Genomic DNA, 68266 nt, shown 5'->3' on the forward strand with positions numbered 1-68266 from the left:
AATAATTTTGACTTTCAACATGCTTTTTTACTAATTTTTAATAGTTCCAAGGCGTAAACATGACAGTAAAGATACGGTATGGGACTGGCAACCCGGGTGGCAACCGTAGCCGGCAGTGCGGCTGGCTCAGTAGGCCGATATGCGCTGTGACTGACTGATTGAGTTTCGACGGGTTGGGCGTCCGGACACATGAGTATTTCCTTTCGATTTTGAAAAGTTTACAAGCAATGTCTTTGATTTTTTTAGCACAGAATGGAAGAAAATATAATGAAGAACAAATAATGATGGTGATAAGCATTATTCAAGCTATATTTTTTGCTTTATTTTCCTGAGAAATGAGATAAAAATAAAAAAACAAGTGAGATAAAAAAAAAACAGCAAGCCTAGACTTCTACATAGGATGGGGGTCGGGTGTCCGGACACTTTATATTTTTGAAGCCTTCTTTTTTGTCTTTGGATATACTATAAATATGAATTTAATAATTGTAATCATCTTCTATTTTGTTCTCTGTAATATATTCCCTAACATTTTGTACTAAAAATTGATGAAACTTTGCTTGTAAATTTTTCCAGACGACTTTCTAAAATTGACCGTCCGGACACACAACAACTGGGTATTCATTTTTCAGTGGCCAGACACCCAACCCCTCATCAATGTTTTCACAGATCTAAAACAAATTTCCTGAAAATGAATCCCGAATTTTCTGAAATTCATTGACAATTCCTGGAATTTTCAATTATGATTTTCAATGAAAATACATGTAATAATTAATACAGTGAGCTTAAATTTGGTACAAGAAGTGACCAAAATCAAGAAATTTAAGATTTTTTGTTCATCATGTCCTCTTGAAAAAATAGGAACAAAATAAGGAAATAACAAGCACAGAAAATTATAAGCTCCAATGATGGAGCCTACGTCTGGATCCGGAGGAAGATCTAATGTTAGATCTAAATCTTTATAAAATATTACATGAATATTTTAAAGATGCTACGGTTAATTGTTTAATTGTAATCATTGGCGGATCCAGGATTTTTCTGAGGAAAAAATTAACACACAAAAAGAAAATGGTCTTCACTTTCAAGGGGGGGGGGCACACTTCTGCATTTCTACATTACAATTTTTAACTTTGCTTCTCAAGTGGTCTGGGGGCCAGGGGGGCACAAGCTGGTTTTGCCACCCCTCCCCCTTGCAATTTTTGGATTTCCTGAATTTCCTGGAATTTTTTCATTTCTGGAACCTTTCCTGGAAAAAGTAAAAATTTCTTGAATTTTTGGAAGAGTGGAAGCACCCCATCCACTTGCACTCTGCAACCACCCTGTCTGTCTTGAGTCAATGCAACATACATGTACAATGCACACTCAAAAAGTCTTTAAAATATCACTTTTTTTACATTAAAAAAACTCAGATCCATTCAGTAATTTGTTTTCATTCTAGACTTCTTTTTTTATTCACCAGAACGCTCAAAAACTTTTAATTTTTAGCATATTTTTGTGAGGCCTTCTGAGATTGATGCAGATCTTCATCCCCACAGACTCTCTTTTTAATCTCTTTTTTATTAGAAAAACTTATAATTTCAAGAATTTAATTTAGTTTTGTGCCAAGGCATTTTTTATGATGATGAATTCACTGTATAGTCAAAATTGACTGTTCCAAAATATCAATCAAGTATTCATCCAGTCTAGATCAATAGAAAATCAACAATCTTGTTCACCACACAGGTTACTAACTGCGGACAAGGACAGGTTATCACAACCTTGTGATAAAAGTGGTGTTAGACTACATGTAGTTTAGGACTGCATTTTTTTAAAAGTGGTGTTAGACCACATGGATGTTATCACAACCTTGTAATATTGGATAAGTGCCCCCACCGTACCACTAGTTGCATGTCCGGACAGGTTGGGTATATAGACCGAAAATTTCTTCCACTAGGCCAAGTAATTTGAAATGGTTTGGAATTAAAATCAATTCTTTGTAGTTTTTCAAAGAAACTTTAAAGGCCTAATTTAGCATACATGTATATGTAGACCTCTACTCTGTTGATAAGTATGGTGTGATAACTAAGTAATTACGAAAGCCAATGATAATACATGCTTAGTTGACAAGATAATCATCGATGCACCAAACTTATCTAAGTTAGATCTAAATGTAGATTTTTTTTCAATTTGATTGTGGAAAATAAAATAGGCCCTACATGTAATTGCTGCCGATTGATCTGTTTTGGATGACAGGAACTACTGGATAAGCCTGTAAGCTGTGTAGGTATGATTGTTTGATTTCCATCATGATTGTAATAAGATGTGATTATATTAATTACATACATGTAGGGCTACATTGTGCAGTCAATCTTTCTTATTTCCTTGAAATGTTCTCCTTTAAATCTTTCATCATGTATCATTCTCCTGTCTTCTGACCGCATTTTGTGCAATGTTGGATGAGTTCGACTCTCATGAAGTTCCAAATTTAAATTAAGAACTTTCATTGGTGGCAACAGCATAAAATGAGGGTCAAGCTCACTCTCTACCTCTTGTTTCTTTTATTTCATATTTAATAATAATAAGCATTAATTTATATAGCGCAGCTTTTATATGGATATATTCAGCTGCGCTTGTTCAGAGCTCTTTTTACTTATGTCTACACAGCATATTTTCTTAACTAAAGAGATATGTTTTTAATTTTGATTTGAAGATAGTCAAGGATGGAGAGCTTCTTATATCAATTGGCAGGCTATTCCATAGTTTGGGGGCAGCAAGTGCAAATGCACGATCACCAAGTGTGACTTTTGTTTTGTGAAATGGGATCTGAAACAATAATTTATCTGTGGAACTTCGCAGGCTTCGACTGTATGATTGGGTTTTAAGTTTGAGTAATTCTGTAATGTAATGTGGGGCTTGACCGATTAATGACTTATATACAATTAACAGAATTTTGAATGAAATTCTTTGACGTACAGGCAACCAGTGGAGTTCTCTCAGAAGAGGTGTAGTGGAACTGAACTTTGGAACACGATAGATAAGTCTTGCACATGAATTTTGGACTCTTTGTAACTTAGAAATGAGACTATCAGGCATTCCAAACAACAAACCATTGCAGTAATCAAGCTTACTTGTAATCAGAGCATGTGCCACCAGTTTGATGCTTTCTTGATCAAAGTATTTGCGAATGCGCCGAAGGTTATAGAGGAGATAATATGTTGATTTGCATACATTCGTGACCTGGGTTTCCATATTGAGGTTTGTATCAAAATAAACTCCTAAATTCCTTGCAGTATCAGATGGTTTGACATTGGATACTCCAATTTTTATACAGTTGATATTAATTTTAGAGATCTGCTGTGAGGTGCCGATGAGCAAAAATTCACTTTTGCTATCATTTAATTTCAGATTATTGTTGAGCATCCAGCTACGAATGAAACAGATACATTGTTCCAGCCTTGAAACACTTGTGTCTGCAGAGGTAGAAGATGGCCTAAAAGATATATACAATTGTGTGTCATCAACATAACAATGACAAGAAACTTCAGGAAAATTATTCTGAGTGCTATTAATAAGGCTACTTGTGTATAATGCAAAAAGCAATGGACCGAGTCGTGAGCCCTGGGGCACGCCAAAAGGTACTGGGAAAGAATCTGAGACAGTACCATCAATAACAACTTTTTGGTGCCGATCAGACAAGTATGACTTGATCCAGTTGAGAGCAACACCATTGATACCGAAACAGTTATTTAGTGTACATGTTACGATAATGCGTTAATTTAGATAGTTGTAAAGAGGTTGTTTTATTAAGCAAATGTATTTTAATGCCAATATGAACTTTATATGGCATTGGATGGGTGAGGAGGTGCCATGGCCGCATTAGTTTAGTCTGCAGGCAATGACCTAATGAAACTTGTTCTAAGTGTGGCTCCACGGAAGGACTGGCACATACAAAACTTGCTGTCTGAGCAAGAGGGCTTTCAGTACACAAGGCACGAGTAGGACGACAAGAACACACTTGTCGAAACGTCAAGATTTGGTGGTCCTTTTCAGGACCAACATTTGCCCAAGAAAGATACATGATGACCACGAAACCTACTACACTATCTCAGATGTTTTTTGCTACACTATTCTTTATCGCCATGGAAACTTTCAGAACAACATCTTAGATGGTACAGAGATTGAAGATTTTTGGTCTAGAAAATGTGCAAAGTATTGGCAGTGCAGAAATGAAAGTAATATTTAAAAAAAAGGAAGCTACATGCAAACCAACTGGATTACTAAACTCATTTGTCTATGTACTGACACCATGAAAGCATTTAGGGTTATCATCGACTTGGTGGTCAATGATGTTCGAATATGCCTCGTGAGAATTGAACTCACCCAGTACACAACAAAGAGTTTTTAGCCAAATTGGTACTAGGCTAGACAGGAATAACCATTTCTGGGGATTTATTTAACAATTTCTGACACTTTACTAAGTGAGAGAAGCCAACGCAGTTCAGCAAAACAACCAAATACAGATACTAAAGCTTTTGGTCTAGTACTGTACTAGGCCTACTTGGGTATTTCACTTTCCTTCGGAATAGTTTTACATCACGGTGGCAACTATAAGGATAACCCTGGCCTGTATCATATATGAAAATAAAATAAAGCATGTTGATCTCGAGAGCTCTGAGGTACATGTATGTAAGGCATTGAAGTGGTATAAAATACAAACACCATGGTATGTTTTTACAGTGCATAAAGCAGGCCTGGCATAAAGGGTAGGAATATTAAGAACGCTATGAAAAATTCTGTAGTGATAGGAATATAAGGGGAAACAAGCACTAGCCTTTTTCTGGTGACAACTGACAAGACCACTTATCAAATGTAAAATTTTATGATATACATGTAAGTAACCTGGCGTTATCCTCATTTAGTAAACCTTGTGCTGTGTGGTAATTGAAATGAATAAATATTTAATTACTTTCTTTTTTATGTTCTTTTGATCTAAAGTGGATAAAGCACTTCACTATTTGGTAAAGTCCTGGTTGTAAATTCATTTTATGCATTGGCCCCCAAATAAATTGAATTCTGTTAAGGTTAGTGGAATTGAATATCTGCATTCTGCACAACACTTATCTCACTTGCCATCAATTAATAGGCAATACATGTTTCATCTTCAAAATCTAAATTCACAATTTTGATTCAAATTGTCAAAGTTGATTTTAATATTGAATGAACGTAATTCCCGATTAAGGATACCAATAATCTTTCTTAGAACATGTTTGCATACATGATACATTTTTTGCCTGTTGTGTAGTACATTTTGTCATGTTTATTTTAACTCACTGCATGGTAGTATTAATTCTAGTAACAATTGCTTTTCTTTTATGTTAATAGGGCCACATGGAAAACCACCAAGTTGATGATATGTGCCGCCCTGTGGCCTATTTAAATATCAGAAATAAAAAATAAATAATTAAGGGCCCACTCAGTCAAACTTAAAGGTAAATGCTAGTTTTGGTAACGATACCAAAATGAGTTCGTACAGAATCCAATAAAATGACCACCAAACATGCCAAAGTGTCTGTTTGTATAAATAAAACGCATGTGCCAAAGGATTCTGGAAGAAATTGTGTAATTGCTGAGAAATCAGCAAATAAGCACAGGATTCGGGTAGAGCGTCGGGCCCGACGCTCAAAGCAATAATTATACACTGTCCCACGTGCGCTTATCTGTGTTGGTGAACTTCAGTGTGAACATTTTTCAGCGTAGATTTCAAGATTTCACAAAGTTCAGTTTATGTACCAGATCTAGATCTTCGATGTCGATATACTGACAATTAAGCCTTGTTTTACAGACTTTCTCATGAAAGCAGTGTTAACTGCAACTACTGGAATTTCTCTTTAAAGGACAAGTCCATCCCAACAAAAAGTTGATATGAATAAAAAGAGAAAAATCCAACGAGCATAACACTGAAAATTTTATCAAAATCGGATGTGAAATAAGAAAGTTATGACATTTTTAAGTTTCGCCTAATTTCACATAATAGTTATATGCACATCCTGGTCGGTATGCAAATGAGGCAACTGATGACATCACTCACTCACTTTTTCTTTTGTATTTTATTATTTGAAATATGAAATATTCAAATTTTCTCATTGTCCTGTGAAACAAAGTTTTATTTCTCACTGAACATGTAGAGTTACCATTGCTTAACATGATATGATTCAGTCAAGTTAGTCCTTATTGTCAAATCTGTAAAAAATGAAATATTGTATAATTCAAACAATAAAAAACAAAAGAAATAGTGAGTGAGGGACATCATCGATTCTCTCATATGCATGTGACTAAATTGTGCAGAGAACTATTTGGTGAAAAATAAGTGAAATTTCAAAATGTCATAACTTTCTTATTTTACATCCGATTTTGATGAAATTTTCAGCATTTTGCTTGTCTGATTTTTCTCTGTTGATTCAAAACAACTTTTTTCTGAGGTGGACTTGACCTTTAACCTTAAACTAAAGACAAGCAAAAGATATGCCCAATCCCAAAGTACATTCATGTTTTTGAGTGGTCAGCTCTGGACTCTGCACTGGTAAAAAAAATCAAATTCAGCTAAATTTACAACGGCACAAAATCTACAATAAGAATTTAGGATATGAAGCTAGGGACTAGTAAATATAGTAATTTATGGCACCACATGACATACCGGTACATCTCACCTCAGCTCTCGCTCTCCAAACGACCGGTGGGGGACCAGCAGAACCTTACATCCAGCCCGACAGTTCCGGGGAAAATTAGTGCAGCGTCCCGCTCGCTACAGCAGCAGTGAGCATTTACGGCGTGCGACGAACTCGGTTGCCATTTTTCAAATCAACGATATTTCACGTATTTTGTTATAAGATCGTACAAATTTGATAAATTTAGGTGGCCGCAAATATATTAATATAAATGTGCAGCGTTAAAATGAATTTCTAACGTCAATTTCCGATATAATTATAAAAAATGATTCAACATTTTGCACGCATTTCCAATGGTAGCAGTCGACAAAAAGGCCCGGTTGGAACTATTCGGATCCTTCAAATTTGACCTTTGACCCCTGTTGTCGCAACCTTGTTTATATAGGGCCTTGACGACAGTGTTGCTTTTAGGAAGGTCCACTCCGCTCAGATTTTGTGACCACTTAAGCCCCGCCCCTCACTCAGCGCACTTTTTTGGTAGATTGTAGAGTTGATTTTTTTTCGTTTGTTTAATTTTACTATTTTTTATGGATACTGAAAACTCCACGAAATAATGTAAATATTCTTTAATAATTGTTCATTTATTTTTTGAAAAAAGTAAGACAAAACGTAATCATGATTCTTGTAGTCTGCACATCAATAAACATACATAGTCTGATGACATTGAATTACCTCTTTTCTGCTTAATTTCGCTGCCCCTACAAAGCTACACCAGCCAACACGAGAGCCAATACCTTGATCTTCTGGAAAAGCCGCGCCGAAACTTCCGGGACACATCGGTGCGCGTACTGCGCAAATGCAATGCTGGCCGCACTAGCAGGACTGGCAGGATATCTAGACACTACTCGACTTAGCCAGATATGGACTTGAAGGATACGGACTTAATCTGTCATTGCATGATGTGGCACTAACTGCCAGTTGCGACGATAAATGTTCAAGGTTAGGATCCGAATTTCCCCTACAGTGTAGATCGGAGTCTGAAAGTATAAAAGAAATAATCGCGATATCCACGAATCCGACCCAACTTTTTTGCAAGACATCAGGCAGAGCTAGAATACGGCCACCAGTCAAGCTCAAGCCCAGGTAAGTCCTAGTCTAAAGTTAGACCTAATTAACAGACCAAGATTATCTGGTCCAGTATCGAGCCATATATGTTTTGACGGGCCTTGACTTGTGAACTATCAAGAGACGAAGATATATGTCACAGCTACTTTTTTCATTCCATAATTTCATCCTAATTTGTGCAATTAGCATGCACAAATACCAGCCAACCGTATCCTACCTCCGCATCGACCGGCCGGCCGGGGCGCTGGCGTGGTCAGCCATGGCGCATGAACTCAAGCGATGGCACTGTTGCTGGATTGTGTAGGCGCATTAATGTGGTGCAGCGAAACATAGATGAAGAATGTTCAACCTCACGTATATTTGTTATCATGTTGATATGCGAAAGTCATGAAATTGTTTTCACCACCACGTAATATTTTAGGAAAAATACAGAAATAAATATTGAATATTTTTATGCATGATATTTGCTGTAAAAGTCTATCAAGTAAAAATGTTGAAAATGAGGAAATAAAAAAAAATCAACTCTACAATTTACTAAAAAAGTGCGCTGAGTGAGGGGCGGAGCTTAATAGCGGTCACAAAATGAGCTTGACTAAATCGGGGTGAAATTAGCAGATTGGTTTATTTGATGGCATAATCAATCCTGTTTACTGAAGAATTAAAAAAACAAAAGACAATAATCTGGTAATATTTTTAATTTTGAAATGTGGTACATTTTTTTTCAATTGTTTTTATATTTTTCTATTTCTATTTTTGGGATTTAGTCTTGTCATAATCTGTTATTTTACCTCTATTTTGTTATTAATCTCTGAATGTATCGCGTCGGTTCATGGTTTCGTTGGCATGCCTACCAAATTGTGCGCGCACTTCATTTTTATGCGCGTATCGAGTGGACCTTCCTAAAAGCAACACTGTCGTGTGTTGCTGCCCTCAGCTCTAGCTCTACGTTCGTACGTTGGCGCGGCCAAGACTGTATCAAGGTACGGTACAGATAGAGATTGAGTGAATCTATATCTGCCAAAATGCTTTATCGAATTTTAACCAGTTTCCTCCTGGCAGCTTCATGCTTTGCAGCATATGCTCCAGATGAAGTCACAAATTTACCTGGAATTCCTTCTGGTGCCCCACCTTTCAAGCAATATTCTGGATATCTGAATGCGACGGGTGACAAACTGTTTCATTATTGGCAAGTATTAGAAACACAGTCATGGGGATCGGGATGAGGAGCGGGCCTTTAGTCTAGACCGCGAAGCGAAGCAGAGCGGTATACCGCTAGACGCTCTAGCTCTGCTCTTGGCCTTGGCTGCCGTTCCCACCGGCCTAGCCTATACTGTCGCGGATGCGTTGCTGGTGTCACTTTTTGCATAGAGCCACTCCTGACTCTGAATCCTGACCTTGACGACGTCACGGACGTGAGCTCTAAGTTAGTCTTACCCTTTTCTTAATTTTTTCTGGCTTTACAACCTAGACTCCAATGCATATGCTTTGCTGAGCTGAGCGCGTAAATTTATTATCATAATTGATAATGCTTGAATGAGATAAGTGCATGGTAATTCTGAAAACATTCTTATCTTTTGTCTTTCACGATATTTTAGGATAATATTTACAATAGCTAGCATGGCTAGAGGGTCATCACATGATGCTCTTTCTTGCTCAAAATTGATGGCTGCTGGTAGTAACAAGGATCGATGCTATCATGGTAATCTGTATTCCTTCCATCCTTTTTTTTATTCTCCCTTTATTTGTCTCTTTTCATTCTGTTTTCTTTCTTTCTTTATTTTTTTCCTTCTCTTGGCATCTTTCTGTCTTTCTTCCTTTCTGTCTTTCTTCCTTTCTTCTTTTAAAAAATGTTTTTCTTTATTCTTTTCATTTTCTTTTATCTTTCATTCATTCTTCATCTTTCTTCCTTTTTATTTCCATTTTCATTTTTTTTTTCTTTCTGTGACTTATTTTTGCTTTTTTTGTTGTTTCCCCTTTCTCTCCTGTTTCTATTTTCTTTTTTTTTTATTCTTCATATTTTTCCCCTCTCTTTCTTCACTTTATTTAAAAAAAATCTTTTTATTTCTTCCTTTTTTGTCTTTTCTTTTCTTTTTCCTTTTTTTTTTTTTATTTTCTTTCTTTCATTCTGTATTTGTAACATTTGGTTTAATAATTGGTTGTTAGAAAATAATTTGTGTTGAAATAGATATACGTAGTCCAGCTGAGATTAATACTTGATGCATTACTTCTGCTTGAATCAAGTTATTTCATTATTTATTGAATGATTTTTTTTCTTGATTTTTTTTTCTTCAGGTTTGTTGAATCCCAGAGCAATCCATCTGTGGATCCTGTCGTGCTTTGGTTGAATGGTGGACCAGGCTGTAGCTCCTTGGATGGCTATCTCTCAGAATTGGGTCCGTTTCATGTAAGTAACGTCTGTAAGAGTCTCTATTAAAGGAGAACAAAACCCTGAGGAAATCCATTTTAATGCACAGAGAAGAAAGAGAGAAACAATTTAGAAAAGGACCTGTTAAACTCCGTTTCAAAATGAAAATGTTATGACACCGTAAAAACTCTAAATCTAATTTGTATGGTGACCCAATGTTGCTTCAAAATGCCAGGTTTACCAATACAACTCCTAAAAAGTTTTGTATACAAAATCATTTTCTTCATTGTCTCTATAAAGGTGCTACTTGTCTCTGTGTAAATAAATAAATTTATTGTTTTACAACCTTGTTAAGAAAAAAAAATATCAACCCCTATTTGGCTTTACAAAATATAAATAAAAAACATCATTGGTTTTCGTTGAAATGTATTGCTCTCTCAGCCAATCAGATGCAAGGATTTTCTACTTATATTTTTGCAGGTGAACAACGATGGGGCTACACTGTACCTCAATGATTACAGCTGGAACAAACAGGCTAATGTGATCTTCTTGGAGAGTCCAGCTGGTGTTGGTTTTTCTTATTCACCTTCAGGAGACATCAAGACAGATGATGATCAGGTAAATACTCTTAGCAGCTACATGTCTGTCCTATAAAAGACAATGGGGGACCCTTTTTAGAAAGAATAGCAATCTTGACTCAAATTCAACTCAACTTCAATTCAAATTGTGATCATTCTAAGATTCATAACTTTTTATGACACTTTGAATCAATCACAACTCTTTGTAAGATAGGGCCATGTGGTCATAAAGACCTTGACCTTATTGTCTTCTTTGTAGAATATCAAAGCAAGAATCTGCTCACGCAGACCACCTGTTTATAAAGCCTATTCCACTTATTGGTCTTTTTAATAGACAACCTTTTAGTATCATATTTGTCAAGGGTTGTCTTTCATATAACTGTCCATATGTATGAATGTGACCAGATCTTGTGTTACTAGTATGTGAGATATCCCCAATTTTTCCTGCTTTAACTTAATGGGGGTTTATATCCTATTACCGTAGTCAAATAAAATCTTGCATTTAGATACTTGTTGTCAACAAGAATTGTAATATTTTATTGTGTGCCTGTAACCTACCTATTCAACATGTTACTTTGATTTTTCAGTAAAAAGTGTCTTAAAAAACAATTATGCCAAAAAAAAAACGATTATGTATTTCCATTGATTTGTAAAAATGATTCTCTTTGTCATGAATAATGAATAATAAGGGGGAAAAACCTACAATTCTGTAGTATGGATTAAAAAATTAGTTTAAGTGTGGTGCTATCCAATCCAATCCAATCCAATGACCAGAGGTTAGAAATGTTAATTCATAGTTGAATATCTGGTAGATACTATCATAGTCACACATAATCCCTTTGAGATTTTACATTTATTCTTTTTAACCGATTTTATTATATTCATGAATTTTGTGTATTTAGGTGGCAGATGACAACTTCCAGGCTCTTCAGAATTTTTTTGTCAAGTTTCCAGAATACCTCAATAACACCTTTTACCTTACGGGGGAGAGCTATGGAGGTATCTACATCCCAACTCTAGCTTTGAAGATTATGAAAGGAAACACATCAATTAAATTGGAGGTTAGTTCAGAACAGAGAATTACTTCATCAGAGATGGGAGGAGGGGAGGGCTATGGAAGTATCTATGTCCTAACTGTAGCTATGAAGATTATGAAAGGAAATGCATCAATTCATTTGGAGATCTAGATCTTGTTTTTTTTTTGTCTCGCCTGCATAGGAGAGTGAGACTATAGGCGTCACTTTTCTGATGGCGACGGTCTTCTCCAGATTCATGCCCCTGATATGTTGTATTGCTCAATGGAGACAGATACATATATATTTTATTTTGTTTTGTTTTTATTTCAGGGTTTTGCCATTGGGAATGGTCTACTAAACGTAACAAGCAATTATGATTCTGCCATCTACTTTGGCTACTATCATGCACTATTTGATCAGGAGTAAGTTATGAAGCATAGAGATGATGATGATGGTGATGATGAGGGGGTAATAATGATGATGATTGATGATGATAGTGGTTGGGGTGGTGGTTGTGGGACTGATGATAATGATAGTAATGGTGATAATTATGGTAATGATAATGATGAAGAGGTTGATGATGATGATGATGGGTGATGATGCAAATGATGGTATCATAGATGTTGAGATGATCACATAATCCTTAAAACCTCATACATGTATAGATTCATATTCTTAGACATGAAAGATATGTATTTATCAATCTTCACATATTTGCTAAAAAAGATAAAATATATTGTTTAAATTGAATTACTTGATTGTTCAGTCACGACTTTGCTGGATACAACTCTTATTAACCTTTATAGTTACATTTGCATTCCATTGTTACATGTTTGAAATGTTTTAACAATGACTTTATGTGTGTTTGTTTTAGCGTTTGGAATGATCTTCAGACATATTGCTGTGAAAATGGTGTTTGTCAGTTCTTCCAGCCTACAGACCAGCAATGCAAAGATGCGGTAAGTATAATCTGAGTATAAAAGTATTCATCTACTGTACGTATTTTCATTACCTTTATGCAAATGAGCTGAAAACATAATTTGAAGATGATAGCTAATTGCATAGCTGATGTACAAATACCTTCAATTCTGCCTTCATTTTACAGAAAAATGCTTGATTCAAAGTAAAGATTAGTCTCAATTATCATCAAGGAATTAAGCAATAATTAAAGCCTAGCTGTCTAAAGCTTTGGTAAACGGTCAGTATTGTGAACTACTCAAGTAATCATTGAACATTACAATATAAAAAAAGTGCAGACATGAATTTTTGGTCCCACCTGTTAAATGTCATCATGAATTAAAATTGTGCATGAGTTTTAGGTCACATGATCAAGGTCAAAGGTCATTTTGGTTCAATGAACTTTGTTTATGTTGTGGTATCAACATGGAAATCTTAACCAAATTTAAGTTTTTGGAAAGTATAAGGCCTTTGCATGAAACTTGGACATAAATGTAATTATCACTGACCATCTGACATGAGTTGCAAATCACTTGATCAAGGTCAAAGGTCATTTAGGATCAATGAACTTTCAAGGTAATTTTGCAAGTATAGACCAATTCAGTTTGGATGCTGTTTTTATGGTAATTTCTAACTGGGGGCTCAAGTATACCTAAAAAAAAAATGTCTGCATTGACATAGCAAAGCACCTAGCTCATTGCTTGGAAGCCCCCTCTGTTATCACCGCCATAAGATGCAATGATCTGAAGTCAGATTCATATGTAATTCTCTATTCCACAAAGTTTCATATAATGGACAAATGTAATTTCGGGTCACTAGGAATTTGTGAAAGGCCATCTGAGGTGAACAAACCAAATGTATGTCTGTTCTCTCTTTAAAAAAAAATCATTCATTGTACATGTAGTTGTTTTCAAAGTCAGCACTGCTGCCACAATGAATAGTGTAATGCAGATGAGACTGCCAGAGTCGTTCGACTTGTTTCCAATATCAAGCCTGCGCATCTTTATCATTAATAATCATAGGGAATTGTTTTCTCAAATCAGAATTGATTATTGTAATGCGATGATTTGTGTGATTGTGACTATTAACCAAAAATGGGGTTTATATCTTTAAAATATCAAAAAATATTGAAACCTAATTCTGTATTTTTACGTGTAGTTAAGTATTAGTTAATAATGCAATAAAATATTAATTGGAAAGCAACCCTCATGGAGTTTTCATCCATTTTTTTTGTTATCCTTCTCTTAATATCTTTTGAATTCACAGTGTGATATAGCAGAATCATTTATATATAGAAGCGGTATCAACACCTACAACATATATCAGGACTGTGCTGGAGGGATCCCTACTCAAAGCAAAAGATATCAATTTGACCTTTGGTCTGCACTGGGAATCCATTACAAGACTCCACATCCAAAGCATTTTGAAAAGGTGAGTAGTTCTCACAAGGTATTGTTTTGTTTTTTTACATTTTTTTGGTGGCAACGTATCTGAGAGATCAATACCTCTTTATTAGTATGTTTATAATGAATTAGCCCACACCAAACAATTAAATTTGCTTTCATTAATTAACAGGAAACAGTGCTTCTTGTGCAAGGACCTATTAAAGCAAGAGCGAACTGACCAGCATTGACTGTGGTTTCCCATTGACTGTGTGTTACACATGTGTAAAATAGCTAGTCTTAAAACATACCTTTTTAGAAAACAGTATTGAAGATAATTAAATACTTGTTTTCATACTTGGTAACATAATAATTGTGGTATGAATAATGTATTGAAAAGTAAAGAAAGTGTTGTGATTCCAGTGGGCCTACATGTGAATACTACACTGTTCAGAATGTTGCATTATGGGTAACCTGACCAGATTTGTGTACTCGTAGTTTAAGGCCTGAGGTGGGTGCTGGTTTGTATTGGCTTTAAATAAATCGGTCCAAAAAAGCCCTCTGGCCCAATTTCATGACTGCGTATACTGACACGTCGGGTCAATGAGAAGCATGGGCAAAGCTCAGTTTTGCATGCAACTCGACAAATAACCTTTGACAGGATTTTTCAGCACTGCTCCCTTTCAGTAATACTTTTGTGTGTGCTATAACAGTGCTTCTGCCTTCTGTTTGTACCATAGCTTTTACATGTAGATGTACACACAAACATCTGGTTGTCATCATGTTTGAGTCAGTTTGAATTCATTTTGTCATCATTGCCTTTACTGGAATCTTTCTTTCATGGTTTGCTTGTATATCGATGCAGGCACAGACCAATTCTTCTTTGAGGTCAACGCACTATGCATCTCATGGTTTCATGACTTCTAAAGTAGGAGATCCTGAATGCAGTGATAGCACTGCTGTAACAACCTATCTTGGTCGGGCTGATGTCAGGTTAGCTCTCCATATACCTGCGTCTGTACAGCCCTGGGAGGTCTGCAGGTAAGTCATGAAGGGGATTATCTTGGTGATGAACAGGATGGCGGGGGGGGGGGGGGCATTTCATGATACAAACATGGTAGTCCGTGATTTTCATTGACCATTGTTTAAACTATTACAAATCCTTGCATCTGATTGGCTGAGAGCAAATTAGTCTGTGAAAAATCGCTAACCAAGCTTTTCATGAAACACTTCCCTGAATTTGTAAAGAATCATTCATCTAAAGGACATCCAAACATTTCATGCACTGTGATTCCTTTATGATCATGGTAAACATTATTATATTGGTGGTGGTAATGTTGGAGATAATTATTATGATTATGAGTAAATTATGATGATGGAAATTATGTGATGATTCTGAAAAGATTGTGGTGATAGGTGATGATGCTAATGATGGTGATGACTTTGATGACTGTGATGATGATGATGATGATGACGATGACGATGATGATGATGACGATGAAAATATTGATAATGGAGCCGATGGTAAGGATGATGATGTTGGCAATACTCCCTTCCCAAACAGCCTCTTAAAAATGATACAATATATTAATTTCATTTTTACGACCGATTTGTTGTTTATTTGATCGTCATGAACCACCACAGTGCATCAATTTGGTCATTAATTTCACTCACTTTCTTTGAGTTACTAGTATTACAAACCAGTCATTCAAGCATGTCTTTAGCTTTGTTTAATCATCCAAAATACATCTACCCAAAATGCATCTATCACTTTTCCAATTCATTAGTATATTATATGAATGGATGTGCCCTAAACAATTAAGATGTGGAGGATATGAAATGAAAGTGTGTTCTACAGGATTAATTTTCTGATCTTACACATAAATCTATTTTGATCGGGTGCCTGAACAATACAATATATCTGCTTGATTTTTTTTCTTTTCTATTCCAAAGCTTGGATCGGGCTAAAACTTAAGGATATAATCTCTCGCTGAAACTCCCTTTTATCTAATCACTAAATTTCTGTGAGGTGCAAAAAGAGCCTTTTAAAGAAACATGAAAACATCAACAAGAGAGGTTGAAAGATATCTAAGATTTTAATATTTGAAATTTTCATGCAGAATAGGTGGTTGCAAAAATATTTGACTGCCACTTCACTTTGTGAGATTTGCTAGTCAGATGATTATTGACTATTTACCAAGGCTTTGGCTGGGCTTAAACTTCCAATCTATTTCTCAATGCACTGCCATTATCATTTATAAAATGGTATATAAATATGGATCCTTAAAAAAATGATTGGCTAAAATCTGTCATGAGATCAAGCATTCGTGTGTGGAGCATTGTGGCCCAGTGGATCATTCTCCAGACTTTGAATCAGAGGGTCGTGGGTTTGAATCCTACCCATGGCGGAATTTCCTTCGGCAAGAAATTGATCCACAATGTGCTGCACTCAACCCAGGTGTGGTAGATGGGTACCGGCAGGAAGTAATTCTTCAAAAAGCTGTGAGCACTGGAATCGGTAGACTAAGAAATACCCTGTAGTATTTATTATTATTATTTATTTCAGCTACTGACTTATACTAATGACTAGTTCTATTGACCTTTCATGATTATAATGAATATAATCACAGGGGGCCACTTCTATTGACAAGTGGATATCATACATGTCCCCCAAAACAGGAATATTTTTTTCAAGATACGGCACGTTACGTGGGCATTTAATGTCCAGGCATTAGAATAATTACACTCAGCGAGTAATAGTGAATAATTCTTACTAATGCCTCCAATGATGTGTATTATTTGGTTATAATATCCCCCACAGTGATGCTGTAAATGGTAACTACACAATGCAATATCAGTCTGTCAAGCCGCTGATTGAATCAATGCTCACCAAGTACAGGGGACTCTTTTACAACGGCGATGCAGATATCGTCTGCAACTTCCTCGGTGCGCAGTGGTTCGTGAAGGACCTCCACCAAGCCGAAAAGACATCCAGACGTCCATGGAAGGTTGGCACGCAGGTGGCTGGATTCGCCCACGAGTTCTTGAATGTGACGGCTGCCACGGTGAAGGGGTCAGGTCACTTGGTCCCGATGTGGAAGCCTGCTGAGGCATACCATATGATCACGCAGTTCCTGAATAACCAACCTTTATAAGTAGACTTGGTATAGGTTACAGAAGTGTGATGTCACAAGCATTCATCTCCATGTTAACTGGTTTCATGTTAACCACTCCCGTGGTGCGATGTCAGGAAAATACACATTTTGCATTTTATCATACTGTTTTTTATTTGATGTCTAGGAGGAGTATGATGAAAAACGTCTATAGCCAAAATTTGGTATTCACTTATCAAGAATTAACCCCTTGTTCTAAATGTATTGATTCAGGCCAATTATTATATTGACCTATATTCGGGCAAGCTGGTATACCATGACTAAAGGTGATGATATATCATTAAATTGCGAAGAGACATTTTTCCAGTGTGTTAGCGCTATATAAAAGCAGACTTTCATTATTTTGACATCAAGTGGAAAATAAATATCAGATATTTTCGTATTATTAAAAGGCCTAGATTAAAAGATGGAAATGCTCATGAATAAGTGCCATTCTACAGTAATTTTCATTTTGTGGAGTAATTTTATATGGTGAGCTAATCTACTGTAATAAAAAAATTGTGCAATCATGAATATAATGTATATATTGTAATTCTCTGAATGATGCCTGGCATCATATGTACATATGTCGTACTGTCACATAGATATTTAGATGAAATTCTCATTTAAAAATTGTCAATCATGCATCTTCCAGCTAACTTGTAATGTACAACCATGGCATTCCCTGTTGCCAGATTCACTTTTGATTTTTTATCGATGCACTGCCATATTATGTTTATAGAATCAACATTATTTGGCCTGAATAATAATGTCATAAAAACCAGCACTGAATACATATTTAGTAGGGAAATGTTCTTTGATCCACCATCAGGAAGGTTTTCATTCAGCTAATTTACACCCTAATACAAAATGACCTTTTGCTTCCTTTTTACAAATTTCATTATCATTTGATCTTAATCAGTATAGTATCAAACTTGTATTAAAACTTGCAAGATCATACACACGTATCCCTCTATTTTCTCTAAAATTAGAATAGCATTATTAATTCTTTATATTTCAACTAATGGGTAGGATTTATTGCAGTAAGTGCTTTTCGTATAGTCCACATATTTTCTTATATACCGGTATGTATGGAAATGTTCTTCATTGTTCTTAACCAAGATTTCCTCAAAGACTCAGCTTTTGTAATCAATTACTCAGGTGTGATATATTTTTTATAACGAAAAAAAATCATCAAAATTTGAAGTAATGTGTTTAGATCTATTGATTTAAACCCAACTAGGCAGTGTGATGGGGGCTCTCCCAGCTTGTCGCATCGCGTTATAGTCTTGTGAAAAGATTTCACCGCCACGTCTCCTGGCCTAGTAATGAATTGGAAAAGTGATTAGACACATTTTGGGAAATTACCAAAGCTATGTACAGGCTTTAGCAATTTCATGCTTATAATGCAAGACATTTTATTCTATCACTTTGAATAACTCAATTTATTTCAACAGTTTTCTCCCTAAAAACATGATATTATAACCATGGTAACAGAAATACCAGGAAAATTGTCTTGCAACATAAAGCTTAGTGATTGAACATGGGGCTGATTTGTATGGTTGATTGTATTAATTATTGTGTATGATCAATTGTAATAATCAACCCCATCATCCATCTTTATGTTGACTGTCAAGAGCATTTGATGGTGTATAGGGTTATTTTGACTACATGTATAGCAATATTATAATTCAATGATTCAGGACTATCAATAAGATCACTTTTCCTATGTATAAATGTAAAAAAAAGGATAGATAATTTTTTTCAAGAAAAGACGTCATATATTCTCATGAGTTTTATTATTTAGTTATGCCAGCTTATACTTTACTCACACTCAAGCCTATTAAAGCAAAAGTACTGTTTGTAAATGAAATATGTAAACTCTATGTACATGTATATATAACTTTTTCTATGAAAATGTGATTTGAAATAAAATAAATTTATGAAATTATTAATAATGTGGACACAATTTCTAAATTCTTTTTGTTTTGTAAACCTCATGTAGTTCTAAGAGAATAAAAAAAAATCGGTTAAACTCACAAATGATGGAATACTTTATGTAGTGCCCAAAGTACAGTGTGTAATATTTGAATAAATCAGTGAGGAAAAATGAAGAAAATAAGTCCGAAAATTTGACTATTAAAATCAAAGGCTAGATACATCATTGCTGTATCACTCTGATATGAGTTGTAATTAATGACTTTCTTTGTATTATTTCATTTTCCTTAGGAAAGTCTTCGTTATCCTCTCTAATTAATAAATCATGGACACCCATGATTTACTGTTCAAAAGAGTACTGGATAATTGCAAAAGAATTATAGTTTTGATTCATGAATTATGAGAATTGTTCAAATATTTTTGTATTTGTAGGTTCCTAACAGTGAAATACATTATTTGTTATATATTTTGTATTTTATGTATTGTCAATTCCCTTATGTGTGGGTAATTTCCTATGTCAGAAAGGGAATCACAAAAAATATAGTTAAGAGTTGTAGGTTTCCATCCATTTGAGCACATTTCTTCTGCAAATCGATTCAATAAAAAAAAATATCAAGTTTTTCTGTGTACAAAACTATGGAATCACAATACTTCTAAACACAACACGTCTTCATGTTCTCGAGCTTCCCTGTAGGAATAAAAGCAAATTCAATTCCAAATTGAAATGTCGGCATCAGCTGCCACTCTATGCAGATTTAGACTTTACTGCAACCAAAAGCTTGCAGCAAAGCAAAATTCCAATTTTAGTAATCCTAGCATTATGCTGAATTTCAAATAAAAGAATCTCACTTCTTGGAACTTTCATATAGAATGCTTAATGTGATTTGTAGCGTGCGCTGGGCTTAAGGGTCAATAACATGGTAGAATGAATTACTCTTGCACAGTCTATAAAAGCAACAGAGAACACACATATAATACATGTATTTCCTTTGTACTAAAAGTTTATTGAGTATATGCATGTACATTTTCCAGAAGCCTGATCTTACATCAAATCATAGTCATAGTAATAGTATTTTCCAATGAAAAATACATGTTTATTTTGTAGTCTACATTTTTACTTGTTTGATGTAACTGGATACAAAATACTTTCGTACATGAACTGTACATGTGCATGTATTACAGCCAATCATCATTCTAATGCTTTGATCCTTATACAAAATATTCCAACCTGTTTGTCTCTTGTGAATGCACAATCCCTTTGACTTATATACAAATCAAGGTTTTTTTTTTAATCTGGCTGTATTGCAATAAACTTGCTTTCTTTGGATCTTTTTTTTTTTTTTGTTACACAATTAACACAAATATACAGTCCCAACAATATTGAAAATAAAGTATGTACATATATTATAGAAGTCGAATGTGTTTTACTAGTATCAGGGGTGTGAGAGTTTTTTTTTTTTTTTTTTCACCTTAATTTAAGCTTATTTTTGGCTTTTCTCTTTACAAAAAGTATGGGAGCTCTTTCTATTTCAGATTTTTTTAAATATTCTTCAGCTCTTTTCAGATGTTTTTTCTTTGTGACCACTCACACCCCTGTAGTATGTCATGATGAAAAGTGAAAATATTCTTCTTCCTTTACAAAATACATGTATACATATATATATCTGCCATTCTATTTTCCTCACTGTCAAAATGCAGTTATTGTTGCATGATTCACCCCCCCCCCCTCCTGTTAGGATTAAATGACGGTGAGAAGATTTTTCAAAACTTTATGCTGTTTACAATACATAAATAGATTTTCTACAAAAAATATACAATGATATGATTGCTGTGACATTTCTACAGAAGTGAATAATACAGAAAAAAGATGTCATTAAAATTTATAAATTATGTTCACACAAAGTTACAGAAATTATTTTTAAAAAATCAATCATACTTAAGTCATAAAAAAAAACATTAAAATACTTGCACTCTTGGACATACAAAAACACAGAACATGGTCTATAAAGTGTTAGTCTCATAAAAATCTATTGCTATTTACATACATCTTTATGAAAGAGCTACGGCATGCATAGGAAAAGAAAACGAGTACTAGTCATTATCTGTGACTAATAGTGTATGAGCAGATTATACCAATTCAATTTGACTAAAATTAGAAATATTCTACATGGCTTTATTGCCTAAGACTTTGAATAACTTAATAAAAAAATCCCAAAATGAAAAAAAAATGTTAAATAATAGGTAGCTCAATTAGGTATATGTTGAGAGAACTTTATTTGCATAATATTCGAACATCAATAGGTGTAGAGTCTGCAATGTCTCTTTCTTTATTATATAAAGCTGTAAAATAACACTAAGAGTTTCTTTACACATTGCAATTTTTGTTTCAATGGATTTGTTCCACAGACTAAAAGATCAATTCAAACCTAACATTGTTACTTTGAACTGAATCCACAGAATGGACAAAATCAGAACAAAACCAATTCTTTCACATTTAGTCTCCACTTAAGCTTAAGACATCCAGTATATAATGAAAAACATCAAACTTCACTTTAACAACATAGAATTCTGATATGACACAATATTTCAAACATCACAGTTGTCTGAATAGTGCATCTATTCAATCTTTACATTATCCCTGATAAAATTAAGAAGGAAAGGGACAAGGTCATAATTGTTAATACCCCAATCCGATTCCATCCCATCCAAGTTAATCAATGCACCTCGTGTGCATTATGCAGCAGTAATAACACCTCTTTCCACTAACGATACCCGACACAAGTGAAAAGCGCAAATGATGTTTGATGTACTGCTCGGTCATCCGTTTGAATATAAAATTTTAAAATCAATTATGCCATCTATCTTTTGACCTGCATGTAGCCTTGGAATCTTGCACTGTGTCTTTTACATATTGTCAGGATAATGACATACATGGATAGCTAATGCAGTTTGTTGACATCCATAACAAAGTAACTTTTAAATGGGAAGTTCAAACATGATACTGTTGGTTTTAATAAAAGCAGACATGTAGAAAATTATTTGGTGAAGGATTGATGAATATTCATTAAAGAATAAGAGAATCATGGATTGTTGAAGTTTTGAATATGTTGTATGCTTCCTCATATTATGTATCACAAATTTTATGAATTCCAATCCTTTAACAAATTTATTATTAATGAAAATATCTTTCTTATTGAAGGGAAAATAGTTGCGTCTGATGGTATATCCATTGGACAAACAAAATTACATTCAATTTCTTGAGAAAATTGTATTTTGGCGAATTATCATTACATGACATATGGAGGAGCTTTCATCTGTGACTTCACAAAATCAAACTCTGTTATCAAAATCAACTTTCCATCGGTTGAACTGCCCCTTGAAAGTGACTAAATTTTGATCAGGGGCTATTGAATGGAGATGCAGCATGTACCTTTATCTATCTGTGATCATTCTTGCATGGGTGTAAGGCTAATGGTTGAAAGAGAGTTGAGTCATGAACTGTGACGACTGAGAACAACCTTACTGGTATATCTAATAGTTCTCATCTATGGTCTTTCTGCGTCTTGCAATTGCAGCATAATCATCCTCTGCCAGTACTCTATCCAGTCGCTGAGTCTGAGGATGCTCAGCCCCAAACACCTATTGATAAACACAAGGAATCAAATTTATCACATAATAAAAGAAAAGTCAAGGTCAAATCCAACCCAACAAATACTCGAGTTGAATAAATGGAGAAAAATCACACAAGCATAGCACTGAAAATTTCATTAAAATTGGATGTAGCATGAAAAAAACAGTTGATTTTCAGGGTTGGCAGGATTGGGGAAAGATTTGTGGTAAATACCCGTAAATACTGCCGCAGTCTATAATTTGTTGGAAGTACAGGGAAATACTATTATCAGGTTTTGCCAAAGTGTTTCTCAAGCATATTCTAGCATTTTCCTGTTCCTCCCTGTTAAAATTGGGAGTTGAGGCGGGCTGGCACTCGGAGTTTGGGTTGATAGCTAAAATGAGCAAAGATCAGAAGCTGATGTTACATCTTGGAAAAACAACAAATAAACACAAGATAATATGAACCATTAACCTCCATGCGTGAACTGAGCTCAGATTTATTCCCAAATATCAAACTTAATTGATCCTTAACCTGGATTTCAGCCACATCAAGCATCCGTAATAGCTGTATTTGGCTTCGATCTTGACGGCGTCATTTGAATTCTAAGACTTCACCTTTGCCATAATGATATCAATATGGACTAAGTAAGCGACCAAAATAACGAGAGCGGGCTACTTCAGCCCATATCTACGGTGGAGTTGAGTGAAGGCGCCTAACTGAGAATTCTAACAATGACGTCAAGATTGAAGCCGAAATGAAGCCGTTCCTGATGCCCAATATGGCTCTAAGGATTTATTAATTCAGACAAAAATTAAGGCGAAATTAGTTTAATAACGCCAGATGTGAAAATGCACTAGCACCAGAGATCAGAGGATGGATATTGGCAGCATAGCTAGCATGCATCGAGTGAGGCCAGGCTTCGCTGTATCATTAACGCTATGCACAGCAGCAGTGTGCAATTGTTTGGAGGCTCAGAGTTCTGGGCTGATCCAAGACCCAGAAAAGAATTATGCTAATCTTTCCAGTCTGGGTTCAAGCCGGCTTTTCCTTCCAAGCCCTAACATTGCTCCCTGTAAATCTACATACTTCCCAGTATTCAAAAGTTTACACCAGTTTTTCCCACAATTTCCCAGGAAATTGCCAAACCTTGCTTATTTTCACAACACATCCTAAAAGGAGCAGATGATGTCACACACTCGCTATTTATATTACATTTCTTTGGATTAGATAGGCTTAGTACCCCCCCCCCCCCCATTAACAAGCAGATAGCAACCATGTTTCTTCAGAATAAGATGAGGAGGTAGGTAGGATAATATTGGTCAAGAAATATTAATGTTTAAATGTCTCTAATTCACCACAAATCCAAACCATGCTCATCAGCTTACACAGTAATCAAGCACTGTGGGGAGCATTACATCACAAATTTTGTCAAGTGATTTTCACCAACAAATTTGCTCTCAGCCAATCACATGCAAGGATTTGTAGTAGCTTATAACAACAGTCAGTGAAAATTACTACCTATATGTTTCATGAATTGTTCTCCCAGATATATCTTCGTTTTTTTAAAGAACTTACAGCTACTTTGATCTCCCTGCTCCTGACGAAGTAATCATATGCTTCATCCTTGAGACCCATCTCTTCCAGTAGGATTCCCATGTTGGTGAAGAGTCGACTAGATAGGACGCTCATCTCTCCGTAAGCCTCAAGGCACAACTCCTCAGCCTTCTTGAAAATCTGACAATATCAAGGAATGACGTTCCCTCATTATTCAAGACCAAACGCATGGAGATCTCACCATGTCAGATTTTTTTTTTCTACGAGTCTTGCGCATCTTGTGTCAACAAATTCACTACTCTGCCTCAAGGCAGAACTCCTCAGCCTTCTTGAAAATATTGACAATATGAAGGAATGGCATTCTGCAATTATTCAAACCCCAAAAGTGTACCAAGACTTAGTCTGTTTTGCAAACCCTTCACTTAATGAAAGTGGTCTGAATATGCAGCATAATCCCCTGCAGTGACTTGCACACATATTGAAATAGCAAGTTGTATTTGCTCAAAAATGTTATATCATCTATAATTCCAACATGAATTGTGTTTTCAGCTGATATTCAATAATTACTGATTATCTTTACTTTTTACCAATTTAATTAAATGGTGTTCACAATTGAAAAATGGATTGCTGATTCTTATAAATTAATAATTCACCCAGCAAGCAATGAGTTCTTAATGGGATACTGCATAAGCCACTCCCTGCTGGGCAATACAATTAAAACATAGTCCAAGTGAGCTCAATCAAAGAGCAATGCAATTTGAATAATAGCCCAGGTCACATAGTGTTTAACAAAGGATTCAATATGTACAATAACGGGTTAATGAAAGTCTTTTTTTTTAAAGATCAAAGACCTTTTCCTGACTAAAGTGTTGGTTTACCTCTAATGCATCCACTTGCTTTGTTTCACCAACCAGGAGGGATTCATTCATCAAACATTCAGCCAAATGTCCCTTGTCATTCAGCTACAAAATATACCAAAATAAAACAATGTTTTCAATTCAGAAATTTATCATAGATAGTATTAGAGAAATAGCTAGAGGGACTGTAAGCTGGCAATTCATGTAGGCATGCATAAATAGTTTGTTTTCTCGGCAATCGCACGTTAAATATACGACTATATATGACAAGGAAAATATTCTATGATGGTGCTTAATTTAATTTTGGTTTGCTATGCCGAATGAAGCAACAATAGCCACTGCATGTGTATGGTAGTATATCTATCTCAGTTGCATGTAAGACACCAAGTTGGTATACAATAAAATGGGCCATATACATGAACAGTTTCCAATGATTTTCCAACTATTGATACACCCTTTACCATATTCCAATTTAGGTGTATTATGTACATCTTCACCACCACCACTACTTCTACTACTACTAGTACAGCTACTGACTACTACTGACACTTTCACCAAGATATCAGTTATTGCCATGGATTTTTCCATGGCCATCTTGGTAGTCTTTAACCATCATCAAAATCACCAACATCATCATCATCATCTCCATCATCATCTTCATCATCATCATCATCACCAACATCATCATCACCAACATCATCATCACCATCATCATTATCATCATCACCATCATTATCACCATCATCATCATTATCATCATCACCATCATCGTCATCATCATCACCATCATTATCACCATCATTATCTCGATCATCATCATCGTCATGATCATCAAATTCAACATCATTGCCCTCATCATCAATCTATTATGATAACAGATCTGCCAACTTTAAAGGTGAAAAAATTATATTCTTTATTGCTCTTTATCCTATTTTCAAGCAGAAGTCCTATTTAGTGTCACTTCCCCCTTAAAAATCCTACTGAATAGCAAAAAATTATACGAATTGGCAGCTCTGTGAAAATCATCAACATAAAAAATATGGTTAGATTACCCTCTCATCAACTGATAACCAATATCCTTCATCTCGATAATAATCCATCTTTTACATCAATGCCTACCTCCGTGAAAAGCTGTTTGGCTTCCTTAAGACTCGCAAAGCCCAGGTCCATAGCTTCAGTAGCAGACATTTCATTGTCCCCTCTCAACACATACCATGTCTTAAGGTTAAATGCCAGTTTCATCAGTGAGAATGCACGTTTGAACTGTAAATAAAAATCAGGATGGTACATGTTTTTTTTTTGTAGGGGCAGAAATATTCTATGTCATTATTTATACTATATCTAGATTTGAGAAAGGTATTTCATTCATTCTATATTTGACAAATTTCAAAATCAGTGTATATTTAAAGTCTCATGCCAATACACATAAATTAAATATATGATCTCCAACATCACCATCACATAAAGGTACTCATACAACATCTACAACCATTGTAGAGTTATTAGTCACAAGAGAATTTAGCTGATAAACTTTGACATCAAATGACCTTTGACCCTCATATGCAATTTCCCATACCACCTTTCGCACACAATGCTAACCCAATTCATGAATAACCCATACTTGCTCATTGTCCCACAAATGTAATATTTTACATTTTTTGATGGATGGCAGTCATATATTCACTGGGGTGTTAATAGTTTGAGGGAAGCTAAAAAAATCTCTATTTTAGAGATATTGCGATGGTGGCAACCTTGTATCATCTGAAAACAATCTCCTTATTCCTGTGGAGAAATCTTTCTGGCAATAGACCTATGCTACTTATGTCACTCTAGACTTGATCTTTTTCTGAGCTGTTCTCGTTTTTTTAAAGGACAAGTTCAACCTCAAAAATTGATTTGAATAATAAGTGTAAAATTCCCACAAGCATCACAAGCAAAACACTGAAAATTTCATCAAAATTGGATGTAAAATGAGAAAGTTATGACATTTTTAAATTATAGGTACATCTTGGTCGGTATGCAAATTAGGGGACTGATGATGTCACCAACTCACTTTTTCTTTTGTATTTTATTATATGAAATATAAATTATTCAATTTTCTCTTGTGGTTCAGTCAAGTTGATACTTATTGTTAAATCTTTAAAAATTGAAATATTGTATAATTCATACAATAAAAAACAAAAGAAGTAGTGAGTGAGGGACATCATTGGCTCTCATTTGAATATTACTGAGTTGTGCATAAAACTGTTTTGTGAAAAATAACCGAAAAGTTTAAAATTTCATAACTTTCTAATTTCACATCCAATTTTGATGAAACTTCAGCGTTATGCTTGTTTGATTTTTCTCTATTGATTCAAATCAACATTTTTCTCGGATAGACTTAGCATATAAATTTAATTTTGAGGTGCAAGGTTTTAACAACCCATTGACGATATGCCAACTGGAGGTCTTACCCTTGTCTTTACCTCTGGAAGGCGAGACAAACAATGCTAAAGAGCAAAACAAAAATTGCAAGTGTCTGAATTCAGTTCAGTTTCTGCAATTTGGCATCGTCTTATATAGTTTCCTTACCTTAAAGGACTCATCCCTGTCAACAAACTTCTTGCTGATAGCAAGGGACTTGCGCCGGTAAGAGATCGATGGACGGAGGTTGGGAAACATTTTTGTTGTAATGAAGTCATGCAGTGTTAGTAGCTGTTCAAAAAAAGAGAGACAAAATAATCAAATTATATTAATCGGTCAAAATTGAGGAAGAGAATGACTGTTTAAAATGAAATGATAATTAGACATCAAATGAAGATGTAATAACAGGGTTTTAATGGAAAGGAATTTGAATATTAGGAAAATAGGAAGATCACAAGGATGACTGGAAAACATGATGTGACCAAAAATAAGTTTGGTAGAGGCATACAAATGCCAAATTTGTAAGGTATCAAAAGAAAGTCATAACATACCCTAAAAACTGTCAGTCTTGGAATTGTTTATCCTTGGTTATTTTCATTTGATTGCAATAAATCCTATGAATTTAAGCTAATAGGGAATACAGAAGCCTTGAATAACACCAGCTCAAGTCTTCAAATACATTTACATTATACTGAATCTGACTCGCTTCCTAACACATAATGCAATATTCTGAGCAGTGTAGTCTCATATAAAATTGAATGATAACATACAACTCAATATTTCATACTGCATTGACCCTAATAGACCCGGAGGGGGGGGGGGGGCTTGATTCCGTCCCTCCCCTCAATCCGCCACAGGAAATTTTTTGACCGGGCCCCTTTTCCAATTCCTCAAATACCCCCAACATGGCCAAAGTTTGTTGACCCTAAGTGACCTTTGACTTTAATCATGTGACCTGAAACTCAGGCAGGATCTTCAGTGATACACTATTACCCTTATGTCTCAGTTTTATGAACTAGGTCCATATACCTTCCAAGTTATGATGACATTTCAAAAACTTAATCTTGGTTAAGATTTCAATATTGACAATGCCGTAATCGCTGCTGCTTAAAAAGCGGCGCCTACAGTCTCGCTCTGCTATGCAGGCGAGACAAAAATCACAGGCTTATTTATTCTCTACATCATCAAATAGCTATCTCAAAAGGCATACTCCAAGAGTACGTATTTAAAACAAACAGTCAAAGAGAGACCTTAAACAGTGTTGGTTAGCTCATGTTCACTTTAAAGTCATTTTGCAGTATAATCAAATAAAAAGAAGACCAGTGTTAACCTCATTGTTCCAACTGGCAATCAGATCATAGAGAACCAGCATTCTCTCCTCCCTAGCCCCAAGTTCATCCATCTCCATCTGCATGGCTGTCTCTAAGATTGAGTAACCAGACTTCAGCTGACTGGCCTGCATTCTGTTATTCAAACAAAAACAAAGAAATGTGTTTATGAATGAATCGAGGAAAAAGCAATGATGATGGAATTTATGTCAATGGTTCTTATAAAACAGAAGTTATTTTCATATATATTTTTTCTTGCATTTGAAAGAAAACTTTTAATACATACATATATATATATATATATATAACAATATATTAATGCATTTTTTTCTGTCATACACTATCATCTTTTATGATGTGGAATGCATAAACAAACTCTAACAAAATATACGAAAAGAAAATACAATACATGTATGTACTGGCTGGCCAAAATCTACATTATGAATGCGCATAGAGACGAATTTGGCAGTGATATGCGCTATCTAAACATGTTGGTATTATCATTATTTCCCAATTTTGCGAAGATTTGGACTGTCTGAAAGTTTTCCATTTCAATATAAAAAAAATTGGACTTGCGAAAGAAACCTGCCCCCTTCTGCTCTCTGCCCTTAGACCCCTACCCTGTTACAGCAGGGGTTAAGGAGACTGGTGACACAACATTTGCTCTGGCAACAATTGCTCCTGGTTTTATTTTGTCTACGATATACGGTTAGGGTTGCAATAGGGTTTTATGTTAGGATTAGGGTTACTTAGGTTTAGGATAGGGTAGTGTTAAATCCAGGGTTGCATTTGGTTATTCCATTAACTTGTGGAATTTGGAGTGGAGCAAATGTCATGAAACCAGGAGATTCACCACAGTAATCATGTCTACTACCATAGCAGAATAGGTCTCCATGTAAATCAAACTAGTTAGACCTAATGGCGTTTCATGTATTGTAAGAGATATTACTCCCAAAGTTGTGTTCAACAAATTAGATAGTAATATTTCAATAACTAATAATGGTTGTTGGTATAAGCAAAGATACTACAAGGGGAAGATCGGACAGTACATAGACCGCATAATGAAACGCTCGGGAAGAGCGCCCTACAGCGTTGAGTAAGTAACAACCTTTTTTTTTACCTTTGCATATCGCGAGATGGTTGTTTACAAAACATATGAGAGAAATGGTGAAGGGGTGAAGGAATAGACGATTTTTACATTTGCAAATTTTTTCATTCAATTTTTTCCCCCTTAAATTTGGGATGAATATATTTCAAACATGGAATTATTCTAATGTGCCACCCTTGAGCTCTCTCCAGAGTCCCCTCTCTCATTTTCCCCATATGTTTTATACATAGTCGCATGCCGATATGCAAAGGTTTACTTACTCAACGCTGTTGGGCGCCCTTCCCCATAAGCATTTATCGAGCGTTTCAAAAAAACGTCGAAGTGTCCGATCTTCCCCTTGTAGTATCTTTGGTATAAGAACTTCATTAAGAGCTCCTCTTGAAAAAGATGCCCCCTGTTAAATAATTTCTACTAGATTAATGTGCAGGACCCCACTGCATAAACATAACCATTATGGTAACTTTGAGATCCAATGGTAACTCCCATGGAATCCTTAATTATGATTGGATGTTGAGCAGTGTTACCATGGAAGCTACCATGATTGTAACTTTTAACCAATAGGGTCCTGACAATAGCGAAGACCAATGTTACTTACAGGACCCTTGCAACCTTCTCATAACGAATAGCAACTTCTTCTCTGTCCATATCTGGGTTGTTGTTGAGATCTTCCAGTGCTTTCCTGTAACATTCCTCCATCTTCTCTGGACCACCAGCCTACAAGTGTCAGAACAATGTATGGGGGAAAAAATGAACAAAACCAAAGGATGAAATATTTTCAGTGCTAATACACTTACCCGTACAATAACATTAATGTTGCATGAATAAAAAAATTGGTAGAGTTCACAATACTTACAAGACCCATCTTGTTTAATTATCTATTCATCATATTTAAAGAATGTATTTTCTCCACGAAATCATAACTATTTCATCCATCACAGCTGACAAGCTTGACATTTCAAAACTAACATTACATATATAAAATTGATTTTAATGTAATTACCAATCTTTGCAATATCAAAAGCATAAATGTCATCTCTTTTATTTCTAAATATAATCCAACCAGAAGTTTACATTTATGGTTGCATTGATATAGACAAGTCTCCTCCGTTATATTCAACCTACCTTCCTCCAGTATGCCAGGAGATCGGTACTGAACTCAGATATGAAGAACTCATCAAAGACTTGCCAGTCAGACAAGAACGTTGCTAGACGTCTCTCATCTTTAATCACACTCAGATGGAAAGGATATTCCTATCAAGATATAAATCAGATAGAGGGGTATAAAAAGGATAGGATACACTGGGGGGGAAAATAGATTCTTGACTATACACAAAGAAATGTATTCCTCCATCAAATTTTTAGATAATTAATATAAGTAGGGATAGAGTTCCAAGTAAATCTTGCAAATATTCCTGACTATACACTAGATAAGAAAGATTATACTTCTCGTTCCAGCGGAGGAATATGTACATATTATTGACAATTCTAATATATCCATTTTAAGCATTCAATACACAATAGATTCCATACCTCACATTTCCTCTCCACAGATGTTACCCTCTCAAAGAAATTAGCCAGTTTTGTGTGCCACCAGGTGTATTTCTTCTGATCATCTTCCCCGTTCCCAAGCTTCAAGTATCTAAACAAACCAAATTCCATAATCGCAATAACTACATAGAAGATGTAACATACCTAGGCATACTAAGCTACAGGGACAAGTCAGATCTAAAACTTACGAATGTGACTGCTGAAGGCACCATAACATGAATGTACTTCTCAAGTCTGATGTTATCCAAGCAACCAAGATGATTTGTCAAGGGAAGACTCATGCAGGTAAACTCATACATATGACCTCAAATAAACTTTGACCTTGGTTTGTCATCTCCAAAACCACCTTCACATAAAGTACCTCAAATAGCATCTATCAACCAAAATAATGGATATCTGAGCAACTCATGTCAAGTTAGTTGTCATCATATAGGTCCAAACAAGGAACATCGGACTCTGTTGTGAAATTTAAGTTGGACTTATGTTTTACAACTAGAGTAAGTCAACCAAATACATATCACAAGATTTCATAAAAACTAAAATTGAAAATTAGCATCTTATTATGGACAAGGGCCTTGTAATAGAATGCTTTAATAGCAATAACAGGGATGTTTTCTATGATTGATTGCCTTGATTATCATCCATGATCATTTGTCCAAATCAGCCCCATGCTTGATCACTAAGGCATTATGTGACAGGATCCTGTGCTCCCAAACTCACTACTAGAGTAGATAGACCAAACATATCACAAGATTTCATAAAAACTAAAGATGAATTTGGCATCTTAACATGGACATGGGTCCTGTAATAGAAAGCTTAGCGATTTATAACGGATGCTTTTTATGATTGTCCTTGATCATATGTCAAAATCAGCCTGATGCATTACGTGACGGGACCCTGTGCTCCAAAACACACAGCACTAACACTTGATTGTAGGACGGGTCTTTATAATTGATGACATTGATCATTGTGTGCAATCACGGGTATAAATCAACAGTACTCACTAGGCTTTGTGTTTAGCTTCCAGGGTCCCATAACACAAAGGCTAGTGATTAATCGTACACTTGATTTTCACGATTGATTGTACATTGTAGTCAATGCAATCAATCATAGAAAACTGCTGTACGATCAATGCTAAGCTTTGTGTTACAGGCCCCAAGTCACACCAAATCAATCATATTTGATCAAGAGCCTTACTTTTTCCTAACAGCTTTGCTGAGTGATCGATGATAGAAGTCAAGACGCCCCTCACCACTCTCTCCAAAAGGCCTGAGGAAAGGTTTGAGAGCACGGAAGACTCTGGCCCACTTGTGAGCTGACAAAGGACCAATGTCCTTCTCTTTCTTTTCTCTGGAATCTATTTGAAAAGAAATTAAGACAAAAGTCAGAGAAGATTAATCAAAGTATATTTAAGCTAAGAATGCATCAGAATCAACAGGGTAATTGAGAGAGTTAAGGTGGGGGGGGGGGGAAGGAGGATGTATCTACATTGGGGTTAAGAGTGATCAGAGTTATTCAGAGTTAAAGGTGCATGATCCTCGGTGCTATTGGACGGTTCTGGATTCGCTGCTAATCGTCAATCATCAGGCCGTTGACCAGCATGTACACACATTAACAGTACACGTATGCTACGCTGCTTTTGGCTACATCGGCATTAATTGGCCAAAACATCTGTTGACGTCAATTCACACAGCAGAAGAAGGAAGAGCCAACCTGCCACGAACTTCAAACACCAGCCAAAGAGTACATTAACTCCGAATTGTCAGAGCTTGGGCATTCAGAACATGGCATTTGCCTATGCGTCGTATAATATTGTTGCAAAGGGGCAGCTGGCCTTGTCTGCAGCGCATACGTATGTCCAACAGCACCCTCTGCATTCGGGGATCGTGCATTATTAAAGGATTAATTCATTGATGTCTAACAACTTTTGAAATTTGATCATTGTGACACATATGAGCCAAGTTTGAAGTTGGTCCCTAAAAAGTTCTTTGGTTATTGCAGAAAGATATATTTTCAGATATAGAATGACCTCTAAGACCTTGAACGTTGTTACTCCAAAAATTACTCAAATCACTTTCAAATCCTACATACACACTTGGAGCAAATTTGAAGTTGACCCTTCAAACAGTTCACAAGTTATCACAAAATAGCAAATTCTGAATCATCATTGTCAATGTGGTCATCATTAAAGTCATAGTGGTCATCATCGATATCGTCGTGGTCATCATTGATATCGTCATGGTCATTATTGTCAGGGTTATAATCATTCATATTCACCTTTCTTCTCTCCTCCTGCTCCAGAATCAAACCAGCTTGACTTGGGCATTAGATTGTCTTCATCACCAAGGATGGTCAAGAGTTCTGTTTCTAGGAGTCCAGTGTTAGAACACTCCAATAAGCACAAGGTAGCAATCAGCAGTTCACCTCCGTTCTCTTCTTCAAACCGGTCAAAAACCTGGGCTAGAAGACTAATGACAAAAATAAATACAATATTTTAGGGCAACTGCTTCTAGCGTTTTCTTCAAGATATGAATCAAATTAGCTTAGCAAATTTTAATGTGGTTGCCTACTTCTTCTCCTCATGTAATTACAGTTTTCAATCCTAAGGTGGGTCCATAGCATTACACAATAAGTCAATGCTACTTGGCGTCCATGTGCATATATAAGGCTTAAGATACATCTACGATAAACAATAAACAGTAACACTAGAATACACATAATTTACCAAACATTAATCTCTAATTGTAACAATACAGGAATATCCTTAATCTATGTTTAAAATCCACATAAGACATTTTCAAAGCTAATTTGTCCCACTTCCAAATCAGAAGTAATGAAAATTTACAATTGGGTAAGCTACAAAAATTATGAACAACAAATTGATTACACATGTGCTATACATGAAATAAGTAACAATTTGTGAGACATACATGTGAACGTAAGAGTAAATGCCCACAAAGTCATATATTGAGTTCTGAACAGACATCAGCAGCATTAGTGATGAATCCACGGCCCCATCTGACAAAGAGTTATGATCAATACGATCAATCGTAACTCTATGGAAATCCATCAGTGTCATAATTTTTTCTATGAAAAATTTGCACAATGCCCTTTGCATGCAAAAAAAAAAATGAATGCATGAATAAACATCATAGCTAGAAAATATTTTGAACAAACATGCATAACAGATGTTGACGTTGCTGGCCGTCCATAGTTACGATTGATTGGATCCATCGTAACATTTTGTAAGACGGGGCCCATATACATATGAGTTGGAACACACTCATAGCTGAAAATCCCTTTATAAACGTGAGAGATGGTTCTGACCTGGATTCTACAACTCTAAAGCCAAGAAAATCTTCATCCCATTAATTAAAATGATGACTTACTTGAGAAGACCATCTGCCAGCTTGTTGATCTTATCTGTAACTTTGGAGAAGAGCCCAAAGACTCTCAGTTCTTCACAGGCTACGGACAACCACAGAGGATTCTGGGAAGACTCCTTGCCCAAAAGGTTAGCCATCTGTTCCTCGTCAAGTTTCTTGTTGTAGTTTCCGAGTGTCTCCCTCACAATGGCCTTTTAGAGGGAGAAAAAATTGATATTCTTTATATATATCATCACCACCATCATCACTATCATCATCACCATCATTATCACCATCATCACCATCATCATCAACGTCATTATCATCATCAAAATAACCATCATATATAACCAGTATAATAATAATCAACATCACTGTCGTCATTGTCACCATCATCATCGTCATTGACGTCATCATCATCATTATCCCATTTCATGATCATTCAATAACATCTTTGTACAGGACTGAATGGTGCACTTAATTACAGTTTTCATATTAAACTAACAATAGAAAAAAGGAAATCCAAGAAGGTAATGTAAAAAAACAAATCAAGATGTGTTTTGACTCACCTCTCTAGATTCCATATCAAGTGGTGTGACAAAGATGGATAGGGGTGCATTGGATCTGAGTTCTAATGTTTGATGCTGAGGCGTCTGGTCAATCATGGAGAATATACAACGGATCTGAGGTGCTAGCTTGTTTGGAAGCCAGGTCAGGACAGTAGATTCCTTGCTCTCATCAAACTGAACAGTAGAAAAATGTAACAATGATACAGAACCATAAAAAGAGGGATAAATCAGAAAAAAAACAGAATTCCCCTCTCATGAAAATAATAAGAACTCAGAGATAAACCCCCCCCCCCCACCATGTTACATAAACATAAAATAACTTGGTACCAAGTGAAGTGACCCTCCCCTCCTAATGACAAAGAAACACATAATAAAATATGGATAACAAAGAAACAAGTTGATTGCCCCTTCAATTAAATGCCACAGGACATGAAAAGAGGTAGGACTCAGAGACAAACGGAAGCCCCCCCTTCCTCCCACCCCCATGCTACATAACCATAAAAGAGTGATAACGCAGTATTCAGTTCATTGCCCCCCCCCCCTAAATCAACAGCACCCAAAAAACTGAGTCTGAACCGAGTGGAATGCCCCAGGCAATCTCACTTACATCAGCGTACCCCCCTTGATATATCTTAACTGGGCTATTTCAGACCAACATATACGGGGGGGGGGGGGGGGGGGTCAATTTTGGGACCGACATGCGCTTACAAAATATTGCGTAATTTCGAAACTGCATACCAAGGCGTCGCAAATTTTATCTCAAAAGATGTGCAAGACTTGAAAGTAAAAGTCAGCGAGCAGCGCGGTCAAAAAATTTTGCGTGGCAGCTTAGCGGCAAAATTTGTCAAGGGTGGGGGGTCAAATTGACCCCCCCCCCCAGTTTAGATAAGGGTTAATAGTTATCAGAAAAAAAATTACAGGAAAGTTCTTTTTCAATTCATAGTGTGATTTTCCCCCATTTGACCCAAGAAATATATAAGTATGATTGGTCCTAAGAATGATGTAACATACCTGATTAAGGGCATCAATGATGATGATGACAGGTCTGGTATTAGGATTAGATAAAGCTGCATAGGTAACCTGACAAGTCTCTTCTAAATCCTTGGGCATCTGACTCTCCTGGATCATACAGAGAGAAAAAGTACTAACTTCAAAAGGAATTCATTTGCATTTTTGTAACAGGTGAAATGCCTCTGGCAGTCTCGCCTGCATTACGCAATTCAATATAGTAGAAGTGCTAATTTTGAAAACTAAGATGACAAAATTTTTCACAAATGAGGAGAAAAACGTTCAACTGATAATGAAATACTGAGTTTGATGACCTCCTTGACTGAGAAAATTGTTATTCATATCATATTATTTGTGATAAAAAATCATCTAAAAAACTTTATTTAATTTGATTAAGTATTTTCACACCAATGAACAAAGTATCACTTCATTTCATATCAAAATTCAATGAACTCAAATTACTTTTGACCTTGACCAAGTAATTTGAAATTATATTCATCTAATTTCTGATATTTGTTAATCATTATATCCATTTTATTATCAAGCGTAACCGATGAACTCAAGGTGCAACAATATCAACAGGATCTCTGGATACCTGCAGAGGAAGTTGAACAACCCCAAATAAAGATGTACAGCCTTAAAGACATTCTATACCAGAGCTGCCAACATGGGGATGATAGAATCCAGTAGATTTCGCGGAGGTATGATTTTGTGAGGGAGCACCGGAACGTTGTCCCACGGATGGGAGTTTTGGGTAGCAAAACACATTAAGAAACAACATTTGATAGTAACCGACAGCTGTCTAAACCATCAAAAAAAATTCCGATAGATTAAATGAACATTAGAGAGAATTCATGAATTGTCATTAACTAAATATACACTTCAGGCAATACAGTAGATTTTTCAAATAATTCATAAAAGAATGCATTCAACATGAAAAAACCTTTAATTGGCCAGAGGGGGAAGGGGCTGCAGTAGTGGTAAACATGGTAAATGAGCTTTATATGTGGACTGTTTAAAGTCTCTGAGGGATTCCTGTGAAAATTGTCACACAGTCCCATTCTGCTTGAAAAGTATCTTTATAATAATACTTCGACAAGTATTTTGTCGTCTTGGTCTTGGATGACTCCATCTCCATGATCTCCATGATCTCCATGGTCACTGGCGATGCGATTGTAGTGTGGATGAATCGGGACGGGGCGTGCTTCGCACAGCTCAGCCAGCCAGCGCCAGGCTAGCTCACTCACGAAAGAGAAAATGTTCGAATCCAATCAACCCAAGTGAAAGTAGGCGAAAAAATCTCCACTTTGCTTCTAATTCTTCAGGATTGTCAATAAAATTATTCCTGAAACTGAAAGTCGAGGTGTAAAAGTAATCCACTTGTTAATCTCATCGTTGATCCACAGTTTTAGCTCGAATAAGGCGCAAGCAAGCTTACAAAAAATGCCTCGCAGTGCTCGTAAACTTTCCTTCTCGGAGCTTCCTGGCGCAGCGCGGCCGGCTGGAGCCGCGCCGGGGCGCATCGGGGGCCATGTGCATGGAGTAAAGCTGAAGAGTTTTCATCACACACATTGCAGAACCCGGAAATAAAATGGCTTGTTAGACTACTTCACCAGTCATTCAGTAAAATTATCTTCATTTACATGGGAAATCAATGTACGATTATACAAATACTGGTAGAAGTTACTGGGTAAAATGAAAATGTGATAAGGAGGTTCCACGTGGGTGTTAGGGAGTTGAACATGCTAGACTCGTTAAACAGTCGTTTGTATGAATTTTACAATTTAACAGCTAAAAATCCTGATTATCCGGGAGATTCTGGCATGGGGTCGGGAGAACGGGAGATTGGATCGCAATCCAGTATTCTCCCGCAGGATCCGGGAGACTTGGAAGCTCTGCTATACTTTAGATCAACAAAAAGTATAAACGAATCAGATGAACTATTGACAATGTACATTTTCAATCTATTATTCTGCCATTGTCAGATCAGAAATTTATCATGAATGGCGAACACTACACGATCCATTTGCAACCCATTTAAAAACAATTTTTTTTTAATCGTACTATTACATTGATATGAACATTCCAACCTGTAAAACCTTTAAGATCAAAGTTCTAAATAGTCGAATGAATGATATTGAAATTCCAATCAGCTACCGGCATCCTTGTGAGAATAACAGCAAAATCAATTAAAACCTGTGGTGCTGTCATATAAATCTTAGCATTAGCTATGATTGAAGCTGATCTGGACTTTACATCAACTAAAATGCTTGCAGAGAATCAAAATTTCAAGTTTAGTATTCTGAGTATAATCATGAACTCCAAAATAAGACAATTTAATTTTTTTAACTATCATGAGGAAAGCAAAGAACAGGTTATTGAAAATAAGGGTTGCAGTCAGATCATAGTGTTTTAGTCAGATCGCATGTAGTGCCGCAGGCACTCTTAAGAGGTTTCAATCGTACTATGGTACAATACCATGAACTAAAAATATGCTGCATTTATTTCATCGCGTACACTTAGAAAAGTCCAATAATAAGTGTGTGCTTTTGGCAAAGGTTGCCTAATGGAAGTGTGATAATATGAGAAATATGCATAGTATGTGGTTTTGTACCATGGTACATCTGGAACCTATTATGAGAATATGAGCCACTATGTCTTACCTTTACTGCTCCTATCTCCCTTAGTAATCTCTTGAGAGCCAATTCCAGGTTGGGTGATCCAGGGACAGCTCCAACAAAGTGATAGAACACATGCCATCCAATATCTGGAGACCTGAGAAGAAAAAAATTCAAAAAAGGTAAATGTTTGGGCTCCAACCACTGCCCATATGGCCCTCATTCACGATGGTCTTATCCAACTTTTTTTACACATAGGTCTAATAATCTTTTAATCTATATGTCACTAAGTCTATTCACCATTTCATCTTATTCATATTTTGGGCTAAGCACATTTCATCTAATATCAAATTGGTCTAACACCACTTGGTCTGTATGGTTAAATGATTGTTTATGAACCAAACGCTTGTTTAACAAAGTAAAAATAATTAGGAGAATGAAAATTAGACCATATATGGGCATTAGACAAAATGAGAATTGGACAACATATAGTAAGTATCAGGCCAAGTGTACACCAAACAGCAATTAGAACAAATCGATACATAGCGCTTTTTACAAAAGTTTCAAAGTGCATACATATAGAAAATGAAAGAGAAAATTACATGAGAATAATTACCAATACATAATAAAATAATACAAAATGAAATATTACATTACTTACAATTAGCTATTCTTATAGAATGACATGATACACAACTAAATAAGGTACATAATGACAATGATTAACAGGGTATAGGCTTCAAATCAGTCAATACAAGCAAAGATTTTAACAGCTTGCCCAGAGCAGTCATTATTGCATCATCAGTCCCTACACAAGGACAAAAACAAAAGAATCGATAGCACTACTTCTCCTGCATGATGCCTACCCTGGGATCTCCCTGGTCGCTGCTTTGGTCACCGACACCTCAGCCACCTTGGCCATGATAGAGGACTTCCCAGTACCCGGGCCGCCGAGGAGAAGCAGGGGTGCATTGGACGACGTTGTCACCACATAGTCCTTGATCTGCTCCAGAATGGCTGTCCTTCCGAGAACACAACCGCATCTGTTCTTCATGAAGGACTCATGGGCCTCTTTAGTCTGCTGGTAAGGGTCCAATGGACGATCGTCCAGTGGGTACTGCTCAGAGATGCGCTCGGTGAAGAACTCAAACACCTGCCACAAAGTATGCATAATAAAAATATGCCTCATTCACCTATGGTAGCCATAACATTATTCAAGTAGATTTTTAAGAGGATTCTGCGATGGATATTTAGTTAGATGCCACTAAAACATGAAGAAACTGGATGGACTTTCGTCTGCGCACAGTCAGAATGTAACCCTTAAAGGAATGGGGGGCCATGATACCCCCCCCCCATGCTTTCTCTCTTTTTGAAATGCACAAAGAGATAGCGTTGCAAAATTTTATGACTTTTAATTTAAAGTCTCGCACAACTTTTAAAACTAAATCAGCGACATACGGGTTTAGCATCGTGACACTATGTGACGTTTTAAGAGACAATCTCATGCCGAAAATGGCTCATTTTTAATACTTTGTGTACAAAGTCAACGGGAAATGAATTCATGAATGGGTGATTATTTTTCATTCTAGCTGGTTTGCTTGATTAATTTCAGGTCAAATTTTGTTTTCCAGTGTTTTGTAATAATTTCCATTAAAAAAAAACAATTAAAAAAATATTTTTTTTAAAAGCACATGCACACAAGAGACAAGATTGAAGTTTTCATGCCATGAGATTTGGTTTTTACAACAGATAATTTATGAATAAAAAAAGATAACTCCATAAACATTATTTTCTACGTACCTGTATGATGTAGATTTTATGGTATAAATGTTGATGAAACCAATTACTACAAATATATATCTGCACTGACAAATGATAAATTGAAGTAAATTCTATTCTAATATCTGTCACTAACCTTATCTCTAAGTGATTCCATTCCACAAAGCTCAACCTGTCCATCATCACCGATACCATTATACTGACATTCATAGAAGTGCACCTGATTTGTCTATATAAAAAAAAACAAATTTACATTAAACGTTGAAATAATTAAGACTAATATGACCATCATAATTAGACCTCTTGCAGTAACAAATAGCACCTTTATTCATCAAAGTCCTTATTTTGTTTAACCCCTATGATTTTCAACTTATCCAATGCCGGCTACATCACAATTCTATCATGATTTTATTGTCATAAAAACTGCATGGTCACAAATATTCTTTCCCCTCAGAGAAGGAACCTGTTTAATTTCAATTTATAGGTAGGATACCCTTCTTATTTTGAATTTCAAGACAATTAAGGTATCCCAGAGGTAAATCCCTGTCTACACCTGACAGACTGGATGGTGTCTTTGAAGGGACAGGATTAAATAGCCTGCAAGATAATTGATTACATTTAAAAAAAATGAAAACGAGATGTTTGTATACAGTTCCATCTTTATTTTTAATTCAAACTTCTGAATGCTGTAAATTTGAAACTTTTCTGCAGACAATAGCATTTTCATTTTTCTTATGTAATACAGCAAGGTTTTACTTTGTCAGAATTTTGGTTCTTAACAAAAAAGGTCGACCTTGTAGATAAAGTTGATTGAAATGTGCCTCCTCAAGAATTTGATACACATATAAAACAAGAGTGTCGCTAAGGCGAGCACATAATACGCCCGTCTGTAACACGGAAAATGGAGTTATTGGTCAAGCAAGAAAAGTGAAAGGTGGCGACTTCACCTTTGACCTTATGGCCTCAAAATCAATAGAACTGCTAGGATATATGCTAGTATCATACACATCAAATTATATGAGCCTAGGTTAAGTTAAACTGAAGTTATCGCATTTACAAGGACTGCAGAAGGGTAAGATGAAAACATGTCACTGTGACCTTGACCTTTTGACCTCAAAATCAATAGGCTAGTATCATACACACCAAATTATATGAGCCTAGGATAAGTTAAACTGAAGTTATCGCATTTACAAGGACTGCAGAAGGGTAAGATTAAAATATGTCACTGTGGCCTTGACCTTTGGACCTCAAAATCAATAGGCTTCCTGGCATTCATGCTAGTATCATACACACCAAATTATATGAGCCTAGGTTAAGTTAAACTAAAGTTATTGCATTTACGAGGACTGCAGAAGGGTAAGATGAAAACATGTCACTGTAACCTTGACCTTGACCTTTTGACCTCAAAATCAATAGGCTAGTATCATACACACCAAATTATATGAGCCTAGGATAAGTTAAACTGAAGTTATTGCGTTTACAAGGAGTGCAGAAGGGTAAGATGAAAATGTCACTGTGACCTTGACCTTTGGACCTCAAAATCAATAGGCTTCCTGGCATTCATGCTAGTATCATACACACCAAATTATATGAGCCTAGAATAAGTCAAACTGAAGTTATCGCGTTTACAAGGAAAAGTTAACGGACGGACAGATGGACGGACGGACGGACACCAAGCGTGATACCATAATATGTCCCGTCCTAGGACGGGAGTATAAAAAATGGTTATCAACTCCAAAAATTTAAGTTTAGAATGGTAATTCTTTACTATTTCTTGATATTACAAAAGGGGGTGGTTACATATGCTTTATCCCCTAGAATTAAAGGCCCTGTAATATTACTTTTTCCATTCAAATTAAGATAATCTTGGAGAACCTTGTCAACTCTTACCCCAAATCTCTCTTTCAGCATCTGTTTAAGCATATTCAGTTTCTCAGGAGCAATCGGATTGACATCAACAAAGTCTTTCTTGAACTTCTCTGGGAGTGATTCCAAAAATGTAGAATCTCTGATGAAGAATATGGCTGTCGGAAAAGAAAGTGTGAACATAAAAGAACGTTTACACCTACAGCTTTAGAAATATTTTGGCCATGTTTTATCCGCCACTTATTTATCATATCTTGCTATCTGTAGCTGCATTCAGATTGGGTGAAACAGTTTTGATTGACATGGCAGATTTAGCCAATATAAACAAAACAACACAAACATTTGAAGAGCTATAAATTTTCATTCATTTGAGAAAACACAATATTTTCAATATGTCATTTTTCTCTGCAAACTGTAAAAAGAATAATCAAATTTTGTAATCTGGAAAAGAAGAAAATTTCATGTAAATTATTCACCATAAACAGTGGGCTCATTAATAAACGTATTAATTACTCAAAACAATGAACTTATCAATGCTATAACCTCAGTAACAAGCACAAATTTAGCACACAGTGATACATTATTAGACACTTCCTTACAGTAATGTGCACCCTGAATTATAAAACGTAATTTAATGCAAGGAGATCTGTATAAATCACAGGGGGTGTTGCTAGAAAATATTTGGTATCGATTGCAAATTTCAGTTGCAATTTTACATTTCGTTGGCGGTCATCTGAACCGTCCTTTCAGTCAGTTTTGGTATTTTTTTTTAAATGAAAGTACAAGTCCTACTCTATTCATAACTAAATTTCTAGGCAGCAATTCATTTTATTTTCTGAGATATGAGAGGATTTTCACGGCGATGCCATACAATTTTTTAATAAAAAGTGCAAATCCCATTGGAAATGTGTACTGTAACAGAGCAATACGACGTTTTGACTGACCGCGATTTCAATGCGCGCAGTCAGCCAAACCGTTGTATCGACACTGGGAACTGCATTGACTTTGCACGTGAAAAGCAATACGACGTTTTGACTGACCGCGCGCATTGAAATCGCGGTCAGGGTTGTTGTATTCCCTATGGCATTTTTGTACAGGGAAAATCTAAACCGCTCAAAACCAAAATTACAAGCATGTAGCTCTTTTGTGATATTTTCTCTGATTCTTAGTTTTGTGTAAAAATAAAGATACCAATGTCAAGCAATTGTCTTGGTCTTCCCAACCATGTATTTTTCTAGCAATGAATATGTTGTAAGGCTCGGGAATTAAGTATGAAAATTATAGTAAACTTTGAAGTTGATTTTCTCTGAAATGGGTTTGCATTATCACACATACGACGATTCGGATGACTGCCGACGATTTGTCAGATCAATTTAAGATGTAGTAAATCAGTTTACCTTCCTTGTAACAAGAAGCAGATGAGTACCGTAAGTAACGGTGTATTAACCGCACCTTTTTCTCGGCGGGACAGAATCAAAAGTCGGGGGTGCGGTTTATACACGGTGACAGGTCTGAGCCAAGCCAATCTCAGCCCGATACCACGGCACTACCAGTTTTCAACTCGCGTCGGGTGGCCGAGCGTAGCCGCTTGGGGCAATCCCGTTTAGAGGGGTATGAGCCGCGGGTATAAAAGGGAAGCAACTATGACTACCGGTATCTGCCGTAAATGTCCCTCAAAGTTAGATTACGGTAACAAACGCACCTACCTTCATGAAACTGACTTTTTTTAATGGTGTGACTCTGTCTTTGTTGTCATTTTTTAGTCATCGCGGCATGCAAAGTTCAGACGCCAATCGATCGCACAGCGCGGTGCAGGTAGCCGAATAAGACATGCATGTGTAATGTTTATCGCAACGTCAACGTAAGCTGGCGCTTTACCTTTCCGTGGAAGTTATTTTGTTTGACAAATTATTGGTATTATTTGACAATTAATTTCTTTCATTTGCCTTTCCTTCATTTCTCTCTATCATCCATCATCTCAAAATCAATCTTCAATCCCCATCTTCACTCCTTCCGACTTTTTATTTTTAATTATTATTCACTTTATTCCCGCCCAGAGCTCCCATTGAAAATACGGTATACCGGTACTAGCATTTTTTTTCCTATTTTGCTGTCTGTAAGATACCGCCACACACGTACTGAGAACTACCGGTAGTGGTTCAAAGCAGACAAGAAAAACACCTGAACAAAATCGCAAATTTATCGTATCTTGAACCTTCCCGTATTCCCTTGTCTAAAATTCATGTCAAGACATTGAATGCTAGACAGAATTCTGAAAGCAAAAGTGGGGCTGTGATGCAGGAAATATGATATGAACGATCTTCTCGTATGGGTGAGCCCCCATGTTGATGCTGGTATCGGTACTTGCAATGAACACCGGTACCATATGTGTGTGTGTGAGGTGACTCGGAGTGTGGAAGTGGCCAATAATATCGGCAACTTGCAGATAAGTGACGAAGCGCTGATTTCCCATCAATTTTTACCAGTAATTCTTCTATATTTTTTGGTTCTTGACTCTTTCTTAAATACGCATATTAGAGATAGAAAGTAAGTTTGATTAAATTTTTTTTTTTTGATTTTTTTTTTTTTTTTCATCCGAAAATGGGGGGTGCGGTTAATACACCGTTACTTACGGTAGTCTATTGTAAATTTGCAAATAATTGTAAAACATATGATTGATTTGGGGATTGCAAATAGATCTGCAGTGATTGTTCCTAGTAGCACCCCAATAGTTTTCAGACAACAGATTCTAAACCACCTTAGAGAATTTGTGCTGATCTGTCTGCTAGGTGTTACTCACAGTTAGGATTTGTTTTTCTATAGGCTGCATGCATGATCTCCATCTCCGTGACCGACAATCCCATAATCCATCTGTATTCCTGCATCACTGACTCCGGTACCTCCATCTGATTCGGGATCCACCCACATCGCTCACTACAACAAGATACATCCATTCAATTCAAAGTTTATTATTAAGTCATGTACATATTTGCAGCAAACAATTTCATAAGAAAGGTCTTTAAAATCAAGGTTACTGTCAATCATCATGGACTAGGTCTGGTACATTCATATGTACCTGAATTTGTGATATTATGAAAATCTATTAAGTTGAAACACATAGCAATCACACTGAAAATCACCAATAAAGATAAGCACATGTGTAACAGTATAATATTGTTGCTTGGAAAAAAAAACTAGATATCTGGATAGAATGTCATGTTTATTGTGCTCTACAATGTAGATGACTAATTACAAAACTAAAAAATCATATGCAGGAAACATGCATGCTATGCATGCCAAATATTTAGAATATATATGTTTAGCATAAAAATATTTAGAATATATATGTTTAGCATAAAAATATTTATGTTCAGTTTGTATAATTAGAACAAATGATACAAAATGTAAGACTTAAATCGTGATCACATGATTTCTACAATACGTTACACACAACAGTTTACAAGTCCTTCCCATGGTTCAATACAATTGGTTAGCCCACTGATTAAATACTTTCACCACACATGTGATGTCATATCCCATTTCAACATCTACTCCCCTATATGCTATAGGTATTTGGTAAATAACCAAAATATATTGAACCAGTTTGTATCAAGAACTCTGAAAGTAGAATGACAGAGAATAACTTTGTCTATCCACCCCATTTCACAGTACATTGATTTTTGCAGCTTATTCATTACTGATCATAAAGGATGGGAGAGGATGGCAAACATGCATACTGTATATCCCAGTAAAAAATGACATGACATATGAAATTCAATATTTTCCAAGACCAAGAATCACCATCAAGTCTGTAAAAAGGATAAATGATATACAGTCAAACTTATTTATTGATGCCACCAAAGAGAAAAAGTACATATGCCCACCACAGATAGGTGGCCTTTATTGGTTCTATAACACATAATCATTTTAAATGGGAGCAGGCCTGAATGGGAGACATGTATGGTGGCCACTAAATACAAGTTTTCACTTTAGACAGGTGGCTGCTTTTATTGTATATATATATATGTATAAAGAAATGCAATCATTCTCCCTAAGACTACTGTTATTGTTTCTAAGCATCTCATGCAGGCAGGCAAGCATTCAATAATAAATATAGATCAGGTTCAGAAAATTGATCTTGGTTGCTTAATTCTATATAGCAACCCCCCCCCCCCGATCTTGGCTGTAAACCTTGTCAGCGCACTGAAACTCTGCACAATACGTCCCCCACGATGTAATCTAAAAATTGTCCAATCACTTGCAGAAAATTGTAATTTGGATGTGAATCTTATAAGAAAGATCCGAAACTGCTAAATTCAGGAATCAGGCTATAAAAGCGATATGCTGCATTCTACATCATTTCGTCTTTGATGATTGGAAAGATTTGCAATAAAAGTATGCAAGTGAGATTCCAGTGAGAAAAAATATAGCCCAAAATTTACAAGGCGCTTTAAAAAAATGTCCCACAAGTTGTATATTTACTTTTTTATATATTGTTCTACATTTTCCAATGAATAATAACCTTTCTTTATCTCTTTATAAAAAAATTCATTTGAACTAAGTTGAAGTAAGCTATGATCATTGGCTGAGGAGGATTAAGTGGGGAAAGTAAAAAATGAAACCCACCAAACCCTGCAGTGGATGTCAGGCAGAAGGGGTATGAGTAGGTTTGAGTAAAGATGCAAATATATGCAAGCTAGTCTCAGCAACCATTAGTTGGTTTCTTTTCAGTTTCTTTAAACTTTAACTATTAGTACCAATAACCATTGAATTTCCTGTACTAACTAATTCTACACATATAAATCATGGCTTGAAAAATCTTCCTTTTTTTTAACCATGGCAATGTTAGGAAAAAGCAGAAGATAATCTATACAACGTATATTAACATGTTGGCATGCTCTTGGTCACGGTATTTTAAGCTGGCATACCATCATGTTACTACATGTAGCAGACTCATAATAAATTTTGCAATTTGAGAAACCCTACAACCCTATAGCTTTGACAGACTGCAACAAATTCATTATCAAACTGGGTTATACATATAGATCTACATGTGTACAATCAACTAACTCTTTACAAGCCTGCTCTACTAGCTCTAGTCCAAAGTATCATAGATCATACATATTAACTTTGAATGGGAGCTTTCAAAAGATATACACTGTACCAAGGGCAAATGGTTTTTTTAAATATGATATTAAAAGCCTGCAAATTTTGACAAAGCTAAAGCAAATTTAGTTTCATTTTTATCAATTTCATTGTCAGACGAAATACAAAATTGTAACCCATTATCAAAAATTTAGTACAGAAGTACCAGGGGGGTAGTTTTCTTGCCACCCCCCCCCCCCCCGCCTGTTGATCCATATGAAAGTTTGATTGAAATGTAATGTCCATAATAAACATGTTCCATACATACCACATGCTGTATTGAAATGGAATGAAACCTTCATGATTTATAATCAAAGGTGTAATGGTGCATGACTGAATGAATCATATGAGATCCAAATAAAAACAGGGTGGCCTTTTTAAGAGCAAAAGTGTGTACCGTAAATGTCAGTAATGCATGGAACAGCCTATACAGTAGCAGCAGCAGCATACATTTACATGATGCTCTGATAAGCATTTTTATATATCAGAGCATGAAACAAACAAGAATTAGGACAGTAAATGTGCCATATCACGGACGGACATGATAGAAATGTGGTTTTAAGATTTTTTGTACATTTTTATTGTTTCTATCTAAACAGCTTAACATTGACCAATAATTGTTAATGCAACTAACACTCAGGTATGTTAGCTTCTATGTTCAGCATATTGAATTCTTAACCAATGTCAAACTTCTGAGAGAATTGCAAATATTTTCCATCACGGACGGACATCTCGGACGGACATCACGGACGGACACAATTAAAATACATTGGAAGTACCTTGTAAGAAGTTCTTATTACTTTTTTGGGGGAATAAATGCTATTTTATTGATGATTTGTACATTTTTTAATATGATTAAACAGTATTAGTTGCACAATCAAGTTGCTACAACTTGATTTAAGTTGTAGCAACTTGATTTCTATGCTAGACGCACAGTATAATCTAGACATATGATTGCTTTCAACACAGCTCTTGTCAAAATCAAATGTAAAGAATGTCCTAATGCATATTGTCTTCTTTTCAAATTATAGAATACTAGTAGGTACCAAATCAACATCTAGTTGATCAATGATCATATTGATACAACTATTTTTATGATATATCATGATGATACATGTTAATACATTTTTAGGCATTAATTTTCCAAGAGCAAAGATGTTTTTAGGTTCATTAACTAAATCCAAAAGATTCAAAGGTTGCTGATCCTTATGCTTGTTTGGTGGATCAAGTATGACCACAACACTTGTCAGAGGCTCTCTTCAAATTCATCTTTTGTCCATATCAACGTGGAGACACCCCATAACATCAACAGCCCTCATGTATTTAGGCTCTGACCGAATCCAAAATTGAAATTGATAATTCATATACCAATCAAAAGCTTATTATGCTTCTAAACACTGCAGTGCAAGCTTTAAAATAGTATGCATTTTAACAGTTTACCAGATAAGCAATTTGCTTAAAATTAGCTCCAAAATGGACTTCGAAAAAAGGTATTCTTGTCCTTTTCACAAGCCTCATGACCGTGATGTCATGTTCTGTTAGAAGCATTGTGAATCCATAGGTTTGTACATGGAAAAATTGAAGATTTTTCTACTTATCAGATTATGCATTCTACTTTCTTATTTTCCATCACTTTCTGCAAGCTTGAATAGATTAAATCTACAGCTTTGGACTTGTTCTTGCCATATTTTATTTCCTGCTTTTTTGACACACATGTACCTTTCCAACTCTATCTGCATTCCAATTATGTTTTTCACTGCAAATTGAAACTAAAGTTAAATTCATAATCTGCTCAGCAAAGTTTCCCATTTGCATGGATCATTCCACAGTATTAGCAGTATTTGCGTATATTGCTCACTTGTCCGTCCGTGATCATTTCTTATTGATTTATGATATGCGTAAAATGTATTGATTTTAGCTATGTTCAAATAAAATGATGTACAGTGTCTAGTGAAATACTTCTACACACTTTTATGTTTGTTTCTATTTTGATAAAGAATAAAAAGCTGAATCCATACATATTATCCATATCAAAAACTGATCACGGACGGACATTGATTTCATCACGGACACATCTACCAGAAAAATTTACTTCCTACAGTTTTTTTCTACCAATTTATGTTTGTTGATAGATTAATGTTGAGAGTGCAAGAAAATCCAAACCAAATTGGAGTAACTTTGAAAACAACAAAACTAGAGTGAATTGAATTTGAGAAAAAATGTCCGTCCGTGATGAGAGGTAAAAGCACCCCCATGAATACAATGGACTATTCCAGTACTTTCGGAATCATCAATCTTCATGAAACTAAGTTCTTTGAAACCTGAGATGTCAAAGATTAATTTAAAAGCAATTTTGATAGAAATACCTTTAAAAAAAAAATTCACCTCAATGCTAACCCTTAACCGATCATGCTCATACTACTCATCAACTCATTGACACCAAACTTTGGTAGAGTTGGTCTTGCAGAGCTTGTTTGTTTTTAACCAAGGTTTTGAAAGGATGTTTTTTCAATTAATTATTACTGATGAAAATAAAAATATATTGAATGATTGATTGATTGAGGTTTAACGGCACTACCCACACAATGGGTCAGATGCATATAAAGTAGCAATTGCTTGTCAGTAATCGCTAGCAAAGCAAAAGATCAGGCCTTAGCCATTGGTGTATTTCCAATACATAATGGTCATAACCCTAGATGCTTGTGCTTAAACCCTTTTCTTAATCTTGCCTTCAGAAAGCAATTGCAATGTAGGAAGGATTCTTCTAGAATGCCCATTTATTCTTTTGCGTTGAAACTCCTACTAACCTAGTCAGCTTAAGAATGACCCACTTGATGATCGGCTTGATTTTCAGAGAAAACAAACAGTCACTCTGAGCAGATTCTGGCTAAGATTGGTGACCATAAAAATTTAACCATAGTGTAGGCCTTGACTAATTACTGATAATCACAAAAATGCCAACCAATGACTCTTCTCAACAATCAATTTTATATGATGCATGGAGGTCTATAGATAAAGAACAAAATTAGGTCAATACAGGGCAACACATCATTGCTGTTAAACAAACTAATCAATATTGCATGCATTTTCTATTTTTGATTTAAAAAAATGGAATCAAATGCATGCTCATGCATTTATTGACACTTTATGTTAAAACAGAGAATTTGAGAAAAATAAGTGATGCAGATGAAAAGGACTAAAGAGGGTGCATGCAAAGAACAAAAGATGGGCAATTCCATAAAAGCATGTACGCCCAACCCCCTAATCCTAACTGTGAAAATGCTCTCAAATTATCACGGCCAGAGCACTTCATGAAGTGAAATCAAAATGGTGAAAAATGGGGGTTAGACATACATGTACAGCGTATATTGTCGCCTATTTTATGCAATTGCCCAACAGTTACATAGTGCTATAACTTTATTGCTTAAAGATGAAGTAAGGCAATAATTTAGAAGTAAATTCGTACCCAGAATCATCAGGAATCTGAGATAAGTAGGGGATCAGCTTCGTTAACTGTTCAGGACTGAAAAATCGAATAAGAGAAGAGACAGAGAGGAGACATAGAGAAAGAGACAGAAAGACAAAAGAAAATACAAAACACACATTGTCATTGTAAAGGAGTATTAGAAAGTAGACCCACTAAGGCCACATGTACATATACACATCAGTGCAATGAAGGCAATGTAGGTGACTGACAGGATAAATCTCAGTTCAAGTTTGTATTTCAGTTGTCTATTCATGAAAACCAAACTGAAATTGTGGTGATAATGAAGGAAGCCCCTCCCCTTTTTTTTGCTCAATATTTTCTGTTTAAATGGATTAAATTTGATGTCAGAGTAGACTTCATTTTAAAGTTTACATTGACTATCAATGACTCTGTACATGTACATATAGCACTATCATGAAAAATGTCCTTCCTTACACGTTAAATTACGCAATGTGGATAATGTGCTATAGAATATTTTGTGAAACACTGAAATTGTTATTATTTGTTACATCATCCTATTTTTATTCAGTAGAAAAGGAGAATACTAAATATACTTGAAAAGATTACAATCAAATTTCAAAAGAGAGTAATGGAGTACTTGTCTTCTTGTAAAAGAATTAAGAACCAAACTAAAAGTCAGTTGATGAAAGTTAAAGACATGTATAGAACTGCACACAAAGATATACTTAAAAAAACATTATAATACCACACATCTACATGAAATCTAGCTAACAAACTTGTACAAGGTGTGATGAAAAGCAACTTAACAAATACCTTGTGAGATTAAGAAAGAAAGGCATGATGTTATCTTGGTAGCAGCGGTCGATTTCACTAAGGCAGGTCCGTAGAGTTTCTTCTGATGTGGTATCTTTAGGGACACCCTATGGAAAGGGAGAGAGAGAAATCAAATTGTCATCATACAGCTTCAAGGATTCATACGTAGGCAGGTGACAGGACCTTAAAGGAGAATGAAACCCTTGAAACCAGATGAATCCATATCAAAGAGAAAAATCAGAGTAACATATTGTTGAAAGTTTGAGGAAGATTGAATGAATAAAAAGAAAGTTATGAGCATTTTAATATTGAGATCACTGATGCCATGTAGTTCCTCCCATTGGCAATGCGACCAAGATCTGTGATGTCACACACCTACAACTCCCTCATTACTTTAGTACTTATTTCACTTATATTCTCACTTTTATAGAGTCTATCACAAGGTGAGGTGTTCTCTTTATGAGAGGACAAGTACAGAGGTTTCACAGCATTATATCATTGATGAATCGTTTGTCATATGATTAGAATGATCAAAAAGAGATGTTTTGGGGAATATTATCATTGTCCAAAAGGGGAGAGTTGTTCATCTGTGACATCATAGATCTTGGTCGCATTGCCAATTGCCAATGTTCTCTTTATGAGAGGACAAGTACAGAGGTTTCACAGCATTATATCATTGATGAATCGTTTGTCATATGATTAGAATGATCAAAAAGAGATGTTTTGGGGAATATTATCATTGTCCAAAAGGGGAGAGTTGTTCATCTGTGACATCATAGATCTTGGTCGCATTGCCAATTGGAGGATCTCCATAGCATTAGTGATCTTGACATTCAAATGCTCATAACTCTTCTATTGCTAGTCCTATTTTACTCAAACTTTTGTTCATCTTATTCTTTGATTTTTCTGCTTTCACTAAAGCTAACTTGCTCCAAAAGTTTCATTCTCGTTTAAAGCTAACAACCTGTACAGTAATTGCAATAAATAATGACTTCATGAGAGTTTTCAAAATAAAGGTTTAAGGTCAGTATATCATCATAAATCTGAATCTGGTACAGTTACATGTACATAAACTGAACCCTGTGAAATCTTGACATAAAAGCTTAAAAACAATGACACTGGAAATTGCCAAAACAGATAGCATAATGTGGGAGACTGAACTATTATTTATTGAAAGAAAGACCGAACATCAGCCTCAAATGCCATGCTTATTTGGCTAATTTCTCAACAAATACTCTATATATTACATAATCCTTTGGCATTTTTCTTTACTTATGCATACAGATACTTTTTTAATTGGACTCTTCAAGAACTCATTTTGAATCACATTACCACAACTGACATTTATCTTTAAATGAATTGAAATAAAGCAAAGTGCACAAAAATAATAAGAAAGATAAAAAAAAAAAAAACTAATTAATGTGAAAATTATTTGACACTTAAGAAAAACATTTTTTTAAAGAGTGCCATACATACCCATCTCAAATCACAATCTACAAGGTAGAGCCTTCTCTTCTCACACCATATCCTCAGCTCAGGAAATACCTGTGATTACAAAAAATATATATATATTTCAAAAACAGTGTTTTTTTAATACATGTTTTAAATAAATTAAGAGGTTTTTGTGGATTCAACTTTATCCAAAAATGTGCAAAGCAGTACACTATATATTGTTTATAGCCCATATATGCATAAAAAAAAATAATTTCATCCTTTGAATTTTCTGGACATATAAAAGGAGATTATGAGCTTATCAGTGATACATGTATGTTCACATGTTTCTTAATTTCACCACTGACATACTGACAAAATTTCAAGTATTCTATAATTCACTTAATATTTTAATAATACCAAGGAAGTAGTGATTGTACGACATGATTGAATTTTTCATTTACAAATCACCAGAGTTGAGCACGTAACTTTTGAAAAAGTAGGGTAAAATTTATTTTATATTTAATTTTAATATAATTTTTATTTATATTTATTTAGTTTATTTTTCTCTGTCTATTCAAATCATCTTTCTCCTTGGTGTGGACCTGACCTTTGATGATTTTAATTAAAATCATATTTCTTTCCTTGGGCAATTCCTTAAATTATGTACATCCGACCCCCTATTTTGTGGGACCTTCATGAAATTTTCTGTCTCTGATTTTTTGTTCTTTTGACAGTCTGTAATGCTCTCAAACGACCATGACTTGGTTAGTTTATAAAGTGAAGTTCAACTTGAGAAAAATGGGGGTTGGAAGTACAAAAAGGTTGATTATTTTATTGAATTCTCGCTACCCCAAATAGCGATTTCGCCGAGATCCGGGAAAATCCCTGTAACGCGCATTGCATTATGGGATAGCTTTTCGGTATTACAACTTCCTGTTCGGAAGTCCAATGCACTGTTTGTCATTCAGATCAACAGTGCCGTCATCCACAACACAACGTCACTTTCGCTAGGAAAGTTCGTGATCACAACCCTCTTTCACAATACAGTTTAACGGCCTTTTCTGCTTAAGTCACTAATTCTGCCTGACGCTTTCCATTGCACGGTATTCCTCTGTCAGTTAAGGTTTTTTTCAGTTCCGAAACTGATTTTTTAAATCCATTTTGTGGTCGACGAAAAATTGAACGGAATGAATGTTGGAGTGTATATATTTAGCGTCTAGTCGAATACGATCGAGATGTCAGGCCGGTCGCTAAATGCAAAATTTTAAGATATTCATTTTTTGTTTTATTTTCTTATAACCAAATAAAACATGAATAAAAATTATTTTCATGTGAAATATATTTTTCATTTATAATTCAAATGGAATCAAAACTTACCAAATTAAATAAAAAGTATTATAATCTGTACATATTACGCTGATTGGCATCGATTTCAGCGTGGTGGAAAACTCAGTATCGCGAACCTCGCGCGAGCATGACTCTGAAGCGGAAGTGGTGATGACGACCCGACGGAGTGAAAATTATCTCGTCTCGCGCATTATGAGATTTTTGTTCCTATTTGGGGTAGCGAGAATTGCCCCCTTGTATCTCCTAGGTTTTCATTACATAATATAGTCCGGATTTTGTAATGAATTGCATCATCCATTTCTGTATGCAACTACATGTACATGTACAATGTACAGGGAATGACTCTATTAAAGGCAGGACATATACTTGTATTTAAGACACACTCACTAGGTTTACACCAACTGGGGAAGGTACACATACAACATCTCAACGACATGTTTTTCTACATACTGTACCTCTTTGATGAAGAGTTCTCTCTCTGCATGAAAGTCCCTGAAGGTCGAGGAAACAAAGATGCGTATTGTCTTCCATCCCGATCGCCTGACGATGAGCTTGTCAGCTCCGGAACGTTGGGCTTCCACTGTCCTTGATACAGCATCCCAGACAGAGGAGACCTCGTAGTTCTGTGCCAGGGGCAGGCTCTGGGAGGATCCACAACCCATGGTAGTCTAAAGATGCTCAAAAAGGCTGCTCACTGCTGGGTTGATATTCTCACCTTCAGCATGTAATTGTTTAAGCTGAAATAGAGAGTTTAATAATAAGAAATATAACATTATATATGCCTACAATGTAACTAGAAAAAAAACTAAAATATACATGGGTTGTCATTTACAAATAATTAACAATAACATGTCAATTCTTAAACTTGGCCTTTGCCCTTGCCTTAGTCTTGAGTTGAGGACTCCATTTTATGAATTTGTTTTAAAAGACATCATCATGGAGTCTTCAAGACTAGCCTTGCCTGCCTTGGCCATTACTCTAGGCCTAAACCTACTTAAATCTTTTGTGAAATTTAAGTGAAATCCATGTTAAATCTTAAGTTTAATTTAACTGGTGCAATATGCCCCCAAACCAAATTACAATACAACGCACACACACACAGGGCAATCGACCATTTACTTCCGTGCATATGAAATCGCACGCACCGGTAATGGGGAATGTCCACCTTACATGGGGTGATGTTGTTATGCCTGTGTTGAAATAGAAAGTTCAACCTCACATTGACAAGAATATTGTATTTAATTAGTTTCATTCCAAATAAAAACGATCATAAAACCAAACATTCCACTTCTTATTCGGGTAACATGTAGAGACATACCAGCTTAACAAAGGACACCGACCGGGAGGCTAAGCCTGCATGAGAATACTCTGGAAATGGTGAAAATAGTCCTTAATAAATTGTCTACACCACTTTTGACGTTATTTGGTAGCCATTGATGATCCTAGAAACGAAACGCGCACATGGACAATACATAGCGACCGCAATCAATTACCGTACGTATACCGTACCCCGCGCGGGGAATGATATATGAATTTGCCAGGAATAAGCCAGTTCACGGTTAGCTTTTCTCAAATGACCTTTGTGATTTTTCATTTGGATAAGCACTATCATTTTCAAATGTAGATGTTGCGTAAGCTTTAATTACCGGTAGAGTATTCAAATTCTAAGAAACAAAAGGCTAGAATAGTACATCAGAGACAAAAGTTTGGAAATCTGTTTCATTGTCTGCCTTTGGCACATTTGACTATTGTTTAGGCTACTCAAATACCAGTTATTATGAAGGCTCTATTTATTACTCTTCAGCTTGGATGTGATAAAATTAATATTTTGAAAGGAATACATGAATATAATCATCAAATCACAAAAGCCTATGTCAGTGAATTTGAAAGCCACCTTCATGGTTTATCTCAAATGACCTTTTTCTGCTCGTGCGCAGTTTACAACCATTTCCAAGGCCAGTTTATGGTATCGGTATAATGCATCTAGCGCACATGGGCGGAAATCCCAGGGGGGGACAGGGGGACGTGTCCCCCTACCAAAAATAGTAGGGGGTGCACAATATCAAATGTCCCCCCTACTAGTTTTGGTCTTTTGTTATGGAGAAAAATACATCACTTCACAATCGAAATAATATTTTGGACTAATTTGACCTTACATTTTGGGTGAAAACTGAATTGCTTCTCCGAAATTAATTTTCCAGGTCCTGGTCCCCGAGTACCTTTTGAGACAGATTTACGCCCATGATCTAGCATCACTACATTTCTAAGAGTCATAGCTTATAAAAAAGTGCATATGTTATTCTCTTAATTCCCTGCCAGTATACTTTAAACTCCACACCTAGTTTCCATGACTGCATAGCTAGACTGAGAGCATTTCCATTTATTTCACTGCAGGATAAAAGAGCACTGTTGATTAAATGCCTTGCTCACCGGCATAGGTGTCGTGGCCGGGAATCGAACCCCGGACTTTCAAATGTCTATATAGTCGGCACCTTGGACCACTAGCTCGGCCACTGATTGAATTTGATCGATATGTCTTCATGCATTTGTCTAATTTCCTAATCTCCTTCCCCCTCTTCTTCTTCTTCTTCTTCTAATTCTTCTTCTTAACCTTCTTCTTCTTCTTCTCCGTCTTCTTCTTCTTCTCATTCTTCTTCTTCTTCTTTTATTGTTCTATTTTTATTGTTCTATTTCTATTTGTTCTACTTCTATTTCTTTTGCTTCTTATTGGTTGATTAGCCATATTTCATTTTATACAGTTTTGACAACATGACCGACTTAATGACTGAGCCACAAAATGTTAAACAATGGTACATGGGGATAAAACTTTATATTCCACATGACAACGAGGAGAAAATAAATCATATTTCATGTAAAAAGCAATAGTGAGTGGGGTCACTGGGGTGGGTGATGTCATCATGCAGTTAACTCATTTGCATACAGGCGACCAAAACTACTAGTCACATCTTTCCCATCTCTGATTGGTTTATGTCAATGAAATGAACCTTTAGAAGAATATTAAAGGTCAAATCCACCTCAGAAAATGTTGATTTGAATAATAGAAAAAAATCCGCCAAGCATAATGCTTAAAATTTCATCAAAATCGGATATAAAATAAGAAAGTTATGACATTTTAAAGTTTCGCTTATTTTTCACAAAATAGTTAAATGTACAATAATAGTCATATGCAAAAGAGAAAATAAAATTGATGATGCCCCTCACTCACTATTCCTTTTGTTTTTTTTATTGTTTGATTTATACAATATTTCATTTTTTACAGGTGTGACATTAAAGTCCAACTTGAATGGTAATTCCACATGTTCAGGGAGAAATAAAACTACAATGAGGAGAAAATTAGAATATTTCATATAATAAAATACAAAAGAAATAGTGAGTGGATGACGTCATAGTCTCCTCATTTGCATACCAGATAGGATGTGCATATAACTGTTTTGTGAAATTAAGCGAAACTTTAAAATGTCATAACTTTCTTATTTTACATCCGATTTTGATGAAATTTTCAGTTTTAAGCTTGTTGGATTTTTTTATTTTTCTTCAAATCAACTTTTTGTTTGGGTGGACATGTCCTTTGAAAAGAAATACACTATATTGTTATTACAGGGGCCGTGGAACGGTTTTCAAGGTGGGGGGGCTGAGTCAAAAGTGGGGGGGGGGGCTGACCATGCAAAAAATCACAATCGTATGGTCATTTTTACATTTTTGTACATGGTTTTCATTCATTTCTTTTCATTTTTGTAGACACCTATGAAGTCATACAGATAAATTTGTCATAAAGAGTTATTTTTATAGAAGAAGGCTTAAGTCCCTAAAAGCAAATGATTGTGGCGGAAAAGCCGCGAAATAATATAATAAGCCCGTACAATTAAGACAAATGTCGTATATTTTTAAGATTGAGCGCGGGAGCGGAAATTTTGCAGATTTATTAGAAGACAAACTTATAAGTCAATTTAAGCACTTTAATACCATTTGAAGATGAATTCACGCATTAACAGTAGTATTAGACATTTTTAGGAATAAAAAACAAACCTTTTCTGACCAGCACCGTTTCATTTTTCATCTCGACTAGTTTTAATGGTAGTAGAGCGAATGCATGCACGTCTGAAATTTGTGTACAGGTATCAAAGTTGTCTCTGTTTTGCTCATATTCAATGTTTATATGGCTATGGCAACCCTGCTTGGTAGGATGAGCAATCCGCGGAAGAATTAAAGTTTTTTTTTTTTCTTCCTTCCCTTCCCTTTTCTTTTTATTCTTTCTCTTCTCCTCCTCTCTTCATTAATTCTTCTTCTTCTTCTCCTCCTCCTAGCTTTTCCTCCTTCTTCTTCCTCTTCGTCCTTTTCTTCTTCTTTTTTATTTTTAATTATATTCTTCTTGTTTATACAATATACCTTATCTGTTTTTAATAGTAACTCCTGATTATTTGTTTTCATTGGGTAAATAGTAAGATCATATCTTTTTCATGTCGAGGATCCCTCTGGAAAGAAGCTTTGAATTTCGAGCTTTGGGCTATCCTGTGCAAGCCTAATGTGTTTAATACTATAAATTTATGTTATATATGGTTACTTCCCAAAGTGGTGGGTGGTACCCCCCGGTATTTACGCCCACGCATATTAAATCGCAGAGCAACTATAACACCAACCAGAGCAGAAATATGAGCATCATGAGCTTTTAAGTCAATATTATGAACAAGTGGAACGCCTCTGGGCTCTGGCAGCAGGGCACTGGGAACGATTTTTTTTAACTTTAGGTTGGTGATGAAAATCTGAAAGCCCACCCCCCCCCCCCCCCAAAAAAAAAAAAAAACGTTTCACTACCAAATGAAGGTCATTATGGTCCAGAATATTTTGACAAGCAAAAAAAAAGGGATTTTTTTTTTTATTTGAAAAAGTGGTTTCACTAAAAATGAAAGTCATTATGGTAAAAAAAAAGGTTTTAAAAAAGTTGTTTTTCGGTTACATATTTCTATTTTACACACCTACCAAAATTGTAGGGGGTGCTGCCTGTGGAGAATAATACACGCAGCACCCCATAGGAAAATCTTGGGGTGCACCCCAGCTTTCCAGGGCCATGTCTGGCAGTATATCGCCTGCATTGCGCGATTCAATATGGCAGCTGCAGTGCTGCCTTTGAAAATAACCAAGATAAATGATTATTTAAAAAAACAAGTGGAGCGCCTCTGGCAGTCTCACCTGCATTACGCTATTCAATATAGCAGCAGTGCTGACTTTGAAAATTACTATAAAATAATTATTCACAAAAACACCATTCATATAATGATACAATACTACGTTCATTAACCCTAAATGACATTTGACCTTGATCATATTATGACCTAAGACTTGTCAGTGATAATCGAGGGTATATCCCTATGTCCACATTTCATAAACTTTATCCATAAACTTTGAAAGTTATGACAATTTAATAACTGCCTCCAACATGACCAAAGTTCATTGACCTTAAATGACCTTTGACCTTGATCTTGTGACCTGAAACTTTCACAGGATGTTTAGTGATACTTGATTACTCTTATGTCCAGTTATGAACTAGACCAATACACTTTCATAGTTATGATAAATACCCCCAACATGGCCAAATTTCATTGACCTCAAATGACCTTGGTCATGTGACCCGAAACTTTTGATTTGATTTGATTTGATTTATTGTTTTCTTCTGCATCCATAACATTCGTATTATACATTTTTCATAACATAATAAACATAATATGCTTGCATTTTTGGCATGAATCATAAATAAAGAGTATTAAAAAGATAATTTCAGACAAAAATGATTAACTATATGATATTCACAATTTGCAGGAGAAGGATTGTCATCATAAGCAGATTGCTTGAAAAAAATGACAATCCCAAACTTATACTAATAGAATTAATTAATACATTTATAAAGCAGAATGGGCATACATTTTCAAATACGAAACATGAATTCATGCAATTTTATAGTATGAAGATGAAGATGATAAAGCTAAGGGTGACGGTGATATGATGTTGATGATGATGATGATGATGATGATGATGAAGGCCATGGAGATGATGCTGGTCATGATGAAGATATTGGTAATGACTAAATCGAAGGAGGAATAAATTCACGATAAAAAGGATACGACACAGAAATTTTATTTCAAATATTCTGATAATAACATAGATTTAACGTTTGCCTTAAATGAGTGAAGAGACGAAGATTGTTTTACAGGCTCTGGTAGAGAGTTCCACAAATCTGGACCATGGTGTCTTATGGATCTCTGCGCAATAAGCAATTTAGGGTTGATTAAATGGAAATTTGAAGAGTTACGGGTAGGGTAAGAATGAATAGATGTATTCAGAGTATAAAAATTGTGAAATGAAGGTGGGAGCATGTTATTTACGTACTTAAACATAAGTAGTAAACTTTGAAAAGTATTAGTGTCAAATACTGTTAGAGTCTTTAGTTTATGGAATAATGGATTTGTGTGTGATAAATATTGGGAATCAGTACAGATTCGAATTGCTTTTTTCTGTAATAAGTATATTGTATTAATTTTAGTTTTTGCACATGTTGCCCAAACTATGTTGCAATATGATATATAAGGCAATATTAATGAATTGTAGAGTATGACAAGAGTTGTATGTGGAATTATGTTTTTCATTTTGTAAAGTATACCAACGTTTCTAGAAATACTAGTAGTTATACAACGTACATGTTCATTCCAATTTAAATTTTCATCTATTGTGACACCTAAAAACTTTGTTTCTCTTTTCCTTTTGAGAGGATTATTGTCTATGTTTATATTGTAAGGAAATTCGTTATCATGTGAGTGTGTATGCTTGAAATATATAAAGTTTGTTTTATCTATATTGAGTGAAAGCTTATTACACTTAAACCACAAAGATAGTTTTGGTAATTCACGGTTAATTATATCTACTAAAGTTTCTAAGCTATTATGTGAACAAAAAATGTTGGTGTCATCTGCAAATAATACAAATGATAATAAAGGTGTTACAGAAGTCAAATCATTGATATATATTAAAAAAAGTAAGGGGCCTAGGATTGATCCTTGTGGAACTCCGCATTGTATTAACTGAAAATCAGAAGGAATATTATTGTGAATTACATATTGTTTTCTATTGGACAAATAACTCTTAAACCAAGATAGTGTAATTCCGCGAATTCCAAAATTTTCAAGTTTTTTAAGTAATATCTGGTGGTCAAGAGTGTCAAAGGCTTTGCTTAAGTCCATGAATACGCCTATTATATGTTCTTTTTTTGCCATTGCATTTGTAATTTTATCGTATATTTGTATTAACGCCTGATCAGTCGAATGTCCTTTCCTGAATCCATATTGGTTAGAATTTAGAAAATGAAAAGTATCTAGAAACTTATAAAGTCTATTGTAAATAATCTTCTCTAATATTTTTGAAATGCTGGGAAGAATAGAAATAGGCCTGTAATTTGTTATTTCATGCGGATTGTCTTTTTTTAAAACAGGATTTACCTTTGCAATTTTTAGGGAATCAGGACATATTCCGGTGCTAATCGACAGATTAAAAATATGACACAAAGGAGAGGCAATATAGTGTATGATCTGCTTAAGAAGGAAAGTACTAATTCTATCAATTCCCTGTGATTTGCTTGATTTGAGATTTTTTGTTATTTCAATTAATTCCTGAACATTTGTTGGGTTAAAGAATAAAGAAGAGTTAATGGGTGTGGGAAGAAATTTTCCAAAATTTTCATCAGTTCTGTCAAGTTTGTTTGCCAATGAGGGTCCTAAGTTAACAAAAAAGGAATTAAAGGTATCAGCTACATCTTCTGAATTTATCGCAACATCATGAGCTGTGAAATTATCTTTGGGTAATATTTTGGGTTTCTTGCCAATCAAATCATTTATAATCTCCCATGTTGCTTTCATGTTTGATTTGACTTTGTAAAGCTTCTCGGAATAAAATAATTTGCGAGAAGCTCGAATTGTATTGGTTAGTCTATTTCTATAAGTTTTGTATTTATTTTTGTTTTGAATAGAAGGGTTCTTTAAAAATGCCTTGTAAAGTTTATTACGGGTACGTATGGATCTTAAAATTGCTTTAGAAATCCATGGCATTTTTGCCTTCTTTCTTTTGACCAGTGGTATCAGAGGAAAATTTTTCTCGTAAAATGTCTGCAATTTATTGTTAAAATTTGTGTATGCAATGTTTGAATTAGACTCATGAAATACATCCAACCATTCTTCAATAGCAAGATCCCTTTTAAACGATTCAATGTTATTTTGAGATTCTTTTCTATACATTGTCGATTTGAGTATATTTTCTTTTGGAATATCATTATCGCAAAATGAAAAAACCGGCAAATGATCCGATATATCAGATATTAACAATCCGCTGGTAATATCTCTGTTTAATATATTTGAAAAAATGTTGTCGATAAGTGTTGATGAATGGCTATCAATTCTAGTCGGTTTATCTATATGGGGATAATAGCCAAATGAATGCATTGTGTGTAGGAATAAATCATGTTCATTATTTTGGGATAACAGGTTGATGTTAAAATCACCCATTAAATATATTTGTTTCTCTTCTTTTCTAATAGTATGAAGGCACGTTTCAAGGTCTTCACAAAATAAATTTACTTTATCATGAGGGGGTCTATAAATCAATCCAATAATTATATTTTTGCTTTTTGGCTTCGTGATTTCTATGAATAAAGTTTCACTCTGTTTTAATGATATTTCTTTCCTTACTTTGAATTGTAAATGTTCACTGATGTAAAATGCTACACCTCCTCCTCTTTGATCTTCCCGGTCACGCCTAATGAGATTATAGTTTTCCAAACTGAATATGTTAGGTGAAGTATTGTGAAGCCATGTTTCCGTGACACCAATAATGGAAAATTTGAAATTGTTTAAAGTGAAAAGTAATGATTCCAATGACTCAAAATTTTTGTTCAAACTACGAGCATTAATATGAAGCAAACTAAATTTATGTTCCATGTCTCTAAATCTAGAAGTAAAATCTTCGGTTGAGTAATAGTTATTATCAGATGATATATTGTTTGTATTGAAAATAGAAAAAATGTCCATGTCATTACTCAGGAGGATAATTTGATATTACCAAAAACTTAAGATTATTGGTATGATATGTGATTTGTGTGTAAATTTTCTGTGTCATAACAGCAAGATGGTGGTAGTAATGGTCGTGATGAGATGAAGAGAGGATGAAGTTGAAAAAAACTAATAAAGGATGAATGTGAAATCGAATTTGCTGTTGGTGATTATGATGATGATGATGATGATGATGATGAAAATGATGGCAATGATGATGGAGGTGATGATTGGAGAATTGTAATCCTACAACCAGAACCTGATAATGAATATTCATAATCGAAATGTAATGAACACTCTCATTTCTGAGTGTCTCAGCCATGATTTGTATGCGAAGGAACCTTTTAAACACGAAGTATCAGTGGCACTGTAATAATAAACATACAAAATAAAGGTTTCGATCCTATCGAATAAAAATATACATTTATATATATATTGATATAATTGGTCATCGACATCACGAAGTGTCTCAGAGGTCAGAGTCAATACAGAATCAAAGAATAATTTTAATTTGTTAATTTCTAATGAGATGTCAATTGTTGAATATCTCGTAAAATTTCAGTCTTTTATTTTTCTTGATCGATCACTTGTGTTGGTATTCAAAATAAAAAAAGTAAATTCTAAAAGCTAGAAATTAAACACAAGTTTCTCAAAATTGGTTCATGACCTCTGAAAACATAAGGATGGTTCGTGAAAAGGATGATAAATTAGCACATAATGTCATGTACAACCAAAGGGTGGTGCCATAATGGATATACTGCATGCGTGCTGGTATAATCACATAATGCATGGTTGCATAGGGCCTATACACATAATGGCTGCATACAGGTTGATTCAGCAAAAGCTGGTGGATGTAAGAAAGGGAAAATTTCACAATGTCCAATAAATTTGCTACTATTGTCAATAAATGTCTGGACGATCAAATGATTATTATAAAAACTGCCCTGACCTGGCAACGGGTAATACATGGACAACGTGATGAGTTTATTCACCGATTAATAACAATGGAACACCCCGTCACGTTACATGGCCACCGAGATAACAAGAAACATGTATAAAGGTACGGTCCAGTAAACCGCCATAGGCACAGTTGATATTATCCGGGGACAAAGCAATGAGGTGTCCCTAAACTCACTCATATAGTGAATTGCAGCAATCAGGAAGTTGATTACATAAAACATTTTTTTTTTTTTTTTTTTGGTATTTCCCTTCCCTTTGTTTATCGATTTAGTCTAATTTTTCACTTGAGGCGCCAAAAACAAGATAAAATAAAATGTAACAATTCGAGCCTTCCAATTTAGAGTTCACTTTTCCCGTAAAAGATTGATATCAGCTCACGGTGAATAAACTACATCCGCGTGTGCACCTTCACATTCTAGTTCTACAGCAATAAAAAAAAAATAAAAAAACGAGATCCACAAAATACATCCACATGTCTTCATATTAGAGTCTCACAATATATGATGAAATATGAAGTATACTAATGGTAGTCACTTCTTTAACAATTTCTGCAGAAATTTCGCATCTCCAGTATGAAAAAAAGAAAGATTCACATAGAGCTAGATTTAGCGTACACTTTCACAACTAGCTAAATGAATCTCATGATATATTGAAATTGAAATTTAATTGTGGTGTTTACAAAGACAATATAACATATTCAATATTTTCCTTCTAGATAATCTAGAAATTATCGCATTTAACGGAAGCTCTATAAAGACTTACAGGTAGTTGTTTTCCCTCGAACAAAACACAATCATATTTTGTTGATTGAATCTAATAATGTATATTGAAAACATAATTTGTATATTGAGGATAATCTTATATGTTTAATAAAAAATATCTGCAGAAAATGACAAATTTCAAATATTAGATCCACATAGAATTAGATATGTTTGGATAAAATATTACCTCATATCTTCACATTTGGCAAATGCAACTCACTGTATATATGGTTTGTATACTAATGATAGTTCAATGTTTAACAACTTTTGCAGAAATTGTCGGATCACATATAAATAAAAGATTTAACTGGAGCTAGATATATTTGATACAAAAAATGACATATTTATTTTTTAGTTATGATTGAAAAAAAGTGTCTACAGAGTCGTTACATTCCAAGTAAAAGATTGATAATGAATCGAATGTATTTTAATAAACTGCAACCGCGTGTAAACATTCACATCTATGAGTCTCACGATATATTGTAAATTATTCAGATTTGGTTGTTTACAAAAATAATTTATTTAATAATTTCCTCGAACAAAACACAACCAAATATTTTCAACTTTTGGCTGAATGGATCTGATAATATATAGTGAGATATGATTTATATACTAATGATAATCTTATGCTTTGATGACAATATCTGCAGTAATTGTCACATTTGAAACAGAAGTTCCACATTGAATTAGATGTATTTTAGGATTATATATATTTCACATTTAGTGAAGGATTTATATACTTATAATAGTCTTGTGTTTAACATCTGCATAAATCGTCACTATTCAAGTTAAAGATAGATCCCGACTCGGATGTATTTGAGCAAGCTATACAACCGCGTGCAAATTCATATGTAGTTAGATGAAATACACACTGTATCTTCAATTCATTCAAATTGATTTGTTTACAAAATGTTTTTTCTCCATATTCTTCCATTATACTATCTATATGAATTGTGACATTTATAGTTTTTCTTTTCCCCAAACAACAAAACCACATAATATCAGCACATCTGGCTGAATGGATATCATAAGTGCATAGTAAGGTATGAAGATAATATTATGTTTAGCAATCTCTGTAGAAATTGACAGATTTCAAATAAAAGATTCACATACTAGTACAAGTCCTCACATTTTGGCGAATGCATCTCACAATATATATTTTTTGTTTACTAATCATTGCAGAGATTTTTTTTTATTTGCTATAGGTGAAGGACTTATGAAGATTTGGATGTTGTTGTTTTGGTTTGTTTGGGGGATAAATTACAACCTTTACATTATAGCTGTATGAATATTAAAATGTGTTTCGTTTACTAAACGATTTTGAAACAATGTTTATGTCAAAATATGGATTATACACTACCAGGCCTATAAGAATTCGATATAACAGATATTTGGTAGAGACACTAACACAAGGTTAGCTTCTTGTAAGCAATTCAAACAGCATACACCTGTGTATAAAGTCTGTAGGCCTATGACCGTGTTGGTGAGCTTTGATCCAACTAAGGCGTTTTGATTTTTACATAGGATATGAGTTACTAGAATTTGAAGAACATTCCGGAAAAATTGTTTGTGCTTTTCATTATATTATTATTTTAAGACAACTTTGCTCTAGTATTAGGTCAACAAGAATAATCGTGGGTTCTTACTCTTTTATTCTTGGTAACGCTTCCATTCTCTTGATTCTTTTGATTTGGTGTACAGGATAACTTTTGTGCCGGCAACAACTATTTTGGTTGAAAGGTTGTCTTCTTTCCTGAATTTGTACGCTTTTGCAGCCAGAATTCCTCTCTCAGCTTTCAACACTGGGGGTAAGTCGGTGCGAACACTGATTCTTGCTTTGCTGGGTTGCTCATTTCCTGGACGTTGTGGCCTCCTTTCAAATGCAGATAGCAACCGATTCCTTTGGGCCATGTAAACAAACTTGGCGATGATAGGCTCTGGTGCGTTGGTGTTGGTTGCTCTACGAGTTGATGGGAGACGGTGAGCATTGATCAAGGCTACGGACTGTGCTTCCTCGTCACTCAAACCAAGCGAAATAAATACATCACGAAGAACATTCATAACATTTTCATTTTCTTTTCTTTCCAACCCATAAAACAAGAGATTTGATTTCCTTTGATATATTTCGGATAGTAGTAGCTTTTCCTTTAGAGAGTCGATCTCATCTTGTAACTTGTTTTCCAATTGAGGCAGTTTTTCTTTCTCCAGATTCAGCATTCGTACCGAATTATCCTCAGCAGCCGCTTCTAGATCCGATACTTTTTTCTTTATTGAAGACAGGTCTGTGTGAATGATATCAAGTTTAGCACATACCCGACTAGAGAACTCGGAGAATGATTTTTGAAGATCCGCGATCGATGCCTCCATAGCTGGCATGTTGTCGGCATTCATGTGCTTACGTGGCGCCGTTGGGTCTACCTGAAGTGGGCGTTGGCTCGATGCACTAGCACGCGCACTGGTATTGGTATTGCGTTGATGTTG

The 68266-nt window shown here is 35.3% G+C and overlaps 2 protein-coding genes across 4 annotated transcripts; one reads left to right on the forward strand and one right to left on the reverse strand.

Moving 5' to 3' along the window:
• The first annotated feature begins 8580 nt into the window (after window positions 1-8580).
• LOC129253824 (lysosomal protective protein-like) lies at window positions 8581-19167 on the forward strand. Its single transcript, XM_054892251.2, has 9 exons — window positions 8581-8952; window positions 10059-10170; window positions 10612-10749; window positions 11612-11770; window positions 12056-12147; window positions 12600-12684; window positions 13949-14113; window positions 14930-15105; window positions 16886-19167. The coding sequence occupies exons 1-9, from the start codon at window positions 8789-8791 to the stop codon at window positions 17217-17219; spliced, it is 1425 nt and encodes a 474-aa protein (XP_054748226.2). The 5' UTR covers window positions 8581-8788; the 3' UTR covers window positions 17220-19167.
• A 970-nt stretch (window positions 19168-20137) lies between these two features.
• LOC129253823 (TPR repeat-containing protein DDB_G0287407-like) lies at window positions 20138-56590 on the reverse strand. Of its 3 annotated transcripts, XM_054892249.2 has the most exons (24): window positions 56276-56533; window positions 55413-55694; window positions 53653-53721; window positions 52177-52283; window positions 51382-51438; window positions 45571-45704; window positions 42795-42928; window positions 41041-41133; window positions 39992-40278; window positions 39171-39282; window positions 36511-36618; window positions 35500-35673; window positions 34955-35142; window positions 33843-34033; window positions 32763-32922; window positions 31548-31656; window positions 31140-31268; window positions 30613-30731; window positions 28912-29044; window positions 27750-27872; window positions 26298-26441; window positions 25200-25283; window positions 24343-24501; window positions 20138-22793 (listed from the first exon to the last, which is right to left on the reverse strand). In XM_054892249.2, exons 2-24 carry the CDS (start codon window positions 55617-55619, stop codon window positions 22686-22688), a joined length of 3129 nt encoding a protein of 1042 aa, XP_054748224.2. In that variant the 5' UTR covers window positions 55620-55694; window positions 56276-56533; the 3' UTR covers window positions 20138-22685. The 3 variants fall into 3 exon arrangements, with proteins under 3 accessions (XP_054748224.2, XP_054748225.2, XP_063951437.1); XM_054892250.2 differs by lacking the exon at window positions 51382-51438 and having other exon boundaries at window positions 56276-56590; XM_064095367.1 differs by lacking the exons at window positions 20138-22793; window positions 24343-24501 and adding an exon at window positions 24602-24658 and having other exon boundaries at window positions 56276-56427.
• Window positions 56591-68266: the final 11676 nt, after the last annotated feature.

This window comes from Lytechinus pictus, chromosome 2 (assembly GCF_037042905.1).
Source record: "Lytechinus pictus isolate F3 Inbred chromosome 2, Lp3.0, whole genome shotgun sequence".
Taxonomy (NCBI): domain Eukaryota; kingdom Metazoa; phylum Echinodermata; class Echinoidea; order Temnopleuroida; family Toxopneustidae; genus Lytechinus; species Lytechinus pictus.

Coding starts and splice junctions, on each gene's coding strand:
- LOC129253824 (XM_054892251.2), top strand. CDS start 8,789: ATGCTTTATCGAATTTTAACCAGTTTCCTCCTGGCAGCTTCATGCTTT. Junction 8,953..10,058: donor GACAAACTGTTTCATTATTG/GCAAGTATTAGA, acceptor TTTTTTCTTCAG/GTTTGTTGAATCCCAGAGCA. Junction 10,750..11,611: donor TCAAGACAGATGATGATCAG/GTAAATACTCTT, acceptor TTGTGTATTTAG/GTGGCAGATGACAACTTCCA.
- LOC129253823 (XM_054892249.2), bottom strand. CDS start 55,619: ATGGGTTGTGGATCCTCCCAGAGCCTGCCCCTGGCACAGAACTACGAG. Junction 51,439..52,176: donor TTCTTTCTTAATCTCACAAG/GTATTTGTTAAG, acceptor TCGATTTTTCAG/TCCTGAACAGTTAACGAAGC. Junction 39,283..39,991: donor GCGACCAGGGAGATCCCAGG/GTAGGCATCATG, acceptor TTTTCTTCTCAG/GTCTCCAGATATTGGATGGC.